This window comes from Parasteatoda tepidariorum, chromosome 2, assembly GCF_043381705.1.
Source record: "Parasteatoda tepidariorum isolate YZ-2023 chromosome 2, CAS_Ptep_4.0, whole genome shotgun sequence".
Lineage (NCBI taxonomy): Eukaryota > Metazoa > Arthropoda > Arachnida > Araneae > Theridiidae > Parasteatoda > Parasteatoda tepidariorum.
In genome coordinates this window covers 71,914,162-71,986,250 of record NC_092205.1, presented here as the reverse complement: position 1 = coordinate 71,986,250, position 72,089 = coordinate 71,914,162, and the positions used below count along the sequence as shown (strand labels likewise).

Here is a 72,089-nt window from a genome sequence, read left to right as displayed (position 1 = left end):
TTTGGCTAACAGGATAAATCATTCCAAAACTTGAAATAAACATTTCCTGAATAATTTTTCTTAATTTAAAATTGGTAAATAAGGAATCACAAAGCACTATTTTTAAAAAATTTAAATTTGTCATAGAAACAGTTTCACTATTTAATGGTCCACCTGAATCCTGCAGGAGGAAATAAATTACATTTTAAAAAACATAAGGGAAAAGATTTAAAAACTGGCAGTTAAGTACATTTCTTATTTTTTTAAAAAATGGAAACCATTTATTTAGCTTTAAAAAAAACTTACCTTTTCAACCTCTTATAAGTCACATCATTAGCTAACTTAATAATTAGATACTGGATATCATTTTCTATGTCTGAAAAATTAGAATTCTTTTCAAATGCAACAGAAATGGATGTTTCTGCAACTTTTATAACAATGCCAGAAGTTATTACTTCAATTTTTCCATCGCTGTTGAAGCTTCCAACACCAACTATGTCACCTATTGGAAATTTGTTAAAAAGTTAAAGTTACAAGGCATGATTTTTAATTTAATAATGAAACAATTTATACATATTATAGTAATTACAAAAAAAATAGAGAGAATTTTTTTTTATAAACAAATTCTATAGGAATCAGTTCTTCAAAGCTCAGATTTTGACCACCAAAATTGTTTTGATCTTCTGATACTAGTTTGCAGTATTGCTTTATTTTCAGAAATGTTAACATCACACAGTTTTATTTAAAGGACACCCCACCCAAATTTTGCTAAGAGTAAAAAATTTCTTACCAAAAGACCTAAATTAATATATTAGGTATATATTACCATAATTATTTAAGAATCTCTGGCATAAAGAAATAGATTAGAGAATTCTTAGAGGTCCAAGAAGTGAATAAGTAAGTGTCCAATAAATGATTATTAAATTTGTTATACAATCAGTAAATGAAAATATCCAACTGACACTTTTTTTTGTTACTCTTATCTCTATAAAAGCATCATTTTTAAATTTAATAATTTTTTTTTTACATTTAAGTTCCTAGAAATGACAACAATATGCATAAAAATCTAATCTTGGTAAACAAGATTTAGCATTCCTTTTATCATAACTGAAAAAAAATAAATACAGTTTGCATAACAAAATAATAAATTTTTGCTTGTCATTTCTTAATTTCCTTTTCCTTGTTAAGTAAACAACTATAGCATTTGAAGTTTTAATAAAATGAAGTAACATTTTGGTGTAAAAACAATTCTTAATATCATACCAAAGCAATGCCTTTTCTTAAGATTTATTTATATATATATATACTGGGCCTGCACTAAGGGTCATGATGTCTAATAAATTGGGTTTTCAATTATACCATGAAGGTGGTAGTGTTCGGATATGACAAAAATAGCATGAAAGCATGAACCCCAACTACATTGCAATAACACTTCAAACTGGTGGAAGCAATGTTTATGGTTTAAGGGATCTTTTCTTGCAGGGGTCTTTTGATTCCTGTGGAACAGCGTCTGAATGCCCAAGGGCATTTAAGTGTTATCACAGATCAAGTATATTCTGTTATGACAATGGTGTGCCTGCTGGGGATGGATACTTTCAGCAAGCAATGCTTCTTGTCATACAGCTCGTATTATCGCCAGGTGGTTCATATAACATAACGGAGGCTTTACCTTGCTTTGTTGGCCCACACAATCACCAGATATCAATCCAATTGTTAATTTATGGGTGAGATCAAACGGGGAATCAGATTGCCGGATCCAGTACCAACCAATCGGGGGGAAACTGAAAAGAGCAGTTCGTCGTATATGGGGTCAAGTTTCTCCAACCAACATCTCAATGAATCTATGCCAAGAAGAATTCGAGCAATATTACGGAGAACCTAAGGTGGATCTACAGTGTATAAGTGTATTATTTTCCATGCTGACCTTTGTTACATTCATCTTCTTTTTGTTTCAGCATTTCTGTAACCCTTATTTTAAAAAATGAACTTATGTGTGCTATGATTTGTCTCCTTATGGTGAACTACTATGAATAAACATAAATCTCACTTTTGCATCCTATTTGGTACCAAAATAACTGTTTTTGTATTTAGAAGCATATTTTAATCAAATAGGGATTTTTATGCTCACATGGGACTCCAAACCAGTTATAGAAAATTGTGCTCAAATTTTAAAAAAAAGAACCATATACTGTTGAGGAGACTTTTACAAAATCAACTTTTTATTTTTTGCATTTTCTAAGGGCTCACAATATGTAATAATAATGATTTAAAAGAATTCAAACATTAGGAGCAATTATAGTAACAAAATGTAACAAAGAAAGGAGTTAAAAGGACAGTGAGTGCTTTCTACTTTAGTTTAATAATTTATTTAATCAATAGACTTAACTGCAAATCTTCTAATCAATAGACTATTGTGAACAGTATAAACACCATTTTAATAATTATGAAATTCGCTAATTATTACCTGATGATAAACAGTGAGAAAGAAAAGGACTATTACGAAAGAATGATTCGAAATGTAATAAGGTTCTTCCAAAAAGGCCAGTCGATGAATAACCCAGACGAAGTTTTGGTATACATACGCCCTTCTTTTGAAGACTTTTTATTGATCTACTCTCTTGAAGACACCTTAAAAAACCGAGAGAAAAATTTACAGTAAATAATATAATTAAAAATATTACATCTTAGCTAGATTTATAAATAGTAATTACTTATTTTCTTCGATTTCCGTATCTCTCTCTATTTCAAGAAGCTGTAATTGCTTAATGACAAAAGATTCGATATCCGACGTTATTAAAATTTCTCCAATTTCAGTCATTTTTATAAATGGTTAAGAAAATAAAACTAAACTATAATAATAATAGAATTTGCGCTTATTTTCTTTAAGCATTTAATTCACTCTGTTAAAACATATTAACACAAATGTTGCTGTAAGAACTAATCCATTTGCTTTATAATATGATAAAAATTTTGCTTTTAGCTTTACGTTACCGTAAGAATTTTTAAAGAAGGCGACAAGCTATGTAGTTTTTAATTGAATTTTTTTTTTTAATTTTTCAGTACTGAAATCTGCTTTTTAATGAGCCGATAAATCTCTATTAATTTATTAGCAAAGTTTTAATTCATTTAGAAGTTTTTCTGCTTAAATAAAAAAAATTATTTAAATAAATATGACTTTGATCGCTAGAGGGCAGGACAGATGTAGAGGTTTCTGCAAAGAAAAAGAATATTCGTGAACATTCACGAGATATCAGTAAGTTGACCTCGAAAAATATAAAGAGCAACTGAAATCATTTCATCATATTTGGCAAACAGACGTGTGATTTTGTACTTAGTGTTTGACGTGTTTAAAAACTTAGCGATTTCTCCGGATTGTTTTGCTTGACCCTCTACAAAAAAAAGTAAGTAAACTTATGTCTTTTACACTCTGTTACGTTATATTAATCTTCATGCTACAAATATAGCTTTAAATGGCGGTGAAAAGGGTGTTAGCTTTTAAAGAGTTTCAAAGTATAACAATCTGTTCTTCTGATTAAGATGAAAGAATTTATATGTGTAAAAATCTGATTTTTCATAATTTTTATGAGAATTCCTGATGAATATTAACAAGTATATGACATGATTTTCTTAGTCTAGTTAGTAGTGTGAAGTTTCCAAACATGGATTCATTAAAATCGTAGGTGATGTTTTATACTAGAAATTAAAATTCAACAGCTGTCAACTCTTAATTGAGCGTCGCATTTTTTCATTATTGTTGATTGCATTTTTTGCTATTTTTAGAATTAAAAATATTTCTTTTGGAATTGTGGTTTATCATTATCTTGTGCTTAACTCATAAATTGATGAAATATAGTATGCACTTAAATTAGATTATTTTTCAGTTTTAAAAAGCTATGTAAAAGAGCACATATAGTAATTTTTTAAACATTGAGATTTATATGAATACTGTTTTAACATTTAACTATACTTAATTTATTTTGCTTAGGCGTTAATTTTCTGAAGATCTCAGTACATGACTAGCTCGTTTACTCAAATTCACTAAAATATCACTTAAATCATTCATCCACTTAAGTATTTTATTATTTCAAAATTTTCTTATGTTTTTTTCTTTATATTTTCAGGATGGGTAAAGACTACTATAAAATTCTTGGTATAAGCAAAGGAGCATCTGAAGATGAAATTAAGAAATCTTACAGAAAGTTAGCTTTGAAATACCATCCAGACAAAAACAAAACTCCAGATGCTGAAAGTAAATTTAAAGAAATAGCCGAAGCCTATGAAGTTCTCAGTGATAAAAAGAAAAGAGACGTTTATGACCAATTTGGTGAAGAGGGACTCAAAAGTGGTGCTGGAGGAGGTGGTGGCGGTGGAAACCAAGGCTTTACTTATACATTCCATGGTGATCCAAGAGCAACGTTTGCTCAATTCTTCGGCACAGACAACCCATTTGAATCATTTTTCATGGGACTCGGTGGTGGACACCCTTCATCTAATATGTTTTATGACAACGACGATATGGAAATTGATGGAGATCCATTTGGTCACTTTGTTAGAGGGGGAGTTGGCGGTGGTGGTAACCCCTTTCGATCCCAAAGCTTCACGGCTGGTTCTCCGAACATAAACCGAGCTAGCAAACCAAAGACTCAGGATCCACCTTTAGAACATGATTTGTATGTGACTTTAGAAGATATTTCTAAAGGCTGTGTAAAGAAAATGAAAATCAGTCGCAAGGTCCTTAATCCGGATGGTCGAACGACTAAGAGGGAAGAAAAAGTCTTATCTATTAATGTGAAGCCTGGTTGGAAAGCGGGAACCAAAATAACTTTCCAGAAAGAAGGTGACCAAACTCCTAACAGTATACCTGCAGATATATCTTTTATTATTAGAGATAAGCCTCATCCTACATTTAAAAGAGAAGGAAGTGATATCAGATATACAGCTAAAGTATCCCTTAAAGAGGTAAGTTTAACATTTTGTATGCTTATTTAGTTTTTATGGGTAAGCTTATCTTTACTGTTAATGACTTGACCTTTTTTTCTATATTAATAATCATTTTCTTGTGTGTTGATAAATTAGTAATGAAAAAACAGTTTCAATATTTATAGAAAACTGTATAATTTTATCTTTTGCTTATGGCTGATGCGACAGGTGGACCAAGCTGGCAAGCTACACCCTGCTGAGTGCCATAAGCAAAGGGTAAATAATAGTATAGTAACCATACATTGAACCCCCGTAGTAGAATCGCGGCGACATTGTCGCAGAACATTACAAAGTTCATGCAGAAAGTTTGTTTACAAAATGCGAAGAAGGAAATAGTTTGTGCCTATCCCCCACAAAAAAAATTGAGAATATCACCCATAATATAGAATTAAAAATTATTACATGTTCAGTTTAAAAAAAATCAGTTTTTTTTTAAACACAGCTCTTTTGTTATTTTAAATGAGTAGCATATGCATATATGTAGCACATATGTTTGTTATTATTAAAAGTATCTTGCTGAAAGATTATTATTAGAGAGGTATCTTGCAGAAAACCCGAAGAAATTCTGCCTCAAGGCATTAAACCTATACTGTTACTAATGCATTCTAATACTTGTGAGTGGTATTTTCATTGCAGAAATGACTTCAAGAAATTGAAATGAAACTTAATAAATTATAATCTGTTTTTTGTCGCTAATTTTTTATAATTAAGTGATTTCTGTGAAAAGCTGACTTAACTTTTGAAATCAGTAAATAAAGATATCAATCTTACTATAATTCGTAGAATATTTGCATAATTTATTTCTAGTAACTTCAATGATATATCTGAATTTTTTGATTTCGTCGTATAATCTGCTAATAATAAACCTTTCAATTAAATATATTTTGTTTTGTGTTTATTTGGATACTTTAAGTTCTTTAAAACATATGAAATAATGTGGTTAGTTTTTAAATCTTGACTAATTAACTCTTGCTTAAATACAAATTCAGCTTCATAAATAACATTTTTTTATTCGGTTATTAGCTTGTAATAATTTTTGTACCATTTTAGTTAGAAATATCAACTATTCTGACTATATAATTGTTTTAAAATTAAGTACTGTCACATTTTATCAGATGATTTAACTGGTAAAAGTCTGAACATTTGAAGAAATAGTTTGCAATTGGGTCATAGCTCAAATAATTTCATTTTTTTATTGCTATATTTTTACAATTATCATGTGGTTAAAAATTGCTATTGTATTAAAGCCTGTATTTGTAGCAATTTCTTTTTATTTTTTACTGTGAGAAATATTAAATATGTCTTAAAAAGATATATTAAGAAATTATTTGGAATTTAGTTTCATTTAAGAGAAATAAAAATTTTGTTTTAATTTTTTATTTCATGTGTTAAATTATTAAATTTGTAAATTTTTTTATCATTTTTTACAGGCTCTTTGTGGTACCAAAGTTGAAATACCCACACTTACTGGAGAGAAGAAATCCTTAAAGATAACTGATGTTATTAAGCCAAATTTTGTTCATAGGGTCAAAGGGCATGGATTACCTTTGCCCAAAGACCCAACCAAAAAAGGAGACTTAGTTGTAGGTTTTGAAATCAAATTCCCAGACTATTTATCAAGCACTGCAAAAGCTACATTACAAGAAGTTCTTCCAAACTAATACTTAACTGTGTTTATGTGACCATTATTATAAACAATTAAAAGTTATGTATGTCTGCAGGTTTGTAAGAGTTAATGAACTGCTGCTCTATTGAAAAGGTTGCTAGAAGGGACTTCTTTAATTTTGTACATAATTTAACTGTACATATTTGTGTATTATTTATTTTTTAAAAGTCAATTATAATGATTGTTTGATATTTTTTTTCTGTAATTTATATTTGTATATATTTTGTACATAGCTGGGAACAATTTATCAGAATAGATAACTTTCTGTTCCTATTTTTTGTTGGTTATGTTACTGTCATACAAATCAAGATATCAGTGTTTGTAAGTTTACTGTGTATGAAGAATATTCTGTATATTGCTAGTTCTTGCTCCCAGCAGATTGTTTTAGTAAATAAATTTGTTAACTGATACTTAGTCTATCTAAATGAAAAGAAATATACATTTTCTATGTGCTCATAAAAATTATATCTTAGTTTGCAAATACATCTTAGGAGAAAGTAAAATGAAGTGGTTTTCTGCTATTAATTATTAAATCCCTAAAGGGGATTGTATCTCTTAATTTTCAAACTCAATTTTTCCTACTTTCAAAAGCAACCTGCTTGAGTCTAATTATGATTGAATTTGACAAATATTTTCTAAGAGATTTTTATCTGTATTGTTTGATCTATAACTAGTTGATGAAATTAAATATTAGCATTATAAATTACCAGGTCTTTAGTAAAACTTTTAATTGAATTCAAGACTAATTTTCTTGGATGATCCATTTATCCAATATGTTTACTCAGATTTTGCATGCAGTCTTAGATTTCTTAGTTTTGTGCCCTGTGGCAAAAAATTTTTCGGGCTTTTTGTGACATACCTCTGTAGTACTTATCTTTCTCCTTGATACTTTTAATAATAACAAATATATATGTTCTAAATTACTAAGTTAAAGTAACAAAAACGTCATGTAATTTATTATTCTGATTTGGGACAATTTTTTCGCATTTTGTAGGGTGGAAACACACTAATTTCCTTTTCGCATTTTGTATATCATCACATTTTAAAAAAATAAATAATAAAAATTCTTGAAATTCTTTGCAGTAACTACCGGAAAAAAATAATGTGTAATAACTTTAATCAGACTTTTCAAAAAGGGGCTACTAAATGCATGTTTTCATTTCAGGATTCAGTTGTCTTAATAAAAATATAGGATTTTAAAAACTGTGGAAATCAATAGTAATAACTGCAAAATGGAATGAAAATTTCTGCAGAAAGACAGCCAAAATTGTTTACTTCCCAAAGGAAAAATCTTTCTATAAGACCTCTGTAATGTTCTGTGACAATGTTGTGTCACCACTGTTCTGCCACCGGGTAATCACAATAATCTATTCTGGAAAACATCTCTCTGGTTGCAGCCAGTGATACTTGACTTAGTTGATCAACTAGTAACTGTGACTTTTGAGCAGTCCACTGTGAGACTGATTACTTTCAAAGCTGATGCTTAATAACTGAAAGATTAGCTGCCAATAAAATTATTTTATCTTATAAATTTTATTTATCTTTTCCTTGTATGATTATTTTATAATAGAAGCCCTATTTAAAAATTTAGAGTAAAAAAATATTTTCTAAAAATAACATGCTTAGTCTTCTGAATCTTGATTCTTATATGACTACTTGGTCATAAAAAGAGCTATAATTTAGAAGAAAAAAAAGGTTGTTAAAGTTAAGGTAAAATTATTATTAAAAAGTTATAAATTTTTTTGTAACTAGAAAAGTAGAGGGGGGGAGCTGTTTCATGTGCTAACTAACCAATTTTAAGTTTAATGGGATTATGATGAATAATTGAATTATTATAATTACAAATCCAGAATAAATTATTATAATTACAAAAAGAAACTGAAATTTTGAATAAATCAGTTGGGTTTTTACCTGTTTTTTTTCCATCCTGTAAAAAAATTATATAAATGTGTCACATTTTAAAGAAACTTCCACTTGTTGGACTCAATCAATGAATTCCCCTAAGGAAAAAACCAAGAACCATCAGATAAGGCCTACTTGAAAAGAAAAAAAAGTTCCTATTACATCTTTTAAGATTTACATTACACCCTATTAAATTATTAAGATTTAATCAATTACTTAGAGCTGCCTTATAACATCATAACCTCTTAACATAAAGAATCAGGAGAAACGTGGGGAGGGGGGGGGTTAATGAATTGCTAAACTTCGCACCTTCTCAAAAGAGTTAAAATGAAAACACACAGTAGCGTAAAACCAGTGTTACCCCTAAGCTTTTTTTTTATAAGCGCCGACCCATCTTGCCCTTTGATCCCAATAAATGCACCCTTTTTGTACAAATAAGCCATCATCCTTTAAATACACTGCCTTTTTATTCATATTCTATTTTGAAAAAAAAATTTTAATTTACTATTTAAATAATTTTTATTACATATTGCAATTATTATATAATATTACACATTTTAATAAATTTTTAGGGTGTTAAGGGAGAGCTTTTTCAAAATTCGAAGTGCCCTTTTCAGATATAAAGTGCCCTGGCCTTTTTTATTCCCAGGTACACTCTGGTAAAACGAGATAATAGTTAAATTTTTTTTTTAAAAAAAAAAGACCTAACTTCTTCCATTTTCAAATGAACAATGAAATATTTTTTTTTTTTGACTAAGGTCATGGATTAAAGGATCAAGAGTCCTTCAAGTATGGGAGGTTTTTTTTTTAAATATAAATCATATGCTCATTTTATGAGAAAACTGTACCTATCTAAAAAAACGCAATATCTAATGGATAAGAATTACAATTCCAGAATACTGATAAGAAAATGTTTTGACAATCCACATCGATAAAAATTATCAGATTAAATGATGCTTGTATATTCAATTTTCAACACTGCCAATTTAAGAAGGGGAAAAAATAAAGCATTGAACAAAATAAAACAAGTTCCATGTTTATTGACATGGAATATCGTATAAAAATAAATAAATAAAAAGCCTGAAATATTTGAAAAACATAAACAACTTTCTGGAAAAACACAGTTGCAACAATTAATTATTATTTTTTACTGAAAAACATTTTTTTGATTTAAAAACAGGACAAGTTTAAAAGGGTACTTTAGGTTAAGGAATCCTGTTAGTTAAATAATTGGGATCAAGCAAAAACTAAATGTTCTTTTTTTCATACATCCAAATCAGGTAGATCAAATTTATAAAGGTGTCATTTCCTTTTCGTATTAAGACTCAAGAGAATGCTACTTATTTATATGATTAGCCCAGAAAAAAAATTATATTCTCCCCAGATCTATGAACTAAATATGGTTTTGATGCCTAATATACTAATGCATTTTCTAAGCACATCATTTATCACTTCGAATCTATGAATAGAAAAAAAGAAAAAAGTTCCTAATTTTACCATGTAATATAAAGCAATTCGGGAAGGGGGAAAAAAAGAACAGATCATCAGAAATCAATGTAGGCGTTATTATCAAATAATATTTATGCGATTTATTATTTTCTATAACTCCGGAAATCTTTTGCTCCCACTGTATTAGGTATCAAAAAGAAAATTCGAATTTATCCGATATTGATCCGTGTCTTTATTACCTTTTACAAGATTTATAAAAATACAAAATTTTAATTTTTTTTTTCATTAGGTAGAGGTATCTTCGAGTAAAGGGGGCGTAGTATGTACCAACACTATAATTTTTTGGTAAGTTATGTATTTTAGACGAAAATGTTAGTTTTGTTTCTTGGCGCGAATGAAACGAAACACCTTGAACTCCGCCAGATTCTGTGTCAAGCAAAAAGGAGGATAAGAAATGGTTGGGAAGGCGAAATGTGTGTCGGCGCACTCTTAATTATAAATCCATCTCTATATTTAGATACCCCCTAAAACGTCGCTCACTCCCTCAAAATAGCAGTAGTTGCACCCATATTTCCACTGATGACCAAAATGTGACACAATTCTCTTTTAGACATCATGCCTGTGTAAACAACTGCTCCCAAGAGACTTAACTCTGCACCGGAAAAACGAAAATATTACGCTCAACGTTTGAATTTTTACAGGTCTAGAAAATTCTATTAGTTTATTTAAAATAGAGCTTCTAGAACAGCAGTGCCCGAATGGTGTTTCGCGGAACCCTAAGGTTCCGTGAAATATATAAAAAGGGTTCCGAAACTATTTTTAAATAGTAATTTTAACCTTTTTGAAATCAATAATTACATTTAGATCCAACTAATGCTCCTACATTTACTTATTATTTCGATTGCCTTAACAAAATTATTAAAAATGAAATGCCAGTGAGAAAGAAATGACGAATTTTTTAAAAAATAATATACTTTAATATGAAAAGGATACGTAGTTATGTAAAAATTGCAAAAGTATTTCCCATGGTACTTTTCAAATCAAAGTAACCTTAATATAGAAATATGTTTCCCTCATAACCATTTTTAAAGTTTATAGCAGTTATTTTTGTTTTTCATTTCATAGTCATACATATTTTTAGCTAGATTTAGCTCTAAGACTGTAAATTCAGCTATCGACCATAAAATGGAATTTAAGATAATTAATGATAAACGATGAAAAAATTCCATTCCTCTTTTTAAATATAACAAGTCAATATAGTGTTTTATCGTTAAATATATTCAGAATTGTCTTCATATGCTTTATTTCTAAAGTAGGGTTCCGCCGGAGTTAGGTTGATTATTTAGGGGTTCCGTAGTCGAAAACAAAATTGGGAACCGCTGTTTCAGAATATTTTCCCTAAGCATTTAAGAGTGTCTCATTCGCAATTGCATAATATTTTGCTATCAGCCACAAAGGTTTAAATTTAAAAAATGATGATTGGTTCAGGCAATAACTTTAATTGAATTAAATTTTTATTATAATTATCATTGAAAAGAATCTTTTCTAATTCGTTAAGCCACATCGTTATGTAAATTATACTCATTAAAAATTAATTTGAAAATTAACTAGTTTCGTTTAAAAATTTCCGTAAATACATTCCTTTTTACAATATATTATAGTTCTGTAAATCGTAAAAATTTAAAAATAGAATTACTAATATTTTGTACTTCAGAGCTAATATATTGTGGATTTTTTTAATGACTATAAAAAAATATTAGGTTTCAATTATAGAAATATCTGAAGCATTTTTATGCTATCAAAATCTTACAAATCACATAAGATATTTCTTGTATTAAAATATATCCATATCTAGTAGCGAAATTTGTGCTATAATTTAAATGTTATTTTCAGTATCATAGATTTATTTATTTTATGAGCTAAATTTTGTAAATCTAGTTATTTATAAGAAGTCGAAAAAAGAAAAACACTGACTTTTACAAGCGAACGTTTCACTTTCTGTCACAAAAAAAGTATTAACTCTTTTGAATTGAAAATTAAATAGGCGTAATTTATTACACCATATTATCTTTAGCTTCATGAGGTATATTTTTTCAGATTTCGTCGGCACTAGTTGACCTTCGAGAAATAAATTCTTAAAGTTACTGATCTATTTAAGGAAATTCTATTAAATATCAGGAAATGTTCCCTCCCCCTTCTAATTATTATGCCAGTGAGGAAACAAAAGAGTAAAACGTAATAAATACGTAATTGCGATCTCTACTTTTGTGGACGTTGATTAATTTGACACTTCACAGCAAAGCACTTGTAAATTCAAGACATTAGATGTTATTTGAAAATCAGTATAGTTTATCGTCCAAGAGGACGTAAGTAATGTTGTTATGCCGCATCTGCTGTTTTGTTGAGCAAAAACAATTATTTATAAAACCTGAAATAACTTGGGTAAAGCCTGTACACGTAGTACGGACTAAAAAAAAATTACACTCGATAATTATTAACTAAATTTTTTGTAAAAAATACACTACGGGCCGGTTTGCAGCCACAGGATCAACGCGACTTTTTTTTTAAAAATCCTAATTTGCTTGATAGTTATTGCAAGTTTTAGTCCTTTTTCGGAATTTTTGGCTTTAATAACTGATTGTCCACAGTTGTAAGCAATTTTATTTCTTTCGAGTTCTTTATTTTATATACTCGCGCTTGTGCTGAACTTGGTTGACAACAAAAACGATAAAAGAGAACGAGATTAAACGTTGCCAGATATAACATCTGAAACAGGGGCGTCGTTAGTGGTGGGTATATGTCCCCCTCAATAATTAGATATCACTCCAGAAAGTCTCCATCAATATTTCTAACAAATAAAAAAGAATTATGAATTATCATCGATTTAAATTCATCAAAGTTAAAAACAAGAAATATTAAAATTAATGAATTATTTTACAAATATTTAGCAAACATAAGAATTTTTTTTCTCGTGTACGAAATCTAGAGAAGAGAGCCATTGTAACTGTGTATGTTAGATATCGTACCCTTCAAAAATTGGACTCCTTTGACGCCCATAATCTTAACATTTTATTCAAATGTTTAAATTGTTTATATATTTATAACTTATCTTTTATTTCTTTTTATTTTATCCCACATTCTGTTTTCTTAAGTCAATTTTTCTTTTCTTTTTCAACAACAGTTTCTCTTAAAACGGAATACAAGTGTTTGATAATTTTATATAAAATTATAAGCATTATTAAATAAAATTATTGAGCTCTTCACGTTTGGAGTTATCATCCGTCGGCGCGGCGGCAATTTTTTATTGAGTCACGTAAAATACATATAAGAACTTTAAGATCACAATTTTAACATAAAAATCACTAACTGCGTTTTACTATTTAAGGTAAGGCTTACAAAGTTACTCCTTCTAAAAGAGGAGCAAAAGAAATTATGCTGTTTGCTCAATTCGAATAATGAGCTCAGCATGAGAGCAATAACATTATCTGAAATCGAAACGCTCTTTTTTTTATAAAATCAACCTACACGTAAAGGGTGGTTTTAGACTAGCCAGACATCCCCAAAATATCACTATTTCATCCTTACGGCGTTTAAGAAAATTTTTGCTAAAAGGAATCGTCCATTTCTTACTATTAATAAAAAAAAATTTAACTCCGTATACTTTGTAATTCATGCTTAATATTTTATTTTATTTTATAACCGGCATTGAAAAGTCGACACAATTCTGAGTTTACGACTAATAATTGTAATTTTGAGCCCAATCCAACCCAGTGCTTGATCCAGGAGAACTCCTGGATCAAGCACTGGGACAAACTAGTATTCGCGACTTTTTGATGGAACTAACTTGCGTTTGCGTTACATGGGGAGGAAAACCAATCATCCCACGGTTAGTCCAACGGCAAGGGGATTCTAATCCATGATCACTTTACCGCAGAGGATATTTTATGTCAGCACTGTTGTCGGTGCGAGACGGGAGCAGAATTAGTATCAGTCACCGCTGGGATTTGAACTTGGGTTACCTCATTGGGAGGCGAACACTCTATCCCTCACGCTTACAACATTTATTATTTTGATAGCTATTTGCTACCCACGATCCCTAAGGCCTAACATCCCGATTTTCAGTTGAAGTCCTGCCTGAGTTCAACTAATCTATAGAAACTGTAAAATATTTATAATATTATAATGAACTAAGATTAATTATTCATATTCATACAGAAAATTATTTAATTTCTTTTTCGGAAAAGCAATAAAAATTTGCTACAAACGGCATGTATGATTTATTGATTGATACTTGAAAAACATAAAACTTTTTTTTTTTTTTTTTTGAATTAGTTGAAAATTTTATATTGAAAACTCCCATATTTAACGCCATTAAGATATTTTCCAACTTAAGGTATACTTAGGCCTCTTAAGTCAATGGGCTCTTTATCGTTGCAACTGATAAAGTACACTTCGCTTAAATTTTCGTATTTAACTTTTATTTTTACTAAAAAAACTAAGATTTATAACATACAATACTGCCACAAAAATAGATTTAATATAAATTAATTTTGAAAAAAAAATGGATATTTTTAAAGGAAGTGTATGTAACAAACAGCTTAACTATCATTAATTTAAAGGTTATTTTTTCATGGCCATTGTTTTGTTAACTGCTCAGCAAGTAAATTCAAAGTTCTTTTCTTTTTTAATTATATAGAAATATACTAAAATTAAGCTGTAAAACTTAACACACCAAAATTTTTTATTATCATGAAATAATAGGAAGAAAAAAAATGGAATTCTTTATTTCAAACGATGAGTTAAGACGAGTTTTCAAGATCAATTTATCATTATGAACATTTGCTTTCGAAGAAATTATAGCTTATATTACTGAAAATACAAATAAATATGCACCAACACTAGTGAAAAATTTAAAAACTGAATTTTTTAAAAAAAAATGTCAATGTTTAGAGAACGCTATACCGAGGGTGAAATTTTCCAAGCTAAAATTCTGTTTCACCTCCATTTGTATTTTAGAATAATTTAATTACTTTAATTTTGTTAAATTAAAGTGTCGAAAAAGTGTGTTCTAGTAAACCTAGAGTAAACTATAGAGTTTCAATTGCTTAAAATAAAAAGTTGATTTGTTTCATTGCAGGATTACTTCTCCACTGCGTAACCTTGAGTAATGGTGCAATAATTTTTATTTTAATATTTCGACCAAAAAAAAAAAATTCATCATTTGAAACCTCATGGTTTACTCTAGGTTTGTTCGAACTCACTATTTCAATTCTTTAAATTTTAAAATACGTATGTAGGTTAAAAAAGAATTTACCAAGTAGAGTTTATCCGGCGGACATAGCGTTCTCTTAAGAGGATGCCATACCACGGGAGAAACTTTTCGCTGCAAATTCTCTTTCACCTTCATTATTAATTTTAAAAAAAGGAAAAATGTGAGTTCAGGCAAACGTAGAGCAAACCATGAAGTTTCAATTGCGGGGGAAAAAAATCTAAATATCAATGCGCAAAAATTATAGGAAGAAAGCCTCTCCATTGTTTAATCCTAAATTATCTTCTCACAATTTATTTCCATTTTGATATTTAAGCTTATTTTTTCAAAATATCAAAATGCAAAAATTATTGGAAGAGAGCTTCTGCATTGCGTAATCCTAAGTTTTTTATTTTCTCATAATTTATTTCCATTTTGATCTTTAATTTTTCTTTCAAAATGCAAAAACTATTGGAAGAGAGCATCTCCATTGCGTAATCCTAAGTCATCTTCTCATAATTTATTTCCATTTTGACATTAAATTTTTTTTCTTTCAAAACATCAAAATGCAAAAATTATCAGAAGAGAGCTTCTCCATTGCGTAATCCTAAGTTATCTTCTCATAATTTATTTTCATTTTGATATTTTTTTTCTTCAGTATTTGAAACTTCATTGCTTACTCTAGAATTGTCTGAACTCACTGTTTCCATACTTTAATTTTAAATTAATTATGGAGGTGGAACGGAATTTAAGAAGATATATATCACACGGTATAGCGTTCTCTTAAAAGTGTAAGTGGCCTTATGTGAAAGTTTTTCCAATTCTTCACCTCACTATTCTTCCATTAGGAGAAGGCCGCATGTAGGTTGAAAGCAACAGGAGGAGTTTTTGTCTGTTACTTACTAAGTGTGGGGGTAGATTCTCGTCTGCCAAACATTGAACTCAGCCCCGTGATTTTTTTTACTTTAAAATAAATCAAATGGGAGGAAAAAAAAATTAGAACAAAAGAGTGGGATGCCCGCCGGCTACAGTTGTTCACCTTCAATTTCTTTTTAAAGTAAAGATATAAACACGTCAAAAATACCCACACCAGGCACTGAAACATACGCAATCAACTTAAAAGAAGAGTCATATGCAAATATAAATTATAGAACTTAACATCTTTTAATCTTAATTTTTCTGATGTAGTTAGTTTATTGCAATAGAGATACTGCTTCAAAGAAGAAAGAAAAAAAGACTAAAAACTAAGTAGTTCTTGGCAGTAGTATGTTTTTAATCTACGTCATTGTCATGTATTCGCAAACTACACCTTTGCCTAAAGTTGTAAAATTAAAATATAATTACTGTACTTTTAAATATAAAATTGAAGCTTTAGTTAGTGAAATCGGATAATAGTTTTTTTTTCTTCTCCTAACTAATTTAAATTTATATCTGCTGACTGCAGATTAGTTAATATAGTCGATATTTAAAGTTACGAAAGGAAACAAAAAAAAAATTCTTTTCAACAGATTTGAATTTTTAACCCTCAAAATACAAGGGGTAACCACAATCTTACAAAGACTCAATAATTTTGCTTAGAGAGTGATAAAAAGTTTGAATCCCTTAATATTAATTCCACTTTTTGCTTATTTCGCTGCTTCAAGGTCTTATTTTAAAAATTTTTATTGCTCAAGAACTATATTCGACCAATTACCTTCAAATTTCGGATTTTTTCATTTAAAATAACGTAGATTAAAATGAGGTAAAAATTTGTGTACCTTACAATTGAGTAATGATAATAATAAATCAAATAAATAATAATTTTTCAGATGGCATTATCATGGATAAACAAATGATATAATTATTTGAATATTTTTTTAATACATAAACTTTATTAGTTCTAGAAATATAGCGAAATACGCAAAAAGTAAAATTAAAGGACCCAAACTTTCGGCTGCTTTCCTGCGTAAACTATTAGGCTCATATTTTCTAAATTGCGACGACCCCTCATATTTTAATGGTCAAAAATTCCTATTCTTCAGGAAAAGAGGTAACGCTTGTGCCAGATATTTTAATGCAGAATATCAACTAAATAAATGAATTAGATTTAAGGTTGCTTCCATAAACCATACGTCAATTAGTACGTGAATACCAATCATTAGATCAAAAGCTATTGAAGTGTCCTCTTTTATATTTTGTGCATAGCCGGCCTATGTAGGGGTCAGGGAATTAGACTTGCATCAGAAAGGTTCTGGGTTTGAATCCCAGGCAAGGCATGGATGTTCTTTCATTCTCTGCACTATCTGTCCTTACTGTGGGAGCAGCGTTGGTCCACCTAATACCTAAAAGAGAGACCAACAAATCTGCCCCCAAATATTTTCACTTCTTCATTTTCAATATAGGTATAAAATCGAAGCCTTAGCCATTTTTATTTATTTATAAATCTGGGATGAAAATTAATCTGCAGTTGCGGTGACAATCTGCAGGGTTTCTGCTTTACCAGAAATACATATTCTATAAAACATTATCGTGTTTCATAAAGTAAATTGAAGAATAAACATTAGACTATGTGAGCAATAGTAAATCTAAATTTTATTTNTTTTAATTTCGATTTCTCAATTCTGAAATCGAAAATAAATTCTGTCTACTGAGTCTATTTTGGGAAAATGCTGACATATATTTTCTACCTCTCTTCACCTGCAAAAGATATTAAATTTTCTACTCCTATAGGGACTTTAGAATTGAAGGACTAGCACTGCATGCTTGTTGTTTTCTAATCTTGCTTTTACTAACACTGACTACCTCTTCCTTTTCTGACTACCACTTCCATCTGACTACCACTTCCTTTTTAACATTCGTAATTAAGTAAACAAGTAAAAAAAAAGAAGAGAGTACTTGTTGTAAGCCAAAGCCATAGTATTAAAAGAATGCAATGGAAGACAAGTTTAAAAAAGTAATGAGTTTTGTTTTTCTTTTTAAATTAAGGGATAGGAAGGAAGAAAAAAAACAGCTATAAAACACTTCATAATATACCATTCAATTTCATCAAAAAAAATTTAAAAGTGGTTATATGATGAGCTTGGTCACAGAATACATGGTAGAAATAAGACTAAAATAAAAAAATGAATACTTTTTTCTCAATGAGTGACTATACCAAGTGCAGTTAAAACAGGCCTTTGAAGGACAAGTCATCATCCAAGCTATTTGTTCCACAAATGGATACTACGGTAATGTAACCAAAGAAATGCTGTGAAACTATATGTCTATGAGACAATAGTTAAACTATGGTAACCATATACAAATTGAAATTTACACATTTTGCAAATTCATCTGTTGATCAACATAAGAATCAGGGTTGTGAAGCTTTTGTCAGGTCAAAAAAAAAAAAAAAAAAANAAAAAAAAAAAAAAAAAAAAAAAAAAAAAAAAAGCCAGTCTCTCTCTGGTTTAAACCACTTAAAAAAGCTGGCTTTTATTAGGACTTAAAATTTTTTTAAAATTTTAATAATATAAAATTATTTATTAATTACTACATTTCTGTGATTGTATATTAGAAATAATTTAGCAGCTACTTTATACTTTTGAAACAGCTTTAACATTGAGGTGTTAGGAACAATAATTTCAAACTACTTAGGATGTGTTATTGCTTTTTGTAATTCGTTTTTATTTATTTATTTTTTTGTGTGCCTGAAAGATGTAGATAAAGCAAATTTTTTGTAAAGCAAGTTTCAGCTATGCTGCTCTGAAAATTTTAACATGGCTACTCTGCAAATATCAGCAAATAAAAAAAATATTTTGAGAAATAATAAAGTCTCTTGAATTAGCAGATATTTCAAAATAATAATAATAATAAAAAAAAATAAAAAAAAACAGTAACACAGGGAATTGATCTAAACTTAGATTCTGATATGAACTTTTTACTGTATTTTTCTGTAATAATTATTTAGAATTTTCTATAAATTGAATAAGCAAAATTTAAAAATAATAAAATAGCAGCATGCAAGTAATTTATGACATAGCAGAGTTCCTCATTAAAAAAATTGCAATGTGAGCTTAACTTTGCAAGGTAACATAAAATTTCAGAAACTTGATTTCCAAATTACATGACAATAATTACACAAATTAAACTATTATAGAAATTATAAATTAAAGGAATAATTAAATAAAATAATAATTAAATCAATAATATTTTACTTTGCAAATATTCAATAATTTTGCATAAAATTATGTGATTCTTCAGTTATATATCCTAACTCAAATTCTAATATGGAAATTTTATCATTTTTCTCAGCTAATTATTTATGACATCCCTCATTATTTCTGAAACATTTTGAATACATTTTTGAAATTCAATCATTAGCAGAGTTAGTTTGTGATTAAATGGACTCATGTTATTTAAATTAAGAAAATCTTAATGAATCTTAAAAAATAATGACCTTGTTTCAATATAAAATCTTAATGACCTTGTTTTAACTGCACCAAATATAACAGTGAGTAGAACTTTAATAATAAGACATACTACAAGTTGATGCGAAACTATTGCAACCAAATTCAAAACACCAATAAACTTTTTAAATGTGACTCATTTTAGATCTGAATGTGATACAATATTATAAAATAAGTACTACTTCATGTCTAACAAACTTATTTAAGAGTCTTGAATGATCTTAAACAACCCTACTGACCAGTTGTTTGCACATTAAATACAAAATACACATTAGGAGAAATTATGTTATTAAATTTTATGGTTTTTAATGTTATCATTAATTTTCTTTTTATTCAATGCATCAAGTTTCCTACAACAACAATTATAAAAATATTATTTACTAATCATAAAGAGTGTAAAATTCTTGGTCAGTTATGTAACCTGTTTTTTACATAATATAATGCAATATATTTTGTGCACCATTTTTGTACGTAATATTATGGAAAAGTCCTTTCATCCCTTCTTGCTTTTGACGTATCATTTTGTTCTCTGCATTCTAGTAAGAGAGACAGAGAAAAAGCAACTAGTATTAAAACAGGTTTTGGGAAATAACAGTAGCTGTACATAATTTTAAAAACTGAAACAGCAGATTTTAACTGGATCCTTCTTAAGTTTCATCAAACCATTAGAGTATAGGTTGTAAGACATATTGAACGATAAGTATTCAATCAAACAAAGCTTGTTGATTAATAACTCTCTGCTGGATAAACTAATATGCATTTGACGCAAAGACAAACTTACACAGATATTTCGTAAAAAACTTTTTGTAAAATTTAAACTCATTACTCAGTTACTAATTAACAAGAAATAAAAAAAAAACTTGCTAATAAAAAAGTAAAAAACGATTTTAAAAAAAGGTGCAAACAAAATGTAGCAAGCGTTGAAATTTTTTTAATAGCATTTGATGATCAATGTTGAGTGAATGTCATATAACAATGAAGGCACACAAATTGAATCACATTGAATAAAAGACATTCACATATTTGTAATTGCTGAAGCAAGGATAAAAAGAATGACATTAACAATTATCAAATTTAGGTATGCAAAATATGGTTTGGATTGATATTGTAATGAAAAATAACATTTTTGTGTATCCAAATCCAAAAACCATTTGGTGCAAGAAATAAGATTTTATGTAAATGAAACTTAATATTTCGCTAAGAGTTTGCGCTTGTTGATCACTAAAGAATAGGGTTTCCTGAATTGAATGCAATAGAAATATGGTTAAGAAATGCGAGTCCTTCAATTCCAAGATGCCTTCTTATGGAAAGATAATCATTGCCTTCTTGTGCAGATTTAGAAAGGCAGAAAAATGCATTATATTCTTATCACCGATGATTTTTAAGGTTAATTACCTTTGCTTGGGCCATATTTATCTTGTATTCCTTAAACTGATGGGTTTTTTTTAAGTTGAAGGGCCGATGGCAGGTATTTCATGTACTGAAATAATTTTAAATTCATGACTGTAGCTCCTAGTGGAAAAAAAAACTATTTCAACTACTGCCAAAAAATGAATTTATATAATAATATAAAATAAAAATTAATGTTAAGGATTGCAAAATCAGAGCATGAAAATTCTTTTGATCCATAAAGATAACATTTTAATTTCGATTTCTCAATTCTGAAATCGAAAATAAATTCTGTCTACTGAGTCTATTTTGGGAAAATGCTGACATATATCTTCTACCTCTCTTCACCTGCAAAAGATATGAAATTTTCTACTCCTATAGGGATGTACTTTAGAATTGAAGGACTAGCACTGCATGCTTGTTGTTTTCTAATCTTGCTTTTACTAACACTGACTACCTCTTCCTTTTCTGACTACCACTTCCATCTGACTACCACTTCCTTTTTAACATTCGTAATTAAGTAAACAAGTAAAAAAAAAGAAGAGAGTACTTGTTGTAAGCCAAAGCCATAGTATTAAAAGTTTTATATAAAAAATTTAGTTTTAAAAAGTCTAATATTTTGAAATAGGGCCGTATCAGTTTTGCATCAATCTATAAAAATATGTAATTCAACAATTTTATAAATAAATTTTTTTTATTAAGCATTAATTTAGAATTATAAAGGGTAAATATACTAATTTAATCAACATAGAATTTAAATAATTGAGGAACTTACCATAAAATCTATAAAATAGTAAATACAATAAACTAGTTCAGTATCACCGAGTTAAAAAATTCTATAATGTTTGAACATAAGCAATTTTTGAAACTATAACATATAAGTAACTTCATAAATTACAGAGTAATTCATTGAATAAAATTAACAACTTTCATTAGTATTATAAACTTAGCATAATTTACTTTTAAAGATAAATAAATTTTTAATATTAATTTCAATCTTAATTATGTAATTTTTTAAGAACTCTACTTGGATTTACAAATAGGGATTACACTACAGATACTCAAAAATAAATTTTAAGACAAAAATGTACATTATCTTGAAAAAAATTACACATTTATTAAAAATCGAGAAAAGTTAAACATGCAATAATATTTATAGGTTCTGGCAGAAAACACGAGATTGTTTTGTTACATAAACTGAAACAGTACACTACATTTTTTTTAAGATCATCAAATATACCAATAAAAATAATTGTGACTACTAAATATAACGATGCAAGACTTGTCACACAAATATTTTCTCACAAATAACATTTTGATTGACTCGTTGTACTATTCTGATTAACTTTAAAATTCACATTTATATTTGAGCAAAATTTAAGAAACCACGTTTTTTGAACATACATATTTATTGCTATATGATTATTGGTGCAATTTTCTGTTATGTTAATTTTCCTCAAGTCGTACATTGCTTCACCAGCTAATTCAAACAGTAAAGAGTTTCATGAATAGCAATAAAAAATATTTCAGAAGAATAAGTGAATTAAGATTTATGCAGTAATTTTTTTAGAAGAATTATAAATAATGTGACAAATTAACAATTAATACAGATAATTTTTTTAGAAAAATCCCAGCGTACAAACAAAAAATAAACAAATTAACTAAAAAAAATTTTCATCGAAAATAGTTGCTTAAAAAATAGATTAGTAGTGCATCAAAATCCTAATCCAGAACTATTTACAAAAAATTCATTCATAGACACGTAGAGTGCACAAAATAAAAAACACAATGCCAACATAATTAATGATTTAGAGATCAGAATTCCATGTACTAACATGCAATCCTATTGATTCAAGAGTCTAAACTTATGTATGCTAATGAATTAGTACAATTAGAAAGTAGGAGACAAAAAGCACTTTCTTAAAATAAACACACCTTTACTTTGACAAATTTGGATTCTTGATTTTCAAAATAAGGAAGGTAGCTGAGACTTGGAAAATATTGTCCCAATAGTGCAGGTAGAAACAAAAATTTGAAACTTTAAATGTTAATTCCATTTGTAAAATCAAATCATTAGAATGATACAAAATATAATTTTGAAAAAATTATTTAATATCTGTCCTTATTTATTATAATAATGAGTGAAATTTTGAACTATAAGGAATACAAATCTCTACATAATTTTGTACAATGTATTCCTAAATGACAAAATCCAAAATTTGAACTAAATTTTGCCCAACAGATTTTGAGTAAAGAAACTTTAAATACGTAATTTTTCTAAATTTATGCTTCTGAGGACAGATTCTGTTTAAATTTACACAATTTTGGAGTTAAAAATAATGCAAAAATAGATAAGACTTGAATGCATTATCAGTTTAATCAACTGAACTGTTTGTTAATACAAATGATTAAATTAGAGAATAAAATTTAATTATAAGAAAATAGACTGGAATAGAATTACTTTTGTATAAACAAATTTAATAACTATGTGCAATAATTTTTTTCTTTTTTGGTGGTTTAGGTTAAGTTTTAGTGAAACAGAAATATTAAAAAGAAAAAATTACATTAAGTTGTCTAAATTTTCAAACCATCTCTTAACCATTAAAACCATGTTTTCTAGATAGTAAATATTTTCTACATTTTGAGGGTTAAAAATCTCAACCTGGTGTAAAAAATATATATTTATTCAGAGAGTTTTTATGTAAGATTTTATAATTTAAAATATCAGCACAAATGAAATAGCTATCCTATGTGAACGCTATGGTAGCTATACTTAAGGTGAATCCCTAGAACCAATGAGGCTGTATGTTAGACTGCCTTTATTCAAAAATTATTCAGATGTTTCGTTCTTTATTTTGTACACCCTACAACGATTAACTAAATATCATTTAATCAAGAAGATTTTAACTTAATAGGTACTCTGTCGTATATAATCCAATCAAAATAAATTAGAAAAGTTGTTGCTGATTCAGCTTTAAAAAGTTTTTACTTTTTAACCAAGAGTCAAAGTCATAAAACTAACAAGAAAAAAATTAAATTTTAAAAACAAATTAAATGAAGAAGTGTCTAGAATATTTTTCAGTCAAAATGTCTAATAGTACTTTGATAATAACAATTTTCGACATTAGACTACTCAGTCCACTTAAAAGAATGTCCTTTGAAAAGGACATCCCTCTTAAAAAGACAAATTATCAAAAGCGTCTCAATGAAGATTTCGCCCCAGTTAGTGAGATGATATACAACTTCAGAAATTTTGACTCACTTTTTTATCATCATGTGACAAATCTTAAATAAATGAACATGTAAATTTTTAAATAAATGATATGCTTAACATTATTGCCTTAGATGTTCATTTTATATTCAGTACATGCTTTAAATACTACAGTGACTTTTTTAAATTTAATTTAAGTACTAGGATCAAAAATGCGTGTAGCATTTTTATAACTGCACAGACTGATTTCTAAAAAGTGCTAAAATCATTGAAGCTAAAGTACTAGTTGTACAATACGTTTATTAAATCAATTTCCATAGAGATTAAAATTCCTACATTTAAAAACTCTTGCACCATGCAAAAAGTATCTATGCAGAAGTTTGAAATGCAAATGCTTTATCACAGACTTACAACAATTCAAGAGCCTTGTAATGTAGTAATGTAAAAACATTAACAGAAATATCCGGTACTTCTTTTTCTCAACATATTAATGTTAAAACATTAAACAAAAACATTCACTAATTAAAAAATAAAAGATAATAAGATTTTATGTTAATGTTCATATTGCACTTAAAGGAAACTTTTAAAACTCACTAAAGTGGAATTTAATTATTGTTTTTAAGCATTACAGCTTTGGAGAATTGTAATATTATGAATAGTTCGATATTTATTTTTTTTAAAAATCATGCCATAAATTTTAAATTTACTTTTATTCATCAATGCACAATGCGAAATTCTACTTTTTTTATCATGCAGTTTTACCAAAGAAAAAAAACCTGATTTATATTAAATTAGATTGGCAATAAAACCTCCAATCATGATAGAATAGTTTAAATAATTTGGTATTGATGGTTTTTATCCTTTAACATGTATGAGCTGCAATGCAATGCTCCTACATGCAAAAGCTCATACAAACAATTGTTCCAGTAAGAGTAATATTAACATATGAAATAATTATAGCAAAAGTATTCACCGATAAAATAAACGAGACTTGAAAATTAAATGAAGATTGGATACTTCTCATGCATTATCATACATTAATTGAAGAAAAAAAAAACTTGAAAAATAGCAACCGTAGATTTTATATTTCAAGTGTCATTAAAAAAAAACAATAATTTATAAAGTTTTCCAAACTCCTAGCTTGTTGTATTACATAGTTATTATAATTTTTTTTAATGCTTTAAGCTTTGAATAGATAGTCAAAAAATTCAAGCAAATGCTGGTTATTACTTGCTTAAAAAACTTTATTGGTTTAAAAAATATGTAAATGGAAATCAAAGTCAACATGTTTCAAATGCTCAAATACTGGCAACCATTCTCAAGACTCTCTATGCATGAATGAGAAGAAACAAAAGTGATTTGAAATATAAAACATGAAGTTGCCAACAAAAAATGGAAAATAAAGGAGAGAAACAAAACTAGCGAAAACTGCAGTAGCCGAGAGAGAATAAAAAAAAATATGAAAAACAAAACTAGCAAAAACGGCAGTAGCCGAGAGAGAATAATAAAAAAAAAAGATGATAAACAGAACGAGAAAAACCGCTGCGGCTGAGAGGTTTAAATCAAGGTATAAAATGTCAATTTTAATTACCATCTGCATATTTTTGAAAGTTATAAAGTATTTTAACCAAGTAATATCCTACCACTTCAGTTTCTTGGGATTATTTATTAAAATGCTGATAATGTTGGCACACAGTTTGTGTAACCTGTTTATTTAACAAATAATGTTTTAAATATAGAGTAATTTGAAAATTTTATTGTATTGATTTAGATTTAAACAACTCTTTTTGTTACAGATATTGAATTTTTTTAAATTTGTCAAAACACATTATAAACATGAAGAATCAGAAACATGAACTATGTTTTGATTTTTAATGATTTTATACATAAAAAGAGATGCAGTCCAAAATCAAAAATATTGAATGCATTTTCAAATTCTTATCTTAATTCAAATATATATATATATATTGCTTTTAAAACGCCAGCAACTACTGGATTTCAATTAATCTTACGAAAAAAATCAAAATTCAATTAATTTCCATTGGAATAATTACCTAGAATAGCAACTGGTAACATATCACTTAAAAAAAAAACTAAACTTAGTGGAGCGACAGCCCATAGAGGGCCAATGCCTACTGTGCCCATCTCAGTTTTCTTAACCTTGGGCTGGTAACATATCACTAAAACCATTAATATTTAAAAAATATGTCACTCAATTTTAAACATAAAAATAGGAACATGACTTAGATCCATTTGCAATACATACATACAGATTCCTCCTCAACCCGAATTGCAGCACAGGGCTTCTATCTATCCCATCTTTCCACCTCTTTCTATTTGTGGCCAGATATTTTGCCTCTCTCCATGTCTTTCCCAGTGTTTTCAATTTGTTTACAATCGTCCTGCGTCATGCATTTTAGGTCTTCCTCTTTTCCTATTGCCTTTAGGGTTCCAAATAAAAATGTATTTTAAATTTTTTAGGTTTATGCAGAACATGATTAATCCATTTCCATTTTTTAATTTCCAGATCAATCGGTTTCTGTTTTGCTTGTCTAAGGATTACTGCAAATTTTACAGAACCACTTGTTACGCAATATTCTTCTTATACAGTTGTCAATAAATAATTGAAGTTTTTGCATGATATTTTTATCGCAGTGCCATGTCACAGATCCATATACAAGGTGCGTAGCCAAATTATTCAGCAAAAAATAAGTATCTTTTAAGCACTTTTCAAGCACTCAAAAAAAAATTTTAAGCACTGTAAAAAAAATATCATAATTAGGCAGGGTTGGAAAGTTTTTGATAATTTACGGTTTTATTTTGTTTTAACCGTCACGCCATAAAAATAACCTTTTGGCATTGTTTTTGACAATTGTCAAAAGTCATGCAATTTTGAATCATGCAAAACTAATGTTTTTTTCATACAAACAACAAAATCAATGTTGTTTGACTGACAATACGCCGAAATAGATTGGGTTTGAAATAATTGTGAAAAAGTTGAATATGACCTGTGTCCTTTAGCATAATTCGAAGTGAAAATCAACATGTAAAGGAAAAATCTCATTTTGAAAAAGGGAAAATTAAGCACTTTTTAAAAACACCCAATGAAAAAAGCACATTTAAGGGCTCTTGAAAACGAAAATAAGCACCTTTAAGCACTTTTTAAAAACACTACGCACCCTGATATAGTAGGACAGATTTAATATTAGTTTTGAAAATAGCGAGCCTGCTTCAGGCTTTGTTTAATCTATCAAATTCATCTTCATCAGTTTCTCCTTTGTTGTTAATTATACTTCCAAGATACAAAAACTCCTTATCATTTTCTAAGAATATGGTATTTTAATTGTTTAGGATTAAAATTTTGAGAAGTTATGATGAAAATACTTTTGTCATCTAAACTTAAAATAAAGGTTATGTGAATAAATAAAATTTGCCATATCCATAAAGAAATATAGATTTCTTTTCTTCTTTAAGAAAAAACACTATTCCTAGGTTTTAATTTTTCTCATGTTATGTCACTAAATAGGCACAGGAAATTGAAATTTGTCACATTACCTAAATTTACGAAATTCTAATATTCACAACTAAAATCTATTGAATTTTGGATAATGGACTGTATCAGAAAAATGTCAACAATAAAACACTTTGAAAAATAGAAGCAAATACAATTTGAATGACACACAAATGAAAGAGTCAATATCAAAGCACGCACAACAAAAATACAATAATAAAAATCCCACAATAAAATTTGTTGAATCTGTACATTCACTATAAAATTTTTTATAAAGTAATCTACATATATTTGTATATATATTTATATGAGTTTATAATGCTAAAGTATCACAGTTGATACCTTTGGCTAAATTACCAAATTCTGAGAGAGATAGGCTATGCCTTGGTTTAAAGCTTCTCCTCACATATTGTAATCAAAATGAGTGCAGAGCCAAATTTTTACTCAAATAAATTTATAATATTTGTTCAAAAGAATGCAGGTATTCATACAGGGACATAAAATCAGTAACAAGAAGAGTAAGTTACACAACGTACAGTAGAATTTTTTTTAATTACTATTATAAGTATAATACTTAGTGTATCATATAAGTAAGTGAATCATAACAGAGAGTACTAACTTGCACTGTGTAAATTTTGATTCAAGAAAGTTTACTTATACTTACAAGAGAGCATACAAGAAAAAAGAAACAAGAAAACAGTGACAAGAAGCTGAAGTTCATAAGCTTTGCTTCAAAATAATTTACTTACTTATACAGAAAGATATTTAAAAAAAAAAAAAAAAAAAAACTAATTATTTGAAAATGTTATGTTTTAATTACTCATTTAAAATAAAATATCAAAACAAATGTAATAGTGTTTTTAATACATATTACTAAAAATAAAAGCAATCCTATATTTTAGAAATTACCTTTTTCTTTAAAAAAAAAAAAATTGTGTAGATTGCTATAAATGTTGGAAAATGAACATAAATTTTATTTCAATTAAGTAGCAGTTTAATTAAAATGTACTTTCTTTTTTCCCTTGGCTCTACTCACATGTGTAACGATACTCACGCAGAACATTTTTAAAACCATTTTGGAAATTTTACATGCTTTTCAATCACACAAATATTCTAATTTTGTAATTTCCATCAAATTGGAATTTTGATGTAAATTACAAAATTGGAAATTATTTCCAATTTCGTAAATATTTTTAAAACAGATTTTTTAAAAAAAAAGCCAAGGGTAATTTTTAGCTTTCTTATTTAATAATTCCAACAAATTAATTTGGAAAATACTAAGAATATTTTAAAGATTTCATTGACTTAGTTTAAAATAACAAAATAAAATAAAGTTCACTAATATAAACATACAAAAGATAGATTAACAAACTTAATGTGCAAAGGTATACTAAAATCAAATCAGGAGTTTGAAGTACTATTAATAGAAAACTAAGGAATAAAATTATACTTAACAACTCAAATATTATTCCACATCATAGGAAATAAGATTTTGAAATTCAAGATAAATATTTATTAGAAAAAAGATTAAAATAAAGCATGAAAAATAAAAGGTAATTGGGAATTTTAGATCAATTGAAATGAAATTCAAATAATCCAATATAGGCAAGTTTTTTAGTAAAACTATCTTTCATTTTAGTTTTTAGAATGCAATTTATTTTTTGAAAATTTACTTCTTTACTATTAAGAATAAAACCACCACCACAACAACAATGAAAGAATAACAGCATCTTCAAAATGATTTGACAACTTTCGATACTAAATTAAGTCACTATTGATCCATTAATTTTCATGCATTTTTAAAAATGCAAAAACATCTCATGCTTTTTTTATAATCACCCTATATTTCTTGATTAATCCCTTTTTAATTTTTCCTTACTAAAGTGTGTAATGATTCTACACTCATTTTAAAAACTGTATTACTACTTTGGTTTCCTAGACTTTAAATATGTGAAGTAAAAGCATTTTAAAACCACATTCGCTACATTTAAAATCTAAGAAGTATTTTAAAAGCATTGATATTGCTTGAGTATATGGTGAAAAGTGATATACCACAGTCTTGCGAGTGTCTTTTATGGTGCATGGTGAGAACTTATGATGATGATGATGATGCATCAGACTTCATGGGAATGGGGGATGCCGTTCCAGTTTGACTGCTAGCATCCACAGCCTCATTTGAATGTACAACCGGAAAAAAGCGTTCTGAAAATTAATGAAAAAATTAAACAACTTAGATTTAAAAAAATTTATAAACTTATTTTACTGAAAAAAGTATGAATTTATTTCAATGATATAATTAAAAATTCTTGAGCAGAAACTTACATAGATATTCAAGCAATTTTGAAGTTTGAATAATTATGTGTGTATGCTGAAGTGAACAGTTACTTGTGAATTTGAAGTTTGAATAGTTCTGTGTGTATGCTGAAGTGAACAGTTACTTGTGAATTTGAAGTTTAAACAGTTATGCACATATGCTGAAGTGAACAGTTACTTGTGAATTTAAAGTTTGAATAGTTGTGTGTATGCTGAAGTGAACAGTTGCTTGTGAATTTGAAGTTTATATAGTTATGTGTGTATGCTGAAGTGAACAGTTGCTTGTGAATTTGAAGTGTGAATACTAAAGTATGAATAATCCACCTAAGTTAGAATATAATTATAAAGATTAATTCATTGATACAAACTTACATTTATAAATTTCCCTACTTTTACAACATAAATTATTATTATTATTTATTTGAGTATTGTATGCTGTCGGGAAAATGGTAGTTTAAAAGTTGCTTGCTAATTAAATATTATTGAGACCTATCTTGATTTCATCATAAGAAATTTCGAAGTTTGAATAGTTACATGTGCATACTGAAGTAAATTAGTAAAGTGAGCAGTAATTTTCGAATTTGAAGTTTGAATACTGAAGTATGAATACTCTATGTAAGTTAGAATGGGAATTATAAGGATTATATCTTTGGTACAAACTAAAATGTCTAAATTTCCCCACTTTTGGCACAAAAACTTTTAATATTATTTACTTGAGTAAGTAATGTATAGCTGTTTGGAAAAGACTAGTTTCTAATTAACAAAATATTATTAAGTTCTAACATAAATGTGCTTTCATTGGAAATAAAAGGAAAATTTACAAAAATAGCTATTAAAAAGAACAAAAAATGCATGCTTCATATAAGAAAATGTTGTAACACTTTTTCTCAATCAACTAAAAGTTGAAAACCCTCAATATTTTTAATACGCCAATGATAATAATATATACTTCGTCCATCAAAGAGTATCAAATATTTGCACTTAAAACTACTGACAAATAAAACTGTAAAAGAAACCATAGAAAAAGTTTTGACGCAAAGCACTAATGAACTAATTAAAAGTCAATAGAGATTTGAAGTTATAAAAGTAATTTATAGATAAAATAAAAGTTTTTGGCATAAATTAGGGGGCACAACCTTTTTGAGAGATGGGCTACTTGTACAGCAAGTCAAACGAGGGGCCTTCAGCGTATTTAGACAGGTTGATGGAAAATATTATAATTTTTATATAAACATTAGCATTCTAAGCACTAAATCATTTTTATCTGTCAACTTAGGCACTTTTTTGCAAATATCAACACATGATTATTTTTATCAAATACAAAGTTTTTAAAATAATTTTAATAATTAAAAAACTGTATTGCTTACAGAATTAAAGTTTTAAAAAAAATGAATAATAAATTTTTTGAACAATATGTAAAACAGTGTTTCTTAACCTTTATGATACAATGGACCCTTTTAAATTTTTTTAAGAAGTCACGGACCACCCCTCTGAGAAAAAAAATTGCAAAAAACATCAATTTTTAGTATTTAATTTATTTTAGCATTTAATTTTATTACTTCAATAGTATCCAAAATATTTAAAATTAAAATTTTTAGTCTGAAGATTGTTGCTGCTTTCCCGTAATTAATAAATTGAATAGAGGAATGGTTTTCGACAAAGCAACGAGCATAACATGTTCAACATTCAATCGATAACAATGTTTTGCTTTTATTGTCACAACTGTGGAAAGTTCGGCTTCGTTAAGATACACTATAGCTAACGGAATTATAGCTGAAATAACTCGCTTTACAAGCAATGGGTAGGCTTCTNCGTGGCGTAGTGACTGGAGAGGTGAACATAGACAGGCTTGTTGGACTAATCACACCACTTAAAGGACTAATATTTGGATACGAAAATAACTGTGTGGGAAGAAAAAGTTCAGTTCTTATGTGCAAGTCATCAAAATATATACAATATTGAGGAAGAAATATTTTTTAAACAAATTCGAACCCAAATAGAATAAAAAGAATTTGAAATACATAGACTTCATTATGCATATGGAATGTTACTAGGTTTCCAATTTTACAACACCTTCAGAATTCAATTTTACAATAGAATGATTCGAGTCGTCAGTTCATTTCTTATACTGAAATAAATAACTCAAAGAAACTAAACCGGAAAGATATACTGAACGATGAAAAACTTCATTTGCTTCAAAAAATATGAAGATGGTTATAGAACATTCTAATATAGACTCCTATTCTCAAGACTCTCCAGGCGTGAAAGTAATATTAACAAAGATAACAGTACAGTGGTGATTCTCAACTGCTGTGCCAAGGCAATTTTGCATGCTGCCAAATTTTAGAAATGGTATAGTAAAATTATGTTTTTTAATTATGAGTAAAGTTTAAATTAAAGAGTATATATATACTTTTCCCACGTGAACATCTTCGTCTGCGATAGTCCTGTCGCTGACAACACTCAAAAGATAAACTGGTAGGATTCCAAAAACAAATAACTTTATGGAAGAATAAAGCTCAGGAAGACAATTTGAGAAAGTTTGAGTCAGTCCCAAAAGAATTTAATAAAACTATTCATATAATTGTTATTGACCATTTGACAATATTAGAGGAGAGAATTGTTCATTATTTTTCAAAGTTAGATAGAAAATTTTTTATTAGGTTTGTAATCCATTTATGATAACGAATACTTTTGTATTTGAATAAACTTCGAATGAAGAGGAAGAACTAATTTTGCTTTCTAATAATCGAGATTTAATTTTAAAATATCCAGAAGAATCAATTCATTTTGGATTGACTTAAGATGCGACTATCCCATGACAGCCAAAAAAGTTTTCAGAATGTTATTACAATTTTCTACATCTTATTTGCGTGAATTCGAATTTTCAGTATTAACCAACATAAACGGGGAAAAAAAATCGGGACTGTTAAATGTAAAAGACAATACGAGAATAGCATCGTCACTTTTACCACCAAATATAAATGAAATTATCAAAAAACAGCAAGCTCAAATTTTTCAATAAGAGTATTCTTATTATTAACTTGTATTTAATCCCTTAATATATGTACTGTTGTTTTTGTAGTACATATTATTTTATTATACATTCAAAACTATCATAAACTATTATACATAGCGCATTATGGGTAAGTAAACAACTTTTAAAATTAGATTTTTTCTTTCTGATCCGTCAGATTTTGGAATCGTTAAAATTGTGCCATAACAAAAAAAAATGGTTGAGAATTACTGCAGTATATTAAGAAGAAGTAATTAAACTTACTTGCGCTTGTGGGTGTATATGGGCAAAAGTATGTTCTGATCTGACTAGAGCAGTAAATGGGCTGTTCAGAATTGACCGACTTAGAGGTGGAGTATCTGCATTGCTTACAGTTGGTCCTGAAAATAAAATGTTACCAGTTATTCATGATTGTACGGTGAAACCTCTCAGGAGCAATGACTCTCTGTTCCATAGCGGAATGGTTGTTAATGGAGGTTGATCATTCTTAGGGGTTACTTCCATTGACTTCAAAGTATTATCGAAGATACACGATTTTTGCCAAGCAATTTTAATTTCACTAAGTGCCATTTTCATGGTGCAGGAATGTCACTTGTGTTGGCATCAAAAAAGAAAGAAAAAACGGATAGATGAATAAAATTAAGCTTCAATAAAAATGACTGCTACTGATATGATTACGTGTAAAATGAAATTTAAAAATCATAAATGATAAAACTATGTTAAATAACTAAACAATTATGGTTGTTTTTTAAGTTTGCATTTAATTTTATATCATAATTTACTTAAAATCAAAGGTTTGTTTGTTTTAAATGCTCAGTTTATTCTAAAATAACTTTTTTTTACTGCACTCTGACTGTAACATGAGGTAGTCAATCTTTTTCAGAGATTGTCAAAAAGAGCTCTTTAAATAAAAGCTATACACAAATATTTTGAAAACATTTGAATCTACTTATCTGCTTTGTAAATATTTTTTATTTTGATATATTTATTGTTTCCTTATTTAACCTTTTCTGCATTTGGTGTGGAAGTTTGCCCGGTCATTGAGAGAGGTTTTCTCCAACACAAAGTGGAAAAAATTCTGTGCCTCCCAAAAGTGCTCGTAAATATTAAACAGAGGCGATCAGTTTTTCCTGGAGGTTTCACTGCATATATGATTGTATACATTATGATTAAATACATAGTTTTTTTTTTCTTCAAATAACTACAGTTACAAAGAAAAAGAAAAGTTCTAGTCTGGCTCAAAATACTACTTGGCTTGAAATTCATTTATATCCAATCTCAAGTCATTTATAATTCAGAAAGTCTTTTAAATGCTTTCAAGTTTCATTTCAAATTTACACACTCTAATATTAGATTATATGGATTTGTAGAATAAACATTTCTTAACATAGAAACCACACATGGCTCCAAAATAAATAATATTTGCAGAGCTGTCAACTTAAACAGTCACTCAAAACCTTTCTAGAAGGTGGTAGAAAAATGATTATTACAGTATTAAGAATTTTCTAAAGATAATAGTTTTTTGTAGCCTTTAAGCTACTTTGAAAAGTATAACCATATTTGTCAGGGTAATTTTTTTTCTCCAAAATAATAATAACTAAATAACCAAGGATTAAAGCATAAATGTTTCCAGTAAGAACAAAAGTCCTCAATCTTTGTACAAGTAATAAGCTTTGCTTTTGTGTTTTGAATGCCAAAACGGTATCAATATATGCTACAATTAGAACTTATTATTTGTAAGTGCTAAAAATTTCCTTTATGGAAAATCAGTGAAGTTCATGTATAACTAACTATAACATGCTGTCATGTACTTAAAATTTGATTTCATTTTCACCACTCTATCAAATATAATAGAGTAGATGCTTAGCAAATGTTTCTACAAAGTTCCTGACCAATATCATTAATTACAAAATAAAAATAATAATAGTTCCAAAATAATACAGTCACAATTAAAAGCTGTTTTCTTATGAAAAATGAAGTTAAAGCTACTTACCCGACGAAGAGCTTGGAGGTGACAAAGGATGATCTGAAATGTCATCCGTTCCTGGACTGTTACATCGAGGATCATCATCTCCTCGCATCGGATGGCATCGCTGATCCTCGTCAGCCAATGGATTACAGTGTGAATCGTCATCTGTAAGTGGCGGGCATTGAGGATCATCTTCCTGCAGACATCTTGGATCTTCATCCTGAATAGAATGAATGTGAGACTCATCTTCTTGCATAGGTTCTGACTTAGGAGATAGGGGAGAAGTGGGAGGAGATGATGAAGACACAGTCTCTAGACCTGAAAACAGGATTATCTTATTAAACCTTAAAAACAATGTAGCCCATGAAGAAATTCAGAAATTTAACAATAAAAGACATACATTTATATCATATATTAATAACATTTTATATGTTACAATTTAGTATGTCCATAGCTGCCAACCTCTAGTTATAAAAATGCAGAAGATGGACAAAAAAAGTGCAGTAGAAATGCCTAAAAATGCAGAAGATTCGCAACAGCATACTAATTACTAATAAATTTACAAAAGAATGGGATTTTAATTTATTTATTTACAAATTAAAAAGTTTTTAATAAAATTTTTAAATATTAATTTAAATAATTTTAAAATATTTAATAATTTTTTAAAAAAACTTAGCTACTTGATGGTATAATATTCTTGATTAAAAAGAAATATGTCATATTTTAGGGCTTATTAACATTAGTTTAATTTTAATATAATAGTATGCACTATTTATAAACTTAATAGAAATTATGAAAAAAGAATTACACTAAAAAAAAATTTGCTCTTCTGGCGTTTTGTCGATTTTATGTGTCTGGCTATATCAGTTTTACCACCCTGCGCTATGCTAAAGTCATTTTTACATACGTTGCAACGTACATCATGTATTCCAAGATTCGATTTAGAAATAAATGGAAATTAAAGAGAATAGGACTCCTTAAAGACTTGTTTGTATTGTTTTGGCTCAGCTATAATGAATTAACAAGATTAATCTAATGAGCAAATAAATATTGCCATAAACCAATTGCTGTTTTGCTTTTACACAAGTTTTAACTTTAACTTAATGCTTTTTTTAACTTAAAGTTTTTGCTTTTAACTTTTTCGATTTAGAAATAAATGGAAATTAAAGAGAATAGGACTCCTTAAAGACTTGTTTGTATTGTTTTGGCTCAGCTATAATGAATTAACAAGATTAATCTAATGAGCAAATAAATATTGCCATAAACCAACTGCTGTTTTGCTTTTACACAAGCCATTTTCTTTTAACTTTTGCCTTCACGCAGGCAAACAGGAAGTCACCTGATAATGGGAAGCGCTCTCACAACACAAGCTGAATTACTTCTCTCATTGGCTGAAGAGAGGAGAAATCCATTATGTCACACTGAACGATGTGACGTAAACGGAAGGAAAGAGAGAATCACCTCAAGCGGGCTTTCTAAGGCCATTACTAGAGGAGCATCGACGTCTAATTTAGAGAAAATACTAGCTATCGGGCGGACGGGTAAAATGCGGAAGATCTTATCTTCTGCGCATAAAAAATAGCTAAAATAAGTAAAAATGCAGAAAGCTTCTGTAAAATGCAGAAGGGTTGGCAGCTGTGTATATCTATGTGTGATCAGTTCAAGCTATTGAGGCAGAGAAGAGATTTACCATTCACTGCTAGAAAGTGCTAATGTAGATTTTCTAGACATTCAGTTTCAATAAAGAACTTCATCTCATTGTGGATCTTAGTGACCACAAACTAACTGTAGAAAGTAAGTAGAACATTTTTTTTGTTATTAAATATTTATATTTGTCAACTTTTTGATGATTAATTATTCATTTGAACTTATGCGCACTCTATTCCCCAAACATATATATAGTGTAATAATTCTTTTTTAGTATCAACTTAATAAATTTCAATAAAATTGGTAAGTAAATCCCACCACCACACAGTAAAACACAAGTAAAATATCCCATAACTATTTATACATCATATCTAAACTAAACTAAACTCAGTGGCGCGACATCCATAGAGAGTCGAGGCCTACCGTACCCATCTCAGTTTTTTTGACCTTGGGCTTTGGGGTCCAGGAGCAGATGTTTCAGTTAGGTGGTCAGCCGAACCCGGAACCCGCAGTGTTTAGTTCCCAAGCATACTTGGTACTTATTTATTGACCCACTGAAGGGGGCTGAGTCAACCTTGCCTGGCCCGAGGATCGAACCCAGGACCCGTGGTGTGGGAGCGCGAAGCCCTACCACTAAGCCACCAGGCGTCTACACATCATATCAGTGATATTAAATCAATTATAAAATAAAACAAGTACAGTTAAAGTTAGAAGCTTCGATACATTACTAATATATATCATACATAATAAAAAAAACATAATATTTACACTAATGTAAAAAATTCACTAATTAATTTTTCCATTTGTATAAGAATTTAGCAGAATAAAATATGTTGCTTCATGGGAAATCAAATGTCACACAGACTGATGAATTCGGGGTATTCTATAAATATAGGTGTATTTGGAGTATATAATTTTTAAAAAACATTTCTACATAATAAATAGAAATCTCAATCACATTAGAAATTATCACTTTGACTAAAAAAGTATATATGATTTAGAAAGAAAACAATTTATTAAAATTCGTATAGACTAGAGGAAACCAAATCTAAAAAAATTGGACAGAATAGTAGGAAACAGGATCTGTTTGGAGGCTAAAATTTAAAGAATTACTAAGATTTCAGTCATAATTCAGTAAAAATTCTCTGATCAAATCTGACTTTCAATAAAATGAACACTAATCAAATAAAATTTGAAAAGTCATAGTTTCAGAAAGCATAACAAGAAGTGAATTTGCTTTAAAAAAAACTTTAATTCTCATTTTCTTTAATTTCACTCGACCAATGAATATTTTCCTGCATTTCAAATTAATTTCGATCCATGTTCTCCACACAAAAAAATTTAACACAGAAAATGTGCTTTATCGATGAAAAAGTTCTTACTTAATACAAATCAAACATACCTGATGATCTTATAATGGCCACAGGGCGTGCAACAGGTGCAGGGGGAGGAGGTGGCAACATTGAACTTGTATAAAAATGTGAAATTTTAGGTGGACTTCTGGCATCAGATTCAGAGGACTGAAAATATAACATTTATTTAAAATTCTTGTAAAAAAATAACAAAAACAAGTTAAAAGTTTTTATTTAGCTGTTGGGATTATAATACAATGCTGTTATAAAGTTGTTTTTTTTATATAAAATTTTAAACATTTACAGAGAATGCAGGATTCACAAAAAACATAACTAAACAGAAATAAGGTTTCGTGTAGTAAATGGTGACTGATGCACGTTAAATCTGTTGGATCACAAAGTCCTCCATGTTCCCATAACAAATCAATACATCTGTGGGTACTGAATTGGAGATTGATTGTTCTCTGGTTCAGGTCAAAATTGTGATCTGTGGATGAATGAATGGGTCCACCCTATAAATTGGTGTGACGTATGGGAGTGGCAGAAGTCGAATTCTTGGCCATAGATAGCGCCACCGAAAAACAAGAACAATCACATACCCTCTGCCTTAATGGCCAATGACAACAACATTAACTTTCCAATGAAAGAAAGAACTTACTTGTGGACTTGAATTTGTGTTACGGGCTTCTTGACAAACAAGATTGACAAAATCTGACAAAGTGTCACCATTCTCTTGGTATTTCCCCTGTGTCACCAGATAATATGGACCTGAGGTTGACAAAGGCACAACTAATGTGGTAGTTGGTGGAACCAAACTAGATGTCTGACTTAGCCCTAAATGATGAAAAACACAGACATTAAAAATGATAAAATGATATTCTAATCATTACAGGTACATGGACAAATTTTAATATTTAATAATAATCAAGAAAGCAAAATTTAAAATGTCCATAATTATTAAAAATCCTTTAATTAGTTTTGCTGATAAAGCTTGAAAAGAAATTACAAAGATATCAATCCTATAAATGACAAGACAAAATTGAAATATAATAAGATATTTCTACCATATTTAAAAATATAGGAAAGCAATAAGAAATAATAAAATTCTTGATCTGTAAGATTTTTAATTCTATTATTTAAAAAGCGTGATGTGAAATAATAACAGGCCATTAAAAAGTACAGGCATTATGTTTCAAAGATTTTGAAAAAAAAAACCATTAATGGGCATAAAGTTTTATGTTCGAGCATTTTTTCTGATGCACTGTTGAATAGAAATAATAATCTAAAATAATAAAATTAAAGAATTTGTATGCCCGTGTATCATTCTTACAACTCCAGAACCATTTGTGCTAGGATCCTGAAACTTGGACAACAGGTGCAAATTTAGTCTCCTATATTGAAAACTGTTCTTCATTTAGGAAAGTGAAATATTACTTTTTCTAATAGGATAAGCATTTTGTATTGTTTTTATAGTGTTAAGTAAGAAAAGAATGTAAACGATCTATGAAATAGATCGTTTACATTCTTTTCTTGTCATACAGGTAGAAAAAGCTAGAATCTTAATTTATACAATTTCTATGCAAGGCAGTTTCACCTTTCAATAACATGACATAATAAACCATGCTTTTAAACTGAAGAGAAAAACTAGTAGCTACACATTATGCCTTTAAATTAGTAAAAAATTAAATAAAAGAAATTTCCTAAAAATAAAATTTACAAAACATAAATCTTCATGAAAAAGAATAAAGCACAAAATATTTCGATAATTATTAAGTGGCCATCATTTCACTGCCTGTATACATATAAAAACTTACTTTAATAAGTAGATTAAGTTTACAAAATATAACTTAGTATATTTTTTTATCAGTATCTGGAAATAAAATACATAAGCCATTATTGATTATTTTGTCCACCAATTTTAAAACGAATTAGCTAGTTTAAGCAAATGATTTGATTATCATATTTGTTAGACCACAAATAACATAACATGAACTGTGCAAGGTCTGCAAAAATGTTTAAACACTTGAATCCTTATCCAATCATTCACTTAATTAGTGTAAAAGTGACAAAAACAATTAGTTGCCCTGAATACCACACGAGCCTAATATAAAATTTTAAATGAATGTACTTAAAAATTTTAATAATTCATACCGTCTTTATTCCCCGGAGAGGCTACTGTTTGTGAGGAAGGTGAAATCTCAGGCGAAGTGCTGAAAATAACCTCTACTGGAGGAGGAGATAAAGGCGAAGCATTCACAGGCACAAAACTGCTAGATCCTTCAGTCTTTATGACTCCAGCACGAGTTGCTAAAGCACCAGGCAAGACTACAGTATTCCTCACTTAAAACAAAATAGAATAACATTACCTAATGAGCAGTTAAACATTATTAACACATTGAACAGCACTCATATTTTTGAGGAAATACTTGTCAGGTCACGTGCTGCTTAGAAAATCTCATAGCGTCGTACAGCAATTTAAAGTACTAACTACTAATTGAAATAAAGTAACTATATTTTCAGTAATTACTTAAAACAATGCAATTTTTTTAGTTTTATATACTTTACACTGCCAGTCAACTAATGACTGGCATAGCTTAAACTGAAAGTTCAGTTTCAATCACATGTGACTGAAATGGCACTAAATGCGTAAAACTATTTTATCCTGTATATTTCAAATAAATCACATTACTAGAAATAATAATATTTAATACAGTAGCCTCTGCTTAGTGTTATAAATTGCTCTTCATTATCAGACTCTTTTATTGTTATCAATCGCATTTGATTCGAATTTTTTTTTCAATTCATTTGTATGTTAAAATTATATCCCTTAATGTTATGAGTGCTTTTATTTATTTCATAGAAAATCATCTTAACTGTCAAAGAAATATTCACTGTAAACTCAGAAGGAGCCTGACCTTTTCTTTCTCTGCACGCTTGTTTAAATTCCTGAGAATTCTTCTACTTTTACCTTAGGCGGTCTTTGAACTACAGGTGGACAGGGATGTGGTGATTGGTATTTAAGTGATTTTTTTTTTGTCTCAAAAGGGTGGGGTCTTTTCTGAACTGAGAATGACGGTATCAACATTTTATGTCTTACTTGCTTACATGGAGTTTGACGGCATGAATAACAGAAACTTGAATTGCCATGACAGCTAACCAAAATTCAATACCATAATTTTAAATAAAATATACAGTTTATAAATAAAATGTGAGTTAATTTATTTTATTTTCACATTCAGCACATGTAACTGATATCAGTAAATTTATCTAATTCACGATTTGTTTATCGTCATCAATCTGTTAATGTTAACAAAATCAGTATAGACAAAAGTAATCACTTCTGTGTAATCTTTCTATTGCAGTAGAAAGAATTTGCAATTTGCATAAAATTTTGACAGTGCAAAAATAAAGGGAGAAAAAAATACTTTTTATCTGGGTAGATTTATAATATTATATAGCTAGATTAATAATAGATATTTAAATACCTTGTGAATATTCTACAGAATTAAAAAAAGTAAGAAAATATCAAAAACTTAAATACCATGATCAACATCACCACTCCAAGAAGTTGGACTGTTTAAGCTAGAAGGACTATTGACATAGTAGGCTCCATCAGGAGTGACAGACTTTGGTTCATCTTCATTGGTCGACAGACGTCGTGCTCGTTTACTGATTGGTTCACAAGGGGGACTAGATGGATTATATAGATCTGGGGTAGAAGATCGGTTGTTTTCAGCAGAGCCCACAACTCTAGGTATGCCAATAAGTTCAGCTTGATTCCCATCTGTTGTGTAATAGAAAGGTGAACAAACTCTAATAACATGACGAATTGTAGAATCACCATTTACCGATTCTACTTCATTCTCTTGGGTTTGGTGAACCCCATTAGAAGTTGGCATGATGGAACCTGTAATAGACATCAACGCTTTAGGGAATGACAATACAGAGTTTATTTGCAGATCAACAAGTCATCAATAGTATAATCAGAGTACAGAAATATATTTAAAATGCTAAAATCCAAAGAAAATCAGTTTGTTACAGAGAATAGAGTTTTAGCACAAAAGAATGATCAAATTTTACATATTTTTACATTTAAAACCTTTATAGATCTTACAATAAATGATGCATGAATTTAAAGAAAAATATACTCAGATTTTTTTCTTTCTAGTTCCCAATTTTGATGTCTAACTCCTTTGTTACAGAAACATCCAATCTGCAATCATGTACATTCTGCACGTTCTTTATTTCACACTGCCAAATACTCTTAATGTTGCACAAATGCATATTTTTAATTTTTGTAGTTTTCTTTTTTCAAAATCAGAAGCTTATAAACAATATCTTAGGCACACAGGTGACAAGTGAATTACCCTTAATCACTTGGCCATATGATAAAGAGATTACATACATCTAATTTTTTTTTCGGAAAAAAATAACTACGAAACTTTTTTTTTTAGCAAATGTGAACACAAAATCTGATTTTTACAGTGGATACACAATAAAACATTGATTTAGAAATGAAAAAAGGGTAGATTTACTTAACTTAGCAAACAATAAACTATTATAATACAATAAAATAATGTATAAACAGGAAAAATAAACTATAAGCTAAACAATCTGATCAGCAACTTTCTATGCATTGTACTAGAATAAGGTAATAATTACAAGTATAAAAATAATTACTAATATAATAATGTGAATATATAAGTATAAATTGTGCATTTAAAATTTAACAAACTTGTTATGTTATGACTTTTTGCAGATAAATTTCTGTCATCAACAGAATAATATGGTTAATTTTCATATTAAATTAAAGAGATCAAATTTTGGAAATATATTTAAAAAATAATAAAGCACTTTTAAATACCTTTAGATAATTTATAAAGTTCAGTAGAGGTGAATACACCAGTTGTGATGATAGTTGTACTATCTGTGAAAAATAAATATTATTAGTACATACGCAACACTAATACTAAACAATACATTGTTGCACATTGTTAATTCCAAACAATACATTACTGTACATAGAGCATTTGTCAATTCCTAACATTGTACAAAATTGACATGCAATAGGAACAAAGTAATGAACAAATCGTTCATGCTAAATTGGATACAACTTATTTTTATATTTTTAAAGAGTTTTCCAAAAATTTGTCTTAGTTTGCATTATTATATTAAAATTGTTTCATATCAATGTTTAAAAACGGAAAATTAATGAAAACTCATGAACTGAAATGAGCCAAATTTGTTTAAATTAGAGTTTACACTTTTAATAAAATAGTTAAGACCAATGATTTACCTGAATCTTCGAGCTTTTGATCCACAATATCATCTCTCAACCCGCTTAAAGCTTCTGGTAAAATAAAATCAACACAAACTAAATATTTCATATATCTAAGATAGGTTTAATGATAAAATATTTAAAGAAATGTTTTAACCTTGTGAGAGAATGAAGTTCGCTAGATACAAATCTAGTTCCCGGACGGAAACATTAATATGGTAAGGGTTGACACAAAGAGCGGGATGGAGGCACTCGTGAGATTTTTCTAATCGCTCGCCATCAGTGCTTTCGAGTGGAATGGCCTTGAAAAGTATAACCATTACCAGATCAAGACGCCAAACCTATAAGAGAAAGGAAAGATGTAGTATTAGAAATTTGATAAAAATCATATTTGCAATATTAACTAACTTTAACTCATTTAAAATTAGTTTGGTGGCTATTTTCAAGCTGAGTACTTCAAAATTTATATAACAACAGCCAGAATTTCTTTTAAAAAGTTCTGATTTCTGAAATTTTAAAACATTCTGAATGAGTCATTCAAAATTTCAATCAATAAAAAATAAAATCAATAATAAAAATAAAACCAATCAACAGTTGTGACACAAAAATCAAAATCAATCACTTACAAAACTAAATAATAGACTACAGCTTGTCTGTAAATAGACAATTCGAAATATTGTATTTTCGCGACTAAAATTCGACATAGAGCATAAGTCGACCAGGCCGTTTTAACTTCAAATTGGATTTTAAGTGCAATCGTTGTATAACTTGATTCCCTGAATTAACATTGATTAAAAAACAAACATACCAAACTTCAACTATATACAAAACACTGTTATCCAAGGAGGAGCAAAGATTAATTTGTAATAATTTAAAGATTTTTTCACTGCCTTTTATTATAAAATTACCTTAGGACATTGATAACTTCTAATAACCTTGGCATTAGAAGTTATCAATGTGCAACCAATGGCATATATATTAATATCACAGTATAAGTTAGCATTCAAAATTCCGAATTAATGTCTTAGAGATAGAAAGTAAATTTCATCTCATTAAAGTTAATTTCATAATTTTTTTTTTTAAATATGAGTTTATGAAACTATTCGGCTTACTTTTAATAGGTTACATTAGAGAAGATTTTTAAACCTTTTTGTACAAAAAAATTTATGATAGTTAATTTAGATTGGTCATATTTTTTTTCTTTCTTTAAAAAAATTATGTGATGATGGCATAGTGGAGCAATAAAGCATGTTGAATTTCAGAATATATGCTAAGGTACAACATATATGCATAATTTCTAATAATTTTAATATTGCTTGCTATGATTTATTTTATACAGCACTACTTTTATTATTTCTTAAATTTTCACGTTATCAGTTTGGAAGCAGTGAATGTGTTCTATTACATTAAACTTTGATGTGTTGATTTTTGTACAATAAGTAAATTTTCTCTATATATTACATACTAAGTTTAAATTGAGAACTTCAATTCTTTGCAGAATAAATCTGAAATATATTTAGTGCCTTAAAAAAATTAACATGTGCACGTGTTTTTTAGCATAAAATCAGTTTAAATAAAGTTGTCCTTGTGTCATCTTGTTGTACCTTGGGAAAGTTTGCAAATTTCTAATTTAAGTAGATGAAAAATTTTTGTTTTCAATTTGCTTGTATTTGAAAAAATTAACAGATGAAAACATTTGTTTATTTTTTTAAGCGCAAAATGATTTGTAATTAAAATCATATCTTAATTTTTTAGAAATTCACCACAAGAAATAACGAATTTATAGGTTTTAATTTTAATGTAATGCTATCGGTATTCCTTTAAAAGCTAGTAACTCTGGATTAAAAATAAATCATGATTTCTCTTTTTAAGAAAAAGAAAACGCTTTTTCATTTTTTTTTTTATTTAAACAGTTTTTTTTTTTAAATTAAATTCTAAATTTTTCTAAGTTAATTGAACGGACATCAAAAATAGGATGTTTTTAAAGTTATGAATATTTATTAGATTATTTTAGTATAAAATGTAGTAGTATAAATGCAGTATAAAACATAGCACATAACATAATGATTAAAGATAATGTTACTCAACAACATAATTAATTATTGTTTCCCTTGCATTCGAAAAGACAAAATTCTTCTTCTTGCTTTCATAAATTTTCTAAGTTAGTTTAAATAAATCACACATAAAAAATTCCTGAATTCAAATTAAGTTTTAGAATTACTATAAAAAATAACAAGAAAGCTGATCTGGAGGAAGAAAAAAAAAACAGAAGAATTTTTCTATGCTTCCGGTTCAATTACTCATATGTGATAAAACTTTAAAAAATATTCGTTAGTTTACAAATCATTAATTCTTCAAGTTTAATGCTATCAAAATATTGAAATGATTATACAACCAGGGTATCTGCTACATTTTAGATTTTCAAATTCATGACTTTCCATGACTAATTCCAAGAACTTTTCATGACTTATCGAATTTTCTATTTCCTTCGACAAAAACAGATCAATTTAAAAAGCGTTTATAATAACATTCATTGAAATGATAGGTATAACCAAAACTGCTTTACACTGCATCTTCATATTTACTGATTTTAAATTCAAAAAACATAGTAAAGAAACAGTTGAAGCAATAAAATAACAGAAAAAATAATAGCTGAGCAAATAAATTTTTTTTCTGCAGAATTATATTCCAAAGATACTTTTCTTGTTCATCAGAAAGGAAAGAAATACTCCTGATTTTTTCATTCTCATTTCAGAATAAAAAAATTTGCAAATGACTAGCTTGCTTAAGCTAAAATTTTAAATTGATAAAATAAAAATAATAAATTAAAAATAATAATAACTCTGAAATGACAGAAGTTTAAAACATACTTCACTCTAGAAATGATATTTTTTCTTTCATTTTTTGAAAGAACACCATAAGTTTTAAAGAACATGATAAAAACATTTTATATTTTAATAAAATATGACTCTGAGTGGGGATTTTGTTACAAATTCAGATATTCGGAACACCATGAAATTGGGGGGGGGGGGGGGCAGAGTGAATTTATTCTAAAAATTAAATTTTTCGGCGACCTAAATCCATGACTTTTTACGATTTTTTTAAAAAAAATTTTAAAATCATGACAAATTTTCGTCAATACCGAAATTCATGCCTTTCCATGATTTTTCATGACATTCCAGGTGCGCGGATACCCTGTACAACCTGAAATTTNCATGAATTCAAATCAAGTTTTAGAATTACTATAAAAAATAACAAGAAAGTTGATTTGAAAAACAAAACAAAAAAACATCAACAGAAGAATTTTTCTATGCTTCCGGTTCAAATATTTTTTAAAGAATATTTTTTATTCACGAATATTTTTTAAAGTTTTATCACATATGAGTAATTCATATGTGATAAAACTTTAAAAAATATTCGTTAGTTTACAAATCATTAATTCTTCAAGTTTAATGCTATCAAAATATTGAAATGATTATAAAACCTGAAATTTATAAAAGAATAATCTTTATGAGCAATGCACTCAAGTTACATGTATAAATAAAAAAAATATCTTAAGCTTTTTAATCAAACTTACCAATAGGACATAAATTATCAGAATGATAAGTGAGTAATAATCAAAGGAAAGAAAAAAGACTTCATTAAAATGTGGTATACCTTATCTGCTTGTCTAAGGCAATCAATTCTTCTCATCTTGCCTTTTTGATCAGGATTACTAAGCACACAGCCGGAAGCCTTCTTGCCAGTGATTCCAAGCACAAAACCTTCCCGGCATTCTTGCGTTATATCCTTTCTCAATTTGCCCAGAAGACGAGAGGCCCACTTTTGTTTTATTTCTACTCTCTCATTCTACAATGACATTTTTAAAAGTGCTGTAGTTGTTTGCAAATTGTTAAGGGAATACTTAAACATTTAAAACTGAATGAAAATAACAAATACAGAAAAATGCCATTGAAAATAAATGAACAATTTTATTCTTTAATTTTAAAATTTTCTGTGCATTAGCCATTAACACAAAATAATTTGAAATTTTCAACACCCAAAAAAAGAGTGTGTTACATTATTTTATTATTATTTCTTGAGACCATGAACTGGCTCTCTTAAAACCATGACATAACTTTTAAACTTTTTGGCAGTTAGCACACAGAGACAAATCTGGCTACAAGAATCGGAGCCAGTAAAGCCAGCTTTGATTTGTTAAACCACTACCACTAAAACAAAATTGAAAAATTTAATTGGCTTAATTAAAAAAAAGATCAAAAATTCTTTCCTGTTGTTTCTTGCTTTGAGTAAACAATTGTTATTGTTAATAATTGTTTGTAAACAATTGTTTAACATCAAAGTTAAACAAAATTTTTAACAAATAAACTTTCATTTATTACAAAAAATATTATTTTTTGCTCAGACTGTTTCTTTTTTATTGTAACTTTTTCATTGAAATGAAAACTAATATCAGATCTATCAAACAAATCAAAAAATATTATTGGTTTATTTTATTTCAGGTTGACCAACAGAATTTTGGCTTACAAAGAAAGAAAAGAGAGAATAAAATATTCAGTCTTTATTAAATGTAATACACTAGGGAACCGATTATCCGGAACGATCGGTACCATCACTATTCCGGATAACTGATTTTTCCGGTATTTTGAATTGCTACAGAAAGCCGTTTTTGTATTGTTAAATCCAACTAAAAAAAATAATATTTGGAAATAATCTTAAAAAGAAGAAAAAACGATGAAGTAATACACTAATGATTATTTTCAAAATGATGGTAAGGTAAACATCTTTCAAAAAAGAATGAAAAATCCTAAAATCTTATGAGGAAAAAAAAAAAAATTTTTTTAAATGGCGGGAAAATTTATCGAAATTCATTCCGGTTTTTTGGTTTTCCGGTTTTCTGATTTCCGGATAACGGGTTCCGTACTGTATTTAAATCTGTGCTTTTATAACTGTTTTTTCTCTGCCTATTAAAAAAAAATATTATTACACAATTATTGAAGCAATTTGGAATCAACTTCACTGGCTTAAGAATTTGGGAAAACATGCATGCTTTCCTGCATCCCAAATTAGTTTACTCTAGAAATCAATTACCAAGAAATCAACACAAAAACAAAATTTCACTAAATATTTTAGGCACTTAATAATTTCCGAGCCAAATGAAATAAAAAAATTTAGGTGACAGAATAAAACAAAACCATGTAAAAAAGTCAACGTTTTAAAACAACCACTTACTTGCAACTCTTCACGACACAACTTTTCTTCCTCTATATTCATTCGCTTGTCATGCTTCTTGAAATACTTTCTCTTCACAGCTTGAAGATTGAACCAAGTGTAGGAGAAAGATTTCACATGAGGCAGCAAAGCCTCAATGAATGGATGAAATTCATCCTAAGGAAAATTTATTTGTTGAATAAAAAATTGCAATAAAATGTGAATAAAATTTTTTGAAAAATGTGCTGCTTCAATATATTAATAAACAAAATAAGAAATGTCAATGATAAACAAAATATGTATTGAAAAATTCAACATGGGAAATAATTTTCATAATTAGAGGAGGTGCTAAAAGTAAATCAAAAAAACAGAAAACTTTTTTCATGTAATTTCTAAAAAAAAAATATTTAAAAAAAAGTCTAATTCAGTGTAAGAGATGAATGGGGAGTAAATATTATTGGGTAATTAAAAACAGCCATAATTCAATAAGTTTGGTGTCAAACATAGTGAATATTCAGTTGATGCTCTTTTTTTAAAACTATAATTAAACAAGGGATTTCAAATGTAGTGTAGCAATTTCTTTCAAATGCCGTTAACCATCAACCAATAAATAATTTTTAAAAATTTGACAAGAAATATTAGTTAAGTTACAAGACACTTCTAAATTAAGTAAAAATAGCCTGTGACTCGTGGACAACAAAAGTGTAGAACTTAATACATTCCACAACAAGAAAAAGTAAACAGCCAACAATACTAGGCATTAATCCCCCTTTCTCGATTCCCACTTCATTACAAAAATAAAATTTGGTGACAAGAAAATTTCAACATAAATCTTGACTATATTTTATTTACCTATACACAGCAACAGTTAACAATTATGCTTTCTACAACAAACGAATCGTTACATTTCTAGTTAGCTTAGATATGATACATCATAAATAGCAACAAAAAAAAGTACTTTATGCTATGTAATATAATTAGGAATATAAAAAAAAATCTAAGAAAATTCTTATTATGACTAAAGTAGTTTAAATAAATTAAAAATATACAAGAAATTGAAGAAAATGCTCATTGATTTCTTACTTACCAAAGGCATAAAATCTGTGGTGTAATATTCAAGATTAAAATTCTAAGTTAGCATACAAGAAGTTAATCTGAAAAAAATAAAAGATATATTTCACACACTAATGATTTATTAAACTAAAATTTAAACTGTAAAGCATTTTGAACATCATAAAAAGTAAAGGAAAGTGGTAAATAATGAGTAATATTAACTAATTACCTGTTTTTGAAACATGAGCAAACAGCACTAAAACAGGTAAAAGCAAATATTAGCATTAAAAAAGGTAGGAAGCCAATTTTATCTTAAAAATAATTAAAAAATATGATAAACATAAATGTTTAGCATTTAGAAAAATAAAACGAGCATATGAAAATGTATCAATAAATAATATAAATTTCTACCTTATCAGTTGCTGTCTGTGTTCAAGATATAAATCATTCCCACAGATAATGTGTTATTAAGTGAATTTAGAATAGGTAGTCAATCATGGATAATTTAACTTGTTAATTATGAAATGCCCAGTTTTTAGAGTTCATTGTATAAAATTAATGGTAAAAAGGAAAATGATATGTTAAAAATTATTCAGTCCTAAGACTGTCTTTCTCAGGAAATTAAAAACATGGTCCCCTTCCTACTTCATTCACTATTGGTTGATCACCCTAAGTCTGTCATCTGTAAGTAAAGACTAACATAAACACACCACTTCAGCAGAGAAATCTATTGCACTATAAATTGAAAGGTCAAAGTTTTCTTAAATTGGAAATGTGGCCATTACTTCAATCTAAGAGTCATGAGCACTTGTAATGACTGTTTTAACGAAATTAAAAGATTTTCAGTTTCCAAGCTTTAAGTATTATTTCTATGCTGCTACTACTTATTATGACCCTCTCAAGTGTTAAATCTTCTCACTAAATGTTAACATTCAACTAAAAAGATAGTGACGATTAAGGAAATGAAAAATAGCCTTAAAAATAACGTGGAATTTCCTGCTTCAATGTATTTTTATGAGCAATCAGGTGTAGAAAACTCATATTTTAATTTAGAAGATACTATATTAGTGTAAACCTATAAATTGAAATCATATTCAAATACTACATTCAATGAAGTAATCAAAAGTATGTTTGTTTTCAAGAGATGAACAATTGAAATTAAGATAATAAACAATGTTTTATGAAAAAAATGAAGCTTAACTTTTTTTTAACAGGGATTTTAACAGAGCATCTATTGAACATAGCAAATAAAATTGTTTATAAAGGAAAATTCTTTGATTAAAATAGAGAGAGAGAAATAAAAAGCGTAGCTTAGAATTTCATTCTAAAATATCCCTAATGATATTAATGCATGTACTGGTATCAATAGAAACTATAGCAGTGTCTTAAACACCTATTAAAGAGAGAACAAGTACTAAAATTGAAAGTTTGAAATTTACCATGTAATACATCGTGAATCAGTTAAAAATATCAAATGCCTGTAAGCAACTGAATTTTAAAACCATAGATAAAACATCGATTTTTTTTTTTTTTTTTTACTTTCTCATCTTATTTCTCAATATTAAAACAGCTTTAAGTCAGTTTAAAAGTTACCGTAAAACATTAAGACAAAAATAAATTGGTAATGCTAAATTCAACTATCTAATGAGTTAACTAACTGCTAATCAATTTTAATGCATGAATATTAAATGGTTTTCTTTCAAATTCTTTTCAGTAATTAGTTTTAAGCCTTTTGTGTATAATATAAAAAATTCAAAATACCATTATAAGAACTGATGCATTTCTTTTCCATGCGTAATTAAATAATTATGCAACCACTCTTTAATAAGGACCACCAATGAACAAATATTTAAAGCATTATATTATTTTGATAATATAATTTCTACAAAAGGACTGCAGTGTTTTGATCATGTTTCATTTGTTATTATTAGTGCGCATGACAGTTTTTGTATACATGATTATATATCTGTAGTTGTAGAGAAACCATAAACAGTAAAAAATGATCTAAACTAGTTTCTATGAAAATCCACTAGGGAAACAAAACATTATCAACGCAAGTGCAGGAACGCAACGACAGTTCTAGTTCGAATGTTCCTCAAGGATATTCAACAATGAATTGAATTGTAGATGACGCTGCAACTCCAATTGGGGCACAAAATTTTGCCAAAGAGATTTTGTTTATGAAGTTACTTTATTTTTTTTTAAATGAATATATCGCTGGTGTGATGGATTGACAAAAGGAGGAGGGTGTTTGTTGGTAGTTTCATAAAAATATAAATAAATAGCAGCCATAAAATAAAATAAAAAATAATAATAACAATCACTACCGTTTTAGAAATTGCCACGAGCTCTTATAAATCAAAAATTGTTGGAGAATAGAATACTCTTTAAACAAATCTTTATAGGAACTGCTTATATTCTGATTTGAAAATGTTATTAATTGGGCAGTGTCTTTGAGTTATTTCGTGCTAAAGTTTAAAAGAAGAAAAGACAGGGCTAAAAAAGGCTAACAGGGCTAATGACTTTCTTTTAAATTTCGTATTAGTTTTAGAGAAGAAATTTTTTTATTTAGTCCAAGAACAGTAACAAAGAATTTGTATTATTTCTTTCCGTCTACTGTAAATACATGGTTAAACAGTCTTTTTGAATTGGGGTTACTTTTATTCCTTAGAATGCTTGCAGGTATTATTTATGTTAATAAATATAGATATAGTTTAACAATTCTTTATTGATTTCTTCTTTTCCCCCCGCTGAATGTAAATTGGCTTTCTGTATATGGAAAAATACCAATTTCTTCCCCTTACAAAAATATTGCTGTGCCATGATTTGGAATTTAACCAGATATGAGGGAATAACAATTAACTTTTTTTAATATTTCAATATATAACATACATGCTCTAAATTTGCGTGATAACAATTTAATTCAATATGAATTTGACTACCACTGAATGAAAATAAATCAATCTTATATATAAGAGCAAGTTATAGGAACGAAAATGAGTGTAAGCCGTAACAATTGTGAAAAGTTAATTTTATCTACAGTTGCATTTCAATAAATCTTTCACTACCACTTAGGAAATACTCCCTCTGAAAGAGTAAAAGTAAGCAAGTGTGGAGGTGTGTATATCATGCTAAGGCGAAGTTAGTGAGCGATGCAAGATCTCAGAGCCTTATGTCATCTTAAGAAACTATGTCAGTTGTTTTGGAGTTAAGCAATCGCCAGCAAACTGGAAAATTTATGCTTACGCTTTTTTATTCAATTTCAACAAATTTAAATATTTCGCTTTTAAAACATGGGAATAGTCAAAAGCTGGAAAATATAGTCAAGATATTTCATTGTTTGGCCAAGAGTTTAGTCAACAGTTTATCAAACCAAATAATTTAGTCAAAAGATCAACTAACGTTTATTGTTCTCTTTCCAAAAATTAATTCTGACAACAAGTTCACTATTTCTTTTTTAACTAATTGTGTGAATCAGAACAATTTTCTCACTAATTGTGTGAATCAGAACAATAATCTGCAATCCATTTACCCAAACATACTAGCTGTAAAAATTTATATTTGATAAATTGTCGTACTTAATTTTCTAAGTACATAATCTAAATTTTTTCAATTAAAGTACATAAAAATTTTGTATAATACGTATTAAAAAATGCCACTAAATATTCGAATGCCCAAGTTTAAAATTAGAAAAATGTTATTTGAATAGATTCAAAAAATACAATTTTAAAAAAATACAATTCTTCTTGATATAAGGGCGAAATATTAGTAAATTAAAAATTAAAATAGGCTATATAAAAATGGTTATGTAATAGTTACTAGTTATGTAATAGCTAGTAATAGTAATTGAATGGTAATGTAATAATTAATCTAGTCTTAATATATGAATTAGAAATGTTTCAGAAACGTAGGACATAGCTTAAAACTAGTCTTTGACAACAACTTCCAATTATTTTTAATACTAAAATAGTTCGCCTAAAAATGCCGCATGGATTTTTATAGATTATAAAGTTTGTAAATAGAATAATGCCTCCGAATCTGTATAATGTATGAATAATGACTAAGCATAACCATAACCATGACGTAAAAAATAAGCTCGTTTGTAATCCAATTGTTTACAATTCAAGTTTAAATATCTTCATATTTCTTACATGTTTCTGTATTTCGATGATATTTTTTAAAGGAAATTTTTAAAGGAAATATATTTCTTAGGTTATGTTTCACCGGAAAAAATATAGGTATGAAATCTTTTTATTAATTGAAAGTTATAATTTTCTTTCCATTTATAGTTATATCCATTATACTATATTTTATTAATGCTTTCTTATGTTATTTATTAATGCTATTTACTGTTTTTTATCTCAGTAAAACGTAATTACTATGAAAAAATAGAATTTATATCGTAAACAACAGTACGTTTGTATACTTTTCAAGCATATACATTTTTTTGTTGCAATTGTATAGAATATATGCTATTAAATTTAATTTTTTGTTTACAAACTGTTTTTTATATGCAGGTTATTTTAAAAATTTCAAAAATTTTTTTAATTAATTAATATGCGGCTAAAAAATAGAAATTTGTGAAATGATTATAGATATTCATCTTGACAATAATATTAACATGATCAATCAAAAGTTATCTACTGAATATGTATCAGAAAAACTGAAATTTTATTCCATTCATTAATATATGACTAAATTAGAATTTCATAGATTCCTTTACGCATGAAAACAAATATGTACGTATAACTCAATAACTGAGTATAGATGAATCATGTTTATCAATAACCTAGTCATAAAGTAAAATTTTGTTTTATAATAAACTGCTCTTCAAATTTGTGCAAAACATTTTTTAAATAGCGAAAATTAAGCATCTAAAGTTTAAATAATTGAGATCTATGTCTAATTTTCCTAATATTTACTTTAAATTAAAACTGATAGGATGCCATTTATAGTTCCGGAATCAAATTCCGGATCAAACTACGGTATAAAGTAACGGTACTTAGGGTGCATCATCCGTAAAATCTAATTTACCGTAAAATATTTAACCATAGTTTTTACAGTAGTGATTCAGTGATTCTAATTTTAATAATTTAATGATGTTGTTTCTAATGCCACTTGCTAATACCAGCAAGCCTGCTTGGTGAAACCAAGAGTATTTAAGGCAGATGGCGCAATTCTCGTTTTTCAGAGGCTCCATCTTTAGACACACACATGTCACAGCCTGTTTAGGGCCCATTCATTGATCCACATATCATAATTTTCACCTGAACCAGAGAACGATCAATTTCCAATTTAGTTCCTTAGAAGTTTTATTTGTTATGGGAGCATGGAGGACTTTGTAACCCATTGAATTTAACGCATCCCAGTCACNTTTATTAGTATAAAGTAACGGTACTTAAGGCGCATCCGTGAAATCTAATTTACCGTAAAATATTTTATCATAGTTTTTACAGTAGTGATTCAGTGATTCTAATTTTAATAATTTAATGATGTTGTTGTTCCTAATGGCACTTGCCAATACCAGCAAGCCTGCTTGGTGAAAGCAAGAGTATTTAAAGTAGAGGGTACAATTCTCGTTTTTCAGTGGTGTCATCTATTGCCAAGAATAAGACTTCAGCCACACAGATGTCACAGCCTGTTTATAGGGTGGACCCATTCATTTATCCACAGATCGTAATTTTCACCTGAACCAGAGAACCATCAATTTCCAATTTAGAACCCTTGAAGTTTTATTTGTTATAGGAACATAGAGGAATTAATGGCCCAACAGATTTAACGCTCTCCAGTCACCATTTACTACACTGGGAGTCTTCGGCTGGCGGAGATCGAACTCACGACCTTTTGAACATGGGCCCAACTCCCTATCAACGCTATCCCAGCCTAATTTGATAGTAAAAGTACATTATAAATATAAAGTGCCGTGGTGGCTCAGGGCATAGAGCGTTCGCTCTTCAATGAGGTGAACTGGGGTTCGAATCCCAACGATAACTGGCCGATGCGAATTCCGCACTTGACTTGCACCGACCACAGTGCTAACGCAGAATATCCTCAGCTCTAGACGAATCATAGGTTAGAGTCCCCTTGCCGTCAGGCTAATTGTGAGAGGTTTTCATTGTTTTTCTCTACATATAACGCAAATACGGGTTAGTTCCATCAAAAAGTCCTCAGCGAAGGCAAATTTCTCTTAATACTTGACCCCTTGTCTTCTGGATTGAGTTCAAAATTACAAGGCTACGGAATTGAGCGCTTGTAGTCGTAAACCCAAAATTGGCTCGGATGTTCAGCGACGGTTATAAATTCTAAACATAAAAAAAGGCCTTAAAGAGACTTATGGCAGTCATATATTTTTACTGAAATCATTAATTATGAAAACATAGTGTCAGTAGGTATTGAAGTTAAAACATAAAACTAAAACAAAGTTTAATTTACTCAAGTGGTAAATCAACCAGCTCTAATTGATATAAAGAAGAGCTGGGCATTGTTTCAAATCATCTTGAAACAGAAATCTGTTGATTTCCTTCTTATTAATCTCCTTAAAAAATATTGTAAGTACCTACACCATAAAAAAATCTTTTTAAAATATATACAGTACAACAGTTTACGTTTTTTTTTTCTTCCAATCCTCGTGTGACTATTACACTTTATAAAAAATACGTATAAAGTTTGAAAGATATTTCTATGAAGCAATACCCTAAGAGATCCTATTGAATAAATGAGTACACGATGAAACGAATAAAAGATATTTAATTGCTTTATAAGCTTTGGTCGAATAAAAGAACAAAAACTTCAAGTAATCATACTATACCACATTTAAAAAATAAAACTGTTTCAGAAACTCATAATTTACATCTCTTTTTTCGTTGGTATGTGCTGTTTTATTAGACGTCAATCTTTTACGTACTTCTGTAAGGAATGTTAAAAAAAAAATACTTTTCATAAAAAATCTAATAAAATGTTAAATTCCATATTAGTAATAAACAAAAATTGGGCTCTAATGATCTGAATAATTTCAAATATTTGTCGCATCATCTATCATCAGCAAAATACAGATATGTTAGCGAATTTGAAGCTTTTTCATTGCTTGGAAAATGAAATCTCGCTAACTTACTTTGACAGTATGAGTCAAATAATTATTTCAAAACAGTCGAAAACTATTTCTTCATAAAACTCAACATATACTATAATATTGCGGTGACGTATAGTTATAGATACCGTAAAAAATGAAACCCCGATCTATCGTATTTAGAAAGTTATTTTGAAATAATAGAATTAAATCTATTTTAATTTGAAAATAATCGTTATAATATATTTACATTATTTCATTTAACTCAAACGAACATTTAATTAATATAATTTTACTTCAGATAAATTTGTCAAGGGGTTATAGTTTCTAAGTGAATTAATTTGTCGATAAAATATTTTTAAAAAATAATGTTTTTATAGAAAGTTGATTATAAGCATTTATAGAAACATTTTCGAATATTTTTAACATATTTTTAAAACTTTTTATGAAAAGGGTATTTTAATTTTCCTAAATACACGTATTTTGATATAAATTTATGTTATAACTGAAGAAATAATGTTAAAAAATCAAAACCTTGTTCAGTTATAAACAGTCATTCAGTTAAGGTTTACTTATTTTTTAAGTTTATTTAGCTTGGCATTTTTAGTAACTTTTAATAGTATTTTCAACAAAACAAAAAAAAAACGCACCCTAAGTGTCGCACTTTTTAATCCATTTCAATCGGACCATGTTACGGAACAAAAAATCTGATATACTGTAAATTTTACAGAAATAATTTCCGTAAAGTCACCGAATACCTCTGTTTAAATAAATATGACTGTAAAATTTAACATTCTACAGTAGTTATGGGTTTTACGGTAAAATGGATTTTACGGATGATACCCCCAAAGCGCTGTAACTTTGCAACGGAATATTTTACAGTGTAATTACGATAATATATAGTTATTATTTCATGAAGAGCAAATGTTCTAAACGCAATAATGCATTTTATATAATAGACAAAGATTCTTGTAATGAGAAAAAGTTTATAAACAATTTAGAAACAAATAAACTCGTTTTAAATTTTTTAAATTTCATCTTTACGAAGTTTGAACTAAATAAACCGTCGACATATTTTGATAGCAATTTTCTTTTTTCTCGCTCAATTATGATTCTTAATGTGTAGAACACAATGTTATTATTTAAAAAGAACTTTTTAAAAAAATGTATATGTTAAAGGTGGTAATTAGATAACACCACGTTTGTTTTTTTACAGAAATATGCTTCACTTGCTACTTATTATCTTCAGTTGGATGTTGTCTGTCTATGGAATTCCAATGTTAGGAAGACATCAACGACTGAAAAGAGAGCTCAGCATATATTCAGATGATAGACGTAAGCATTTCTTTATTTTTGGTTTTATTTTTCAAAGGATACAGAGTGCTCTCAATATGTATTTTCAATGTGTTCTCAATATGTGTCTTTAGAATCGTAGTGTAAAATGTTGTTAAAGAAAAGTAAACACTATCGAAATATGAAAAAACAATATTAAAGAATAATTAATATTAAAGAATAATAATATAAAATCAAATTGATGCAAAGTGTGACAAGCTCGAAGCATTGAAATGCTTTTAAATGTTTTAGAATTTAAAATTTTTTAAATGTTTTACATTTTGTTGCTAAAAAAATTATACCATATATTACGATGTATAAGTCGAGCCCATAATTAGGTTACGAGGTAGCAACTTTTTGATTTGTCGAGGTCTATCGATAAAAAAAATGAAAATTTATAAAATTAATCCATTTTATCACAATTTTCATACAAAAGTGATACAAAAACTGGCTTTATGAAAAGAGTGGTATAATATATGATATTAAACAAAGTGGCTATTTTCCTTAGTTGACCATTTCAACAAGTGCCCGCCCCTTATAGTTCTTGATCTAGTCATATAGAGACCTAAATCATTAATAAATTATGCTGGAAGATAATCCTTTGATTCTTAGAAAAAATTGAAACAATTCTTTTACCACAACCTATGCTTTTTTCTTTTTTCTTTTTAAGAGTAATTGCCCTATAAAAATGATGCTAAGCGCTTACAGATTAAAAAGCATAAGAAAATAATTCGGTCTAAAAAATTTTTTCTAGCTAAAAATATTTTACATTGTTCTCTATGGATATGATACATTTGCCGTCAAATAAAGACGCTATGAGGAGCAGTCGCCCCCTCATATAATGATACTAAACGTGTGGCAAAAAGTAAATTTAATTGTTATCGAAAAAACTTTCAAAAAGTGAGGAATTTCGAACTTGATTTAATTTCACCCCTATTCAATTTTCGGATGGGGGTAAAGTTGATTTTTTTTCTTTATTTTTGAGACTCAGTCAATGAGAATGAATTAGAATCCATTGCACAGTGAAATATCCGTATGACGACACTGCTGTTAGAAAGTTATTCCTCGGTACTAAGGCGAAAGTACCCAGTCTAACGTAACAAAAAGTGTGCTCATATGGCACCAGTACATACGTTTTATTTTTAGCATTTGAGGGCGAAGCACTAAGTGGACCCATCAACTCCATTAGTATGCATAATAGATATAAACGGCAGATCAAACAGTAACGGCAGATCAAATTGTAACAGCAGTTCAGACAGTAACGGCAGATCAAATAGCAACAGCAGATCAAATAGTAACGGCAGTTCAGATAGTAACGGCAGATCAATATACAATGCCAGCTATTAATAAAATTATTCAATTGTAGCGATTTAATTTTTTTTTATAAATTTTTTATTAGTTCATCATACCTTGTTACACTGTCATTATTTGAACTCCGTTATTCAGGGTATTTTGATGATCGTGGAAAATTTTCTTGTCGTTTGAAAAGCAAATCACAGACGTCTACGCTACGCGACGCTACAAATTACAACGACGTTACAAGGATAACTCAATGTCGAGCTTTGACATTTTTAACCTTAAGCTTTTCAAATGATCATGAACGATCGAATTCAGCGATCTTACGAGTTGCTATTTGCCGCTTTGCATCAATTAATGACTTTATTATGTTTTCATCAGTTTAAACAGAAAAGGTGCATCTTCTTGCATTTTAAGGAAAATTTAGCCAAATCGAAATTTTGCAAACAAATTTTGGTACTGGCGCACTGCCAATACATCTTCTCCACAAGCATCGGATAATTTTTTTTCCTTGCTGAAAGAGAATTTTAAACTTTTTGATTACAAAAAAGTAAAATATGCCGAAAATTCTGCTTTTTCCTTTCCTATTTGAAAGGGCACCAACCAAAAACTAATGCGTAAAATCAATCGAACTATTTCACGAGCACGGCTAGCTGTATCAGATATCGATATACATAATGATTATGCGGTTCAAGTGTGAAGTTGGCTGTGAAAAAATATAATTAAATCATTGGTTGCGAAATAATAAAATTACTTTTCGAACAAACCCAATATATTTAAGGCTTTTCATCATAGACGGTTCCATGGAAGATATCTTTATATTTAGAATTTTAGTAAAGAAAAAATGAATCGAAAAACAAATATACATTTTGAGTTAAAAATTAATATTCATGAAAGAAAAAACAAAAACGCTTTCGTAATCTAACGAATTACCACTGAGGGGAATGGAATAGAAAACGAAAAAACTTGTTTGATTGTCGGGGGAAAACAAACTCGAAAAATTTATATCAGTAGCAACTCCAAGTTTCATCAGGTAATGAGACAGGTTTGGATAGTTTCAGTGCCGTTTTTCTCGCCAAGGATTAGTGCGGAGAGAAATTTATTTCACGCTCGCCAAATATTAATTTCTAACCCTTGATATGTACACTTTTTTAATTTCATTTTTGAAGAGGATTCTAAAAAGGTATATATAAAAAGGTATACTAAAAGGGTAAAGGGCTCTTTGCTTACGGCGCTTAGCATGTTGAAACCTCTCCTTTTGCTCCACTTGTTGTACTAGTCATAAGCAAAAAGTGGTCATTACGATAATCAGAAGCATTATTGTGGATCATCCAGTATGCATTGTTGATAGTGCTTTATATTATGAACGAATTCAATTACAGTAATGCCTCGACACTAATTTATTTAAACTGTTTCATTAACAGGATGGATGTGTCCTGAACCAATTGAGGGATACTGTCTTTACACACACTTCAAACATGAATGCAATCATCATTCTGATTGCCACGGAATCAAGCTGTGTTGCTATTCTGAATGCACTTACAGGTGTGCGCGACCCCTACCTATTCAAAAGGTAGTCAGGTATGGTATAGAATATTACATATCAGCGGAAGGTAGAGACTTAGATGAAAATGAATCTCAGTATAACGATATCGCTAGTGAGGAGTTCAAAGCCCCTAAAGAGAAGGTCAAAAATACTGAACAGCCATCTTTGAAAAATGACGCATTCAATAATGATTCGAACACTATTGCAGTTTCTACAAGAATCTATCAAAGTTTTAATCCGCTTTTAAATTCTGGAAGAAATGAGGCTTCCAATAAAATATATGGGGAAAATCACTCGCTTGATGTAAATATGTCAACAAGGCATTACACCGTAACCACACCTAAAGGGCACTTGAAAATGAATACTAAGAAAAAAGATGACGTAACAGAAAGAGGGACATCAGTAAAGGGGAATTTTCATGGCATATTCATGTTAATACGAAAAGCTAATATCAAAGCTACGGAATCTTTTGTACAAAATATAACTGCAACAAACTCTATCATAACTTCGACCACGGCGCAAGTAAAAGAGGATAGGAAGAAAAAAGATAAAGTTTCAGAAAATTGGCCATCCACAGATGTAAGCATTGAAGACAGACTTAAATTAATTCGAAAAGCTAATTTCAACGAGCAAGCTTTAAAGTTATTCTCACCAAATATAACAACGGCACATTCTACCATAAGCACATCTATATGGAATGCAAAAACAAATACGAACAAAGAAGATTACATCACAGAGAGTTGGACATTAGCAGAGAGAAACTTTAATGGCACATTTAATTTGATACGAAAAAATAATATCAACGATCAAACTGTAAAAGCAATGTTACCAAATGTAACTAGTATCCAATCTACCGTAACGACATCTACAGGGCCTGGGAAAATGAATGTAACACAAAAAGATAATGTAACAGAAAGTTGGCCATCCACAGATGTAAGCATTGACGACAGGCTAATATTAATTCGAAAAGCTAATTTCGACGAGCAATCTTTAAAATTATTCTTACCAAATACAACAACGGCACATTCTACCATGACCGCATCTATATGGAATGCGAAAACAAACACGAACAAAGAAGATTACATCACAGGGAGTAGGGCATTAGCAGAGAGAAACTTTAATGGCACATTTAAATTGATACGAAAAAATAATATCAACGAGCAAACTGTAAAAGCAATTTTACCAAATGTAACAAGTACGCAATCTACCGTAACGACATCTACAGGGCTTGAGAAAATGATTGTAACAACAAAAGATAATATAACAGAAAGTTGGCCGTCCACAGATGTAAGCATTGACGACAGACTTATATTAATTCGAAAAGCTAATTTCGACGAGCAAGCTTTAAAGTTATTCGTAACAAATTTAACAACGCCACGTTCTACCATAAGCACATCTATATGGAATGCAAAAACAAATACGATCAAAGAAGATTACATCACAGAGAGTTGGCCATTAACCGAGAGAAACTTTAATGGCACATTTAATTTGGTACAAAAAAATAATATCACCGATCAAACTGCAAAATCAATGTTGCCAAATGTAACTAGTACGCAATCTACCGTAACGACATCTACAAGGCCTGAGAAAATGATTGTAACAACAAAAGATAATATAACAGAAAGTTGGCCATCCACAGATGCAAGCATTGAAGACAGACTTAAATTATTTCAAAAAGCTGATTTCAACGAGCAAGCTTTAAAGTTATTCTCACCAAATATAACAACGGCACATTCCACCATAAACACATCTATATGGAATGCGAAAACAAATACGAACAAAGAAGATTACATCACAGAGAGTTGGACAATAGCTGAGAGAAACTTTAATGGCATATTTAATTTGATACGAAAAAATAACATCAACGAGCAAACTGTAAAATCAATGTTACCAAATGTAATTAGTACGCAATCTACCACCGTAACGATATCTTCAGGGCCTGGGAAAATGAATGTAACAAAAAAAGATAATGTAACAGAAAGTTGGCCAGAATCAGATAGAAACTTCAATGGTATCTTAAAATTGATACGAATTGCTGATTCTAATGACTCAAACTTAAATTCTTTCTTGCCAAATATAACTACAGCACATTCTACTGAAATCTCATTTAAAGAACACATGAAAATGAATGCGAAGGAAGGAGATAAATATACAGAGGGCTGGCTATCAGCAGATGGAAACATTGAAGGCTTACTTGAAACTATAGAAAAAGCTAATTTGAACGAATCAGCAGTAAAGAAATTTTCCCCAAAAGGAAAAGATATACCAATAAATAATTTGGACAATGTATTTAACTTAGAAAAAGATAGTGATTTGTTAGTTTCGTCAAAACTTAAACCAAGACCCACATCAAAGCACTTTAATAACGCGTCACAGATTAAATCTATAGCCCCTAATATCTCCAAAAACCAGTCAGGGCGAAATTACTTTGGAATGTTAAATCATACTGATAATTTGTTTCTGGATGACATTAGTCAGCTTTATGACGAGGACGAGGCTGGGGTTGAAACAGATAACTGTTCAAGGAAAACGTTGAATTCGAATGAATCCTGTTTAAGTCTACTCTTTAAAAACAGTTTAATCTATAACTCTCTTAAGGAAAAGACATTCAAAAGTGTTTTGTTGTGGACAAAAGAACCTAAATTATCTGGAAAAAAGATTGGAAGCTCCAAAGAAATAGAAACTGAAAAAGCAGTGAACAGAAAAATTTTTTCAAATAAGTTGTTCTCTTATGAAAGATTTAAAGAAAAGTTCGCCGGAAACGGTTTGCAGTGGACAAAAGAACTTGAAGTTGTAACTAAAAACACCGACATTGTGAAAGACATAAAAATGAAAAAAATAGTCAGTAAACCGGATTTTTTTAGAGAAAAATACGAAAAATTCAAAAATAAGTTCGCCAAAAACAACTCGGGGGAGACAAAAGAACCTGGAATATTTATTAAACAGATAGGCAGTATTGAAGAGATCAGATCCGCAAAAGAATTAGATAAGCCAGATTTCCCAAACAAGTTATTCTCCTATGAAGGCAATAATGAGAAAAGCGTAGAATACAACAATGAGCCTTTAGGAAGGCTTAATGAAACACCTGATATTAATATAAAACACAATTTCTCAACATCTTCTACCACATTTACAGCTGAGGATAATACAATAAGTAAGATAATAAGAAATAAAAATGAACTACAAGGCAATCTTTGGGTCGATATCATTGATAACTTGAAAAAGTTCGAACAGAAAGAAAATTTTCAGAAGGAAGAACTTGGAAATAATGAAACGGAGCTGGAAAAAGAAACGAAAGAGTATGATAGGAATGCTCATAGCAAGAACAACAAATCCATTTTATTATCGCTTTTGAAGGACACTTATTCTATAAAAAGTGACACACAAATGAACACAGCAAACAATGTAAAAAATGTTAGTAATCAACAAAGTACAAACTGGAATGAAATTATAAATTACTTGCAAGAATTTGAAAAACAAGATAATAAGGTTGAAACTGAAAACACTTTGAAAAAGTCTGAAAAACAAAGTACTAATTGGAATACAATTCTAAATAATTTGCTAGAGTTGGAAAAGCAAAATACAAATTGGAATGAAATTGAAAATATTCCACAAAAGGTTGAAAAACGAACAAAGTCTTCCTATAATCACAAAGCTAGTCCAAACAGCGAAAGTGTTGACGTAAGTAAAATGCAATCATTCAATTTCCATGCAGAGTCATCGAGATCAACAATTAGTGACAAATGGCGGGAAACAGAGCCAAATGTGATTACAAAGAAAAAAGTTGAGAAGAAAGAAATGAGAGTGGACATTAGCAAGAAAAATGTATTGGACCTTCGTGAAAACTCATTTTCCTTGAATAGTGAAAATAAAATTCCTTTAGAGCAGCTAGACGTTAAAGAGAATGAAATCATTTGGAATCCACCGAGAAAAATCATTCATAATCCATCAAATTTCAAAGATCAGTCTCGTAAATACAGAATCAATCCCGTAAATAAAAAAAATTATAGTACAGGAAAACGTACTACGCTATCTGATGATTCTAAAGAACTAGATGTGTTAATTGATTCCGAAGAACTGGATGTGTCACCTGATTCAGAGGAATTGGATGTGACACCTGATTTGGAGGAATTGGATGTGTCACCTGATTCCAACGAATTAAATGTGCTGCCAAATTCCAATGAGTTGGATACTTCATCCGACTTTGAGCAACTGGATGCATCATCTGATTTCGAAAAACAAGAAGCTATAGGAACCATTTTCAAAGAACTACATAAAGAACGAGGAAACAATAATTATTCGTCTTCTGGTATATTCTCCATGAATGAGAAATTAAATAAACAGCAAGGAACTGGCGATAGATGGTTAGGTAAAACGATTGCAATATTCCCTGTAAATAATATAAATTTAAAGAAAATGGATGCGCCATCTATTTCTGAGGAATTGGATGTGACACTTGATTCTGGGGAATTGGGTGTGCCACCTGATTCTGGGAAATTGGTTGTGGCACCTGATTCCAAAGAATTAAATGTGCCAGGAACTTTTTTTGCACAATCAAATTTTAAACACGAAACTATGGACGATACAAAATCATATTTTACCGACGTAAACAAAAAGAAAACAGTTTTTAAATGGAATAAATTCAAAAAAATAACGGAAACACCATTTATCGGATCAACAACAAGCATTATTTTTCAATCGGAGAAAAATAAAATAAATAAAAGCGAATTCAAAGACATATTTAATATAATTAAAAACTACGAGGCAGGTTACAAATCATTTTCTTAAAAGTGATATGAAGAATTCTTTAAATATAAAAGATGCAAATTTAATGAAAAATAGAATAAAACCGATTACAATAGGCGATAAAATTTCGCAAACTAATGTATCTTTCAGTAAGCATAATACATAGCTGCCCACTCTACTGGATTTTCCAGTAGATTACTGGATTTTGCCAGTTTCTCCTGATCTACTGATTTAATCAAAATTCTCCTGGTATTTGAACATTTTTAAAAATTTTCTAAAATTGAGTAAGTTTTCTAGAGAAATCCATATGGAAATAGAATTTTTGCACGGATTATTACTAGTTTGAATATTGAGTATGCATATTACTAATACATAAAGATGCAAGGCCTCATTTATAAAAATCAGTTTAAAACTTTTTTGTTCTAAAATTTTAAGTTTACTTTTATTCAGGAGTACCTTTTTCAATTATTTAAAAATCGATTAACTATCTTTGATGAATTAAATGCGTATTACTATTCAAAAATATGAGTAAACACAATGTGTAACATTTCAAGTTCATTTAATATTAATCATGACAAGAAAATATCGCAGTTTTTCTCCGTTTTGATGACTATAAAAATACCTAAAATTCCCCATGTGTGAAATATTTTATAACTTTTGCAACAATTATAATGAAATATATTATTTTGTAAAATCTACTGAAATTTTTCCCTTCTATGTTGGCAGCTATGATAATAATAGGATAAACTCATATCCGTATATGGTACTTTGAGCACGGATCTCTTAAGAGACCATAAATCTACTCCTTTAGACAAGACTGTTTGATATGATCAAAGAGAGGGCAATCTTAAAAAGGAGAAAAATGATTCGGATTTGAATATTCTTTTAGGAACTTCTCAAAAATAAGAAGAAATAACAGACCATTTTAGTATGATAGATGTATATATTTTAGACTAAGAAATAGAACACTTGAATTCAATAAAATCTCTATTAACTACGGATTTATAACTAAAAGCTAGAACTATGGGTGAAGAATTACCTATTTCAGGTGGAATCAAAATAATGGAATCTTAATATAAATAATTCCAGCGTAAAATCTACTTAGTACGAAAAAAAATTTTTTTCCCCAATGCCCACCTGTGTTAACATTGTGAAAATTACCGTATACTATGAGTTTTTTTGTTCCGTAAGATGCCCCGGCAAAAATGAACTTAACGATCAAAAGTACAGACACTCAGGTTACCGGTACTTTTTACCGTAATTTGATCCGAAATATTTGCAAAGGTATATAATTCTATATAAAAAAGTCCTTGTTTCATGCCTCAAAACAAAACAAAACTGATTCATCGCATAAATTTTTTGGTAAAAAGTCATCAAGCCCTCCTGTGAATTCTCTGCAATCTCGCTTAGTGCATTTTAATTTTCGAAATTAATTCTTATGATGAAGTAAGATTTTGGTCTAATAAATTTCAATATTGTATGAAATATTTTTTGTCTTTTTTTATTTAAAATTAACTATTGACTAATCCAAATTTAGAAGAATCCTCTTTAGATCACGGTTACGAAATGAGTCGAATAAATTTATAATTATGGGAAAGTCTCATAAAACAAGAAGACTAAATTAAAATATAATTAGATATAAACATTTAAAAATATTAAACATTAATTTTGAGATGGTTTTGTTTAATCCTTTCTAAGGCCGTGGTAAGTATACTTACCATCAATTTTTAAAGCCCATTGCGAACTTTTTTACCACTTTCAATTCAGGTTTCCATTCATTAATAACTTCAGCTTTCTTGAAGTGCGCTTGAATAAAATTGGTAACCATTTGATAGTTTAAGAAAACTTATAAAAGTTATAAAATACATAATTCCTTTTGAAGTTTGTAGTATTTATAAAATTTATATTATAAATAACGAAAAATAAAAGTCAATAAGTTCCTAATAGGTCGAGGAAAATATACTTACCACCAAAAAAAAAGAAATGGCATTAAATTTTAGATTCATTTCTTATAAGCTAAATGAGTTCTTTTTTTCTTATATCAATTACTATTCTTACATCAATTTCAATTCCAAAAATACTTTAATTTACCTTTACTGGAAATAAATGGCCTATTAAAGGGTTAATGCTTAAACTTGCTCATTTTTCAAAATGCATGTTTCATTTTAAACTATTTTACGTTTTTCTCTTTATTTAAGACAGTATTAAGAAAGTATTTAAAAAAATTTTTTTCAATATTAAGAAAATTATTCCTTTTTTCTTAGCTTCCAATGTTTTTTTCATATTATAAAAATTTTTTTTTTGACATTTAACATTCCTAATTTAAACATTTTTAAAACATTTTATAACATGTAACCTTAATTTTAATAATTAAATAACATAAATTCATATTGTTTTAATCAAATTACTGAAGTTTAAAAAATTTATTATCATAAGGTGCACAGCGGATTTTTCAACTCCAGTTGAAGATCCGCTTCATGAAGTACAAGAATGACGTCAGACCCTTAAAAAACCCTTTTAAATAGAACATAAATCTGACGTTTTTTTTAACACTTTTCATTGCTGAAAGTTATCACTTGGTATAAAAAACTAAGTTAATGAAAAGCACATAAATTTGCTGATAGAAAATTGTTATAAGGCATTTCATATTGATAAAATAATTGAATTGTTGCTTTTTTTTTTACTTTGTTATAAAGGTATAAAAATTGAGCTAATGAAAGGCATATAAATTTGGTGATAAAAAATTATTTTAAGGTATTTCATCTTCATAAAATAATTGAATTGTTGCTTTTTCTCTTTGGAGAATATTATATTGTGAATTATGGAGAAATGAATGGTCTTTTTGTAAAGTCATGATGCAAAAATTAGCACCAATTTTCATATGTAATTTCACTTAATATTCAAATTTATATGTAATCTAGTTTTAACCTTTTGTTTTTATAGCATACCAAATTATGAATAAATTATGTTTATCTAATGCCATGATTCAAAAATAAGTAATCTTTGTATTTTTGATTACATATATTGTATTGTTTGTATAAAATTTTTGGTACTTGAGTTATGTTTGTATTATAACAGCCTTTGTTAAAAAATGGAAATGTACTGTGTTGTACTGTTTGTGTAATAACAAATTTATTATTGTAATTTCATTTCTTAGATGAGAAAAGTACAGCATTTTTTTTTTTTTTTTTACTTAGGTTTCACTACTGAGCTCAAGATTTATTTCAAATAAAATCAAGATTCATTTAAAATAAAATCAAGATTCATTTCAAAAAATCGTTAAAATTGTTCAATCAAAATAAATGATTAAGTGTTAAAAATAATTTGTCTATAAAATAACGCTTAATTATTTAAACACTTATTATGCATTAAAGAATGAACGGAATTCAAAACTCATTGTTATATCAAATAAAAAATAAATGGAATAAAATACTTATAGTTAAACAATTAAAAGAATTCAACACTTAATGTTATTATTAAATGATAAATAGGATTAAATACATATTGTTGATCAACGAATAGAATTCAACACTAAATGTTATGTGAATTGATAAATGGGATTAAACACTTACTATTGAACAATAAAAAGATTTCAACACTTATTGTTACTATCAAATGATAAATAATTTTAAATATTTATGGATGAATAATGAACAGAATTCACCATATGTAGTTTTTATTAAATGATAAATGGGATTAAATACTTATTGTTGAACAATGAATAGAATTCAACATTTATTGTTATTATTAAATGATGAAGGGGATTAAATACATACTGTTGATTTATGAATAGAATTCAACACTTAACATTATTATGAAGAGATAAATGGGATTAAATTTTTATTTCTCAGCAAATAGAAAGGTTTCATGACTTTTTGTTGTTATTAAATGATAAATAGTATTAAATATTTATGGATGAACAATGAACAGAATTCACCATATGTTGTAATTATTAAATGATAAATGGGATTAAATACCTATTGTTGAACAATGTATAGAATCCAACATTTAATGTTATTATTAAATAATAAACGTGATTAAATACTTATTGAAAAATGAATAGAATTCAATTCTTATAGTTATTATTAAATGATAAATGGAATTGAACACTTATTATTCAATAATGAATGAACTCATTACTATTATTAAACAATAAAAGGAATTCACTTATTATTAAATAGTATATGGAATTCAACATTCAATATTGAATAATGAATAGGTTTCAAAAATATTGTTAAATAGTAATTGACATTCACTATTTAATATTAAATAATAAGAAAAATTCAGTATTTGCTATTAAATAAAAAATGAGAATTTAACATTTACTGTTAAATAATAATCATGATTCAATATCATTGCATAATAAATGGTATTCAACGCTTATTATTAAATAATAAACCAGTTCCTAAGTTGTTGAATATGTAAATAATTAGTGAAGAGCTGTAAATTATTTTAAAAATTGTGACTTGTGCCTAATATGGCTACTGAAAATTTGTTCCCTTAACCTGAGGTGAGTTTAAGCCACCATCTTGAATTTATCGTGATCAAAAAGGGGGATTCAAACATTGCTATCTAGGCAAAGTGTTGTTTCGTGTCTATTTTATTTATTTATTTATTACGATGTCGATAAGGTATAATAATTCAAAAGTTAAAGTTTTTATGTATAAAAAGTCCAGTTAAGTGGTATTAATGTAAATAAATAAAATATTATATCTTATGTACTATTTTACGCTCAATTGAATGAGACTAAAACCACGTCCAAGTGACTAGAAGTTCAAGAATGATGAAAGTTTAAATTATACCAATTTATGCATAAAACATTTAACTTCAAAACTACTTTTCTTATCGACTTATATTTGTCTTTATTGAATTCAGCGTAAAAAAATACATTAAAAATAATATGTCCCTTTTCCAGATAGCGATATCAGACGCATAAATAAATAATTACAAAAATAGTATTTTTTATACATAGAACTTTTATAATTCTTATTACTTCTAAGCCATAATCCTTATCAGCTGGGTTTTAGACACAATATCTCAATTAGTTTAAAAATTCATAGGATCCAATACTTATTTCGTTAGTTTGCACATCCATAAATACCAGAGCTATTGATTGGTATAAGTGCAAAACTGTACTTTTTACACGTAAGACTTCAGGTTATCTAGACCTAAAGTTCTATTGATTTTGTTTTGATTTCATTCGAGTCAGGAAGAAGAAATACGTTACTAGTCAAGATAAGAAATAGGTTACTTTATAGGGTTCTTGTCAACAATAAAAGTTTAAAATAAAAAGATTTTGAAAGAGTGCCCTTTAAGCAATCAATTATTTAAAAAAAATTTGTTCTTTGATAAGATATGGTTTTTCAATGAGACGAGACCCAACGAGTCGATTTTGGAACCACTCAGCAGACAGTTTGTTGATACGTCTGATATGAATGTTAAAAATTTAAAATAGAAGATTAGAAAACTATTCAGAATATGTGTCATTCGAATAATAAATTATTTAAGAAATTGAGTTCTTTTATTCACATTTATACGTTTCTTTAATAGATATCAATAATTGGGAATAATTTAATAAATGGACAATAATATGTCAATAATTGGGATCACTCAGAAAGTTTTCTGATATGCTTTACGCCTTATACTAATACAAATAGTTTAAAATCAAAAATTAGAAAACGCTTTTTTGTAAATGGGCTATTCAAACAATCAATGATTTAAGAAATTGTGTTTCTTAATTCATATATGTAATTTTTCTTAATAAAATAAAACAAGTGAAGTAAATTTTGGTACCAACAAGAAAGCTTCTTAATATATCTTATACCTATATTAAAAGTTTAAAATGGAAAACAATTCTAAAAATGTGCCATTCAAACAATCAATGATTTAAGAAAATGTGTTCCTTTATTCATATACAGAATTTTTCTTAATAAAATGAGACGCATCAAGTCAATTTTGGTATCAACCAGAAAGCTTCTTGATATATCTTATACCTATATTTAAAGTTTAAAATAGAAAACAATTCAAAAAATGCGCCATTTTAATAATCAATGATTTAAGAAAATGTGTTCTTTTATTCAAATACAGAATTTTTCTTAATAAAATAAGAAACATGAAGTCAATTTTGGTACCAACCAGAAAGCTTCTTGATATATTTAATACCTATATTTAAAGTTTAAAATAGAAAACAATTCTAAAAATGCGACATTTAAACAATCAATGATTTAAGAAAATGTGTTCCTTAATTCATATACATAATTTTTCTTTACAAAATAAGACACATGAAGTCAATTTTGGTACCAACCAGAAAGCTTCTTGATATATCTTTTATCCATATTTAAAGTTTAAAATAGAAAACAATTCTAAAAATGCGCCATTCAAACAATCAATGATTTAAGAAATTGTGTTTTTTAATTCATATACATAATTTTTCTTAATAAAATGAGACACACGAAGTTGATTTTGGTATCGGCCAGAAAGCTTCTTGATATCTCTTATACCCATA

General features: G+C 28.4%; 4 protein-coding genes and 1 long non-coding RNA gene across 9 annotated transcripts in view; 3 read left to right on the top strand and 2 right to left on the bottom strand.

Moving 5' to 3' along the window:
- LOC107442281 (DNA-binding protein SMUBP-2) overlaps positions 1 to 2,951 on the bottom strand; it is a 15,605-nt gene extending 12,654 nt beyond the window's left edge. The window contains exons 1-3 of the mRNA XM_016055807.4: positions 2,691 to 2,951; positions 2,444 to 2,607; positions 286 to 481 (exon numbers count right to left, since the gene is read on the bottom strand). Coding sequence (XP_015911293.2) covers positions 286 to 481; positions 2,444 to 2,607; positions 2,691 to 2,797 — 467 coding nt within the window. The 5' untranslated portion in view covers positions 2,798 to 2,951. The remainder of the gene's footprint in view (positions 1 to 285; positions 482 to 2,443; positions 2,608 to 2,690) is intronic.
- Positions 2,952 to 3,151: 200 nt separating this feature from the next.
- On the top strand, positions 3,152 to 7,035 carry LOC107442282 (dnaJ homolog subfamily B member 4). Its single transcript, XM_071177732.1, has 3 exons — positions 3,152 to 3,380; positions 4,101 to 4,938; positions 6,390 to 7,035. The coding sequence occupies exons 2-3, from the start codon at positions 4,102 to 4,104 to the stop codon at positions 6,618 to 6,620; spliced, it is 1,068 nt and encodes a 355-aa protein (XP_071033833.1). The 5' UTR covers positions 3,152 to 3,380; position 4,101; the 3' UTR covers positions 6,621 to 7,035.
- Positions 7,036 to 28,996: 21,961 nt separating this feature from the next.
- LOC107442279 (nuclear factor 1 C-type) lies at positions 28,997 to 51,574 on the bottom strand. Of its 5 annotated transcripts, XM_071177728.1 has the most exons (16): positions 51,360 to 51,565; positions 49,828 to 49,854; positions 49,633 to 49,699; positions 48,567 to 48,722; positions 46,992 to 47,183; positions 43,492 to 43,675; positions 43,353 to 43,406; positions 42,921 to 42,983; positions 41,598 to 41,963; positions 40,208 to 40,396; positions 38,715 to 38,890; positions 38,107 to 38,224; positions 35,082 to 35,375; positions 33,353 to 33,468; positions 31,793 to 31,973; positions 28,997 to 29,988 (listed from the first exon to the last, which is right to left on the bottom strand). In XM_071177728.1, exons 3-15 carry the CDS (start codon positions 49,639 to 49,641, stop codon positions 31,815 to 31,817), a joined length of 2,076 nt encoding a protein of 691 aa, XP_071033829.1. In that variant the 5' UTR covers positions 49,642 to 49,699; positions 49,828 to 49,854; positions 51,360 to 51,565; the 3' UTR covers positions 28,997 to 29,988; positions 31,793 to 31,814. The 5 variants fall into 5 exon arrangements, with proteins under 5 accessions (XP_071033829.1, XP_071033828.1, XP_071033832.1 ...); XM_071177727.1 differs by lacking the exon at positions 49,828 to 49,854 and having other exon boundaries at positions 51,360 to 51,574; XM_071177731.1 differs by lacking the exon at positions 40,208 to 40,396 and having other exon boundaries at positions 51,360 to 51,552.
- A 2,163-nt stretch (positions 51,575 to 53,737) lies between these two features.
- On the top strand, positions 53,738 to 60,921 carry LOC122269811 (uncharacterized). The gene is made up of 3 exons (XR_011636175.1): positions 53,738 to 53,836; positions 57,881 to 57,999; positions 60,717 to 60,921. It is a non-coding gene; the product is annotated as an uncharacterized lncRNA (long non-coding RNA).
- Positions 60,922 to 61,147: 226 nt separating this feature from the next.
- On the top strand, positions 61,148 to 65,626 carry LOC139424825 (putative leucine-rich repeat-containing protein DDB_G0290503). Its single transcript, XM_071176896.1, has one exon. The coding sequence runs from the start codon at positions 61,148 to 61,150 to the stop codon at positions 65,624 to 65,626; it is 4,479 nt and encodes a 1,492-aa protein (XP_071032997.1).
- Positions 65,627 to 72,089: the final 6,463 nt, after the last annotated feature.

Excerpts from the sequence above, each read along its gene's own strand:
- LOC139424825 (XM_071176896.1), top strand. The coding sequence starts at position 61,148 with ATGTCAACAAGGCATTACACCGTAACCACACCTAAAGGGCACTTGAAA.
- LOC107442282 (XM_071177732.1), top strand. The coding sequence starts at position 4,102 with ATGGGTAAAGACTACTATAAAATTCTTGGTATAAGCAAAGGAGCATCT. Across the intron at positions 4,939-6,389 it reads CTAAAGTATCCCTTAAAGAG|GCTCTTTGTGGTACCAAAGT; the intron begins GTAAGTTTAACA and ends CATTTTTTACAG.